The sequence below is a fragment of the Macaca mulatta genome, chromosome 1, assembly GCF_049350105.2.
Source record: "Macaca mulatta isolate MMU2019108-1 chromosome 1, T2T-MMU8v2.0, whole genome shotgun sequence".
Lineage (NCBI taxonomy): Eukaryota > Metazoa > Chordata > Mammalia > Primates > Cercopithecidae > Macaca > Macaca mulatta.
In genome coordinates, this window is record NC_133406.1 from 44,856,265 (window position 1) to 44,928,353 (window position 72,089).

Here is a 72,089-nt window from a genome sequence, read left to right on the forward strand (position 1 = left end):
AATCTTTTTCTTGCCTACTTAATACTAGTCCACCAAAGTCTCTAAAATGGTTTCATTTTATTTCAAATGTGTAACAGGAAAAAGGTGAGAATATTGTCTGAAATCCATTTGATTGCACAGAATAACACATTCATTTTTGTGTGGCTTATATCAAATTCAAGCCTGTAACCTTAGACTTGTCAAGGTAGGGATACCCTTTCTTCCAAAATGAATGTTAGATTTTGGTTTATGCTTTCCAGATAATTCTTTTTAAACAATTATTTCTGATCTTAGTTCTGAAATGACTATCTATGCAGATAAATAAAAATACCAGAACTTATATTTTGAATGTAGTTCAAATAATTGATCTAGTAGTGAACTATGCAAATAGTAAGAATCAATGCATGTCAAAAATTTGTGTCTGATTTCTACAAGTCTGCTGTAAAATGTTCTTATCAGAGCAGTAAAAGCTCTACTATAAAAAACAAAATTAACCTAAAAGCATCATGAGTTATGAAATTGACACACATAAACACACACACACACTACACACACACACACAAGGTTAAAGGGGAAATGTTTCTAATTCCTTCACAAACTCAATGTTGTATTGACAAGACTGTTCCATGTGTTAAATTGCTGTCATCTGTAATTATTATATTATGAGCAACAAGGTAGCTTTTACATCACGTAGAGGATTATGTTAAAAAAAAGACCTAAATAAACTTACAACAATTTTTGTAGTGAGCAGAGATGTACGTTGAATACAGATAGCACATTTTACAACATTTTGCTGAGATATTAGCTTAATTTTTCCTTTAGCTTTTTCCAGAATGTGTGTATTTTATCTAGAAAAATGATGCATGTTTTTAATTTTGGTGACATGCTATATTGATGCAATGCTACATGATTAAGAATTTATTACTGTTATGTGCTGTAACACTTTAGGTGGTGCATAAAAGGAGCCAACTAGCTTCCAAAATCCACTGCTTCCTAATTTAGATTCCTGACATGATGCTCTGTTGCGAAATGCAAAACATATTGCACTGTCTTGTGAATTATTTTTTCTTTGTTAACAAGGTCACTTAAATGTAGTGTTTACAAATTGTGAATTTTGCTTAATATATTAAATAATGACTAAAAGTTGAGAAGTCAAAAGGTTGCTCTTTACATTAATCTACCTTTTAAAAAATTTGTGTTATTTTATTGTCATTACTTTCTATCCAACCAGGAAAATGCTGCTATATTTTTATTTTTGTTTTTATTTTCATTTTAAAGTTCTATTGCTATAAAAATAATAATAATAACAATATTATCTTCAATAATAATAATCATAGTTCACACTTACATGGCACTTTTTATGGTTGAAGAACTGTTCTAAGCACTTCACATATGTTAATTCAACTTTCATAAGTACTTTAAGGTCATTACTATTATTATCCCCATTTCATAGGTGAGTCTGATCTACAGAAAATAGAAAAATTTGTTTAGTTTCTGATTAATGGAGCTTGCATTTGAATCCTAGTATTCTGGATTCAGAGTCTATGCTTTTAACCCCTATGATAAACCTGTTAAAAATAATTTATGTAAATTTTTTCATATGAAAAAGAGTGACAAAAATGCTAATAATTTTTGAAATGTTTTGGATCTGTTCTAATGATTTGTTGACAATTTCCATAATAAATAGTAAATAGAATTTATGTGAAATTTTGTGAAAATATACAGAATCCCCTATTCTCCTCTTATTCAATACCTATTTTTATAGACCTCTAGTATTTTTTATTCTGCGGATGTTACTTCCTGCTACAGACTACATATTGCTTTCCGAGGAAGGTTATGTTTGCTGAAATGTTAAGTAATCTTAAGCCATAACAAAGTTTATATAAATTTCCCATGAAGTGAAATGCATTTGTCCTCTGGAGTCCCAATGTTGAATGAGAGTCACATCGACATTTGTAAGTTTTCTAAAACTCTTTCAGAACTCTAGGATGGACACCATCTAGGTTCGCTGGCTCACTGTCCATAGCTTCTTTACCCTGTGAGAAACATTTTAAATGGGTAAAAATAAATTGGGAAAACTGTCATAATGGAGACAGGTTTGACTCCTTTACTCAGTTTTCAGTCTAACTTAACAAACTCTGTGGTGGGCTCTTGTGTACTGTGACTTTACTGGAGTATGTTGGGGTATTGGTACCATTGAATCAGATGTGGAACAAGAAGAGAGCTGGGCCAAATGGTAACCTCCCTGGGCCAAGGAATAGGAGCTGGGATCAAACAACAGTGTTGCAAGCCCTGATCTCACCAAAGGCAGCCAAGAAGTCTAATGTCCAATACAAACATTATTGAGCTTAGACATGACTTAGATATGTATTAATACTGAGAGGGCCACCCTAGTTAATGGAGCACAGTGACAGAGAATCTGAACACAGATAGTATTACAGGCAATTATAGGCCTGTGACTGTAGTATATACTTACAAAGCTAAAAAAAAAAAAAAAGGACATACAAAAAGCTGAGCATAATGTCAATGACCAATTAAATTTTCTGCTCCTCAGGACTAGGGTGTTGACTGAAATATCCTGTAGAATGATCAATCAGAAATTAGAAGGAGGTGAAGCAGACAAGGTCACTCTAATGGGAAAAAAGGTAGAGGAGGGCACCTGCCCTGTTCAGATGTCTATTTACTCTGACCACTCAAATACCCTATCTTTACCTGTAATATTATCATCCTCCTAAATTCTAATCATTCATAATATTAAACTCAGGAAAACAAAATTATAAAATCAAAAGAGGTCTTCCATAAATAACATCTAAAGCAATAGAACCTATTTTCACTATTAATAAGGGTCACAGGATTATACTTTCAAGCCTTTTTAAAAGATTAATTCTCTATTGATAAAATAGCATTGTTAACATTTTTGGTCCTTAATTTATTATTTTGCTAAAAATAAATAAAGCGTATTTGAATTAAGATTAGATATGGGCTCAAGAAAAATGCTAAGAAATTTTTTATGAATATAAAATGTATCTTTTTCCCTCTGAAAATAGATTCTAGGGTATCAATTCATTTTTAGCGGGACAATCTTGCTGGAGATTATAGAGAAAAGGTCAGTTTTCTGCCAAATTACTTTCATTATGTTGTCCAAGAAGGCAAAAGACAGGTTAATTTAAAATTGCAATTACATCTTTGCACCAAATACATCTGGATTAGAAATAACAAGGAGTTTTTTTAAGTTAAAATTTTGAACCAGTGAAATTAAGGTAAATGTCTTTAAGGCTGTCTTTTATTTTAAGTAAGCATCCAATAAGAGCTTATTTATCTGAAATTAAAATGTAATACTTTTGAAATAGCTGTAATTATAAATAACTGATTTTAATGGCAAATTACAAATTCAGTAAGAATATTTTGATATGTATTTTTATTATGTAGATTTATTTCATGAAACATTATTTTTTGTTAGGCAGACAATTACATTTACAATGGAAGCAATATTCTTGTTGATTACTCAGTAGAAGTTTGCATTTTATTTTACTAAATAATTTGTCTTTAAATACATTTTTCCATGATATTCCATATTAAGTCATTTTCTCCATACTAATAATAGATTTTCATGGAGAGGAGAATATTTGTGGGTTGTATTATATACTGATGCCTTATATATTATGTTGTCTCAGTTATCAGAATAGAAACAGAAGTTCAGGGAAGTTTAATTTACTCAAATCACAAAAATAGTAAATGGAATTCTCGGAAAGACTTATAATTAGATCTGTCAGACTCTATATGTGCTCTCTTGGCCCCATGCCCTTCGGAGACATTTTCTTCCAGGTCACTCCTGCTGTCCTGGGTAGCCAGGGATGCCTGTGTGCTGGCTTCACTACTGCCCGGGCAAGGTTCTCAGCCTGTGAGAGAAGTTCCAACAAGGCTGTCACCCAGCATTTCTTCTGAAGCTAGTAAGGATGCATGAAATCCCTCTAGCCAGAGGCAGAATAGCTTGGTCTGCACTGTGGTGCACTGTTCAGTGAAGCAGTTTACTAATTTTAGAACCAAGATTGTCTACCTGAACACCGGAGTTGGAAACCTCACCTCTCTGTGTGTCATAGCAGGACTTTGCCATTTTACCATCTTCATTAGCATCACTTTACTGTTGAGGGACCCTCCTGCCCAGAAAAATGATTTGTTCATTACAGAAACTTCTTAAAGACCCTCTACCCCTCAATAGAAAGTATCACCAGAATCAAAGCATCAGAGGTCAGTTTTCTGTGAAATTACTTTTGTTACATTGTCCCTGAAAAAAAAAATTAAATTACCATTTCGGTTTGAACCCTAAAATTATTTGAATGCCTCCACCAATTTCCGAATGATTGTATCTTAATTCTTACCTAATCCTAATCAAGCCCCCTTTTGGAAACACCTGTCTTAAATCAAATTTCCAATTTTCAAATTTGTGACCTTGCTGCCTCTTTTTTGATACACTGGCAATGCTTTGCTTTTCTTTCTGCAATAAGCAATAAATTCAGCTTTGCCTTTTTCAGTAAGTTGTTGGTGATATCTGGGGAGTCAGCTTGTGACAATTTCAAACACACAACCCTTTTCTTACAGGTGTATTCATATATTGCCATCTGAGAAGAGTTCTATCTCTTCTGACTTGCTGCTCATAGACCCAAGTAGAGTTGCTTGTCCCCATTACAGAGCCAACATCTGGAAGGCTCATGTTTACTAGCCATAGCAAGCAATTACCTGGGCTGCTATATTGAGAGCTATGAAACATTTGCTGGAAAAGGTCATTTTAAGGGGAGGCATTTGGGGAGAATGATCTATAAGGCAAAATAAAATTCTGTATGAGCAGGTGCAGGTTAGAGGTAATATAATTTTGGTGCCCATATTAAAGGTTGTGTTTGTGAAGTCAGAGACTGCTGAAATGGAGACATTTGGAATTTGTATTAGGCATCATTTAGCTTGTCTAACTATAGTTGTGTAAAACAAACTGTGAAATTCCCCTTCTGACACAATGTCTGATTCTTATACTCTTTTTGCTGTCTGTCACATACCTTGAGATCTCTGAGTGTGATACAATATTTAGGCCCTTCCTCTTTCTTTCTTAGCTCAGAAACATTTCCTAAACCATGTGCCACAGAACACTCAGATATTCTGGGTAATCTTAATTGATAATAAGGAAAATATACAATATTATATGTCTCTTTGTGAGATTCAAATGGAAAATTCTGTCTCAATTTGAGATTGAGAAATTCTGTCTCAGTTTGAGAAAATTCTGTCTCAAATTTTGAGATTCAAATTAAAAATCTGTCTCAATTTGAATTACAAAAATAAAAATAAATTTTGTGTGAACTGGCATGTTTTAGAAGTATTTGAAATGCCTTAAATTTTTGTTTTTCCTAGTGATATCTTGCTGACCTCTTGTGTCTCAAGTGAAGCAGTTTGGAAGTGCTCCCCTAGTCTGTAAGGACAACATTAACAAACCTTATCTCTTGTCTCTCTTTCCACATTATAACCTCTTAATATTCCCCTAAATTGAAATGTCTTTTCAAACTTCCACCCGCTCTGCCACAAGCAAAATATCAAACCAAAAAACAAACAAAAAACGTAAGTCAAGGTTCTCTTCTTTTCGTGTTTTTGCCACCATTTTGTCTTCAACATTTTTAAATTTTTTGTTTATTTAATCCACCTCTTAGTATTTAATCCACCTCTTAGAAAATTACTGTTGTAATCTTAATGAGGTCACTTCCCTAAAACCAACCAGTATTCTTTTGATGATTCTCCTACGGCCAGTAGTTCTCATTTAAATATTGTCCCAAAGATTTGAAATGGTTAAAAACAGTCTAATAATTGAAGGCTACTTTGTACCCAAATCCAAAAGTTTACTAACTGCTCTGTTGCCTATCATTCATTATATCCAAATACATTGCCCAATACAGCCAATCAAAGATTCTGCAAATAAATCAAATGACAACATTGAAATTCACTATTAGAGGCCAACATAGACATTTCCAAAATTTGAATATAAATTTTCTATTATGAAGGTACCAGGAAAATATACAAACTTAAAAATTATGTCTCTTGTCAATTTATAGAAATTTATAGGCTTCCAAATAAAAAGGAATCAAAATTCAAAATTAAATTATTTTTATCTTTTGTGAGCCTGATGAAGCTAAACATTATCTTGTCTTATTATTCACAATCATAGCTACAGAGGTTCTGAATATTTACAAAGAGATGAGAGTTCCTTTAGCAACTTTGTACCTGGGCTGTCTTTCATAGAAATAATCACAATCCCTTCAAGACCTCAGAAGGTATAGATCAAGGTGGAATCTTTGATGTGTTTCATTTCTAAGAACAGCCAAAGAATTAGAAGGACATACAGGATTATCAAAATAGTCACAAGCCTGACCACTCAACAAATTTAGGCTACAAACTTTCTGGGGACTGATTCTTAGTTCCTGGAGAAAATTCCCAATCAAAATTATATTCAAAAGCCTCCTCCATAGTTTTACCAATGATCACGGCAGAAATGTAATGATAGTTACGGGAGAAAGAGGACTGAGATGTCCCTGGTATCAGATGATAGTCAGATATAGAGAGATCACAACACGTAAATCTGAAATCAATTAGTAGAAATCTCCATAAACAGTTAAATTTGACACCGCCTGGGGAAAATTAATTATACATGGGTAGGGGCAGCAAACAACATTGCTGATGTTCTGTCAGATAATAGCATTAAAATAGTGTTGTCTTATTGGAAAGCATAGATATTCAGTGTGGTCCCTGCCGTTGTCAACAGACATGTTTCTTTACCATTCCACTATTTAAAATCTTGTAATTTATCTTTCTCCACGGACTTCTGTGACACTTGTACTATAGGACTGGGACATGGAATCTATCAAGTGACATAGTCCTCACAAAATAATATTTTAGGACTCAGTATTTTTCTGTAGCATAGCACATAGGTATAGCCAGTGCCTGCTAGGATGGAATTTCACAGTTTTCTTTTAGTTATGCTTCTTTGGTCAGCTAATGCTTTTGAGGTTTATTCATGTGGGTGCATATACCATTGCTTTGTTCCTTTTTATTGTTGAAAAATATTCCATCGTATGGAATTACTAAATTTTGTTATTCATTTACCAGTTAATAGACATTTGGATTGTTTTCAATTTTGGGCTATTATTAGTAACACTGCACTGATTATTCAAGTACAAATCTTTGTGTGGACATGTTTTCCTAACCCACCAAAGAGTAAAACTACTGGGTCTTATAACTTTTAAAAAATTGAAAAACTGCTTTTCCAAAGTGGCTATACCATGTTACATCCTAGTAACGTATAAAGGTTCTACTTTTTCTACATTGTTATTAGCATCTATTTCAAAGTATTCTATTTGAACAATGTAGTAGGCACATAGTAGTATCATGCTGTAGTTGGAACTGTTGTTTCTGTAATGATTAATGATGTTTAGGACCTCTTCATGTGCATATTTGCCATTTGTATATCTTATTCGATTAAATGTTCATCCAAATATTTTTGTCCATTTTTTAATTAGATTGTCCTCTTATGGTTGGGTTGTAAGAATGTATTATATATTCTGGATAAAAGTCTTTTATCAGAAATATGTTTTTCAAGTGCTTTTTGCTTCTCTGTGGCTTATCTTTTCATTTTCTTAATAGTGTCTTGAATAACAAGAGACTTAAATTCTTATGAGGTCTGGTTTATTATTTTTATTTATTTTAAGTATTATGCTTTTTGTCTCATATTCAAGAAATTTTTTCTTAATCCAGAGTCACAAGGGTTATCTTCTTTGATTTATCTAAGAGATAGTATAGTTTTGCACTTAAATTTAAGGCTGTGATCTATTACAAGTCATTTTTCTTTGTGGTGTGAGGTAAAGGTCCATGCTTTTTCTTTCCTCTTCCCTGCAACGTGAATCTCCAGTTGCTCTAGAACCATTTTTTATACTATCCTTTCCCCCATTTAATTATGTCGGCACTTGTGTTGCAAATCAATTAATCTTATATATGTGTTTATTTCTGTTCTGTTCCATTGATCTGTGTGTCTACCTTTATGCCAGTACCACATACTTGATTACAGCTTTCAAGGAAGCTGTGGAATCAGGTCATGTGTCTTCTAAATTTATTCTACTTTCTTCAAAATTGTTATTCTAGGTTCTTTATATTTCTAGCTGGTCAATTTCTATTAAAAAAGATATATTTGGAAATAATTATCCTCTTAATGATATTTAGTATTCTAATTCAACATACTTTTTTGTTTATTTAGGTCTTTAACTTTTCTTGTCAATGCTTGGTAGTTTTCCATACATGGATCCTTCATTTTTTAATTAAAATGTATCCCTAAGTAGTTTATTTATTGCTATGAAGGTTTTAATATCTGAAAACCAATTAATGTCATATGTAATATTAATAGAATAAAGAATAAAAATATGTGATATGAAGGTTTTAATATCTGAAAACGAATTAATGTCATGTCATATTAATAGAACAAAGAATAAAAAATATCATCACCTCAATAATCTCAATAGAAGCCAAAAAAATTATAAAAATGAAACCACACATATATTCATGACAAAAACTCATTTTATATTTTATTTTCTGTATACTATTGTGAATGAAAATGTTTTCTTAAAAAATTAATTTTTTATAGTTTTGGATTTTTCATTACTAATATATACAAACATAATTTTGTAAAATTTTGTTTTCATTTTTAATTTAATTTTTGATTTTTGTATGCTTATCTTGCTACCCACAACCTTGATGCTCACTTCTTTGCTCTAGTATTTTTTTTTCTTTTTTAGAAGTGTTAGGGAGTAAATTATTCGGGGTTTTCTATGTGTAAGAACACTTTTACTGTGAATAAATGCACTATTACTTCCGGGTTTTTAAATCTGAATGGCTTTAATTACTTAGAGTTTCAATTGGCTAGAAACTTCAGTACCAGTGCTGAATAGAAGTTGGAAGAAATAGTACTGACTTATCCCTGCTCTTATGGGGAAACCATTTAGTAATTTACTATTTGCATGATCTGTGCTATAGTTGGGTTTTTTTTTTTTTTTTTTCCAAGATGACTTTTACAAGCTTGGGTAAGTTCCCTTCTATTTCTAGTTTCTTGGATTTGTTGAGTTTTTGTCATTAATTGATGTGTGTTTTAATTTTTTTTTTTTTTTTTTTTTTGAGACAGACTCTTGCTCTGTCGCCCAGGCTAGAGTGCAGTGGCGCGATCTCGGCTCACTTCAAGCTCCGCCTCCCGAGTTCACGCCATTCTCCTGCCTCAGCCTCCCGAGTAGCTGGGACTACAGGTGCCCGCCACCACACCCGACTAACTTTTTTGTATTTTCAGTAGAGACGGAGATTCCCCATGTTAGCCAGGATGGTCTCGATCTCCTGACCTCGTGATCTGCCTGCCTGGGCCTCCCAAGTGTGTTTTAATTTTTTTAATGTTTTGGCATCTATTGAGATTATTGACATGACCATGTTTTTATTATTTATTCTATTACTATGACATGTAACATTAATTGGATTTCAGATATTAAACTGACATTGCATTCCTGGGGCAAAACTCACTTGACCATGTAGTATAATCCTTTCACAAGTTGCTAGTTTCAATTTTCTAATATTTGTTAAGGGCTTTTGTATTTATGTTCATGAAGTATATTCGACTGTAGTTTTCTTGTGATATCTTTGTCTTGCTTTGGTGTCAAGTTAACAAAATGACCTCACAAACGAGTTGACCTCATAAAAGTCATTGTTTCCTTCTCTATTTTTTTGAAAATGTTTGTGTAAAATTGGTATTTCTTTTCTTAAATGTTTTCCAGAATTTACTAGCGAATCCATCTGACTCTGAACTTTCTTTGCAGAAAGATTTTTAAGAATTAATTTCTTTGCTTGGTATAGATTTATCTCATTTTTTTTCTTTTGCTTGAATCAATTTTGTTATTTTTTTCTTTCTTGAAGTTTGTATTTTTTATCTAACTATTCAAATTCTCAGCATAAAGTTTTTCAGAATGTTCTCTTAAGCTACTTTTAACTTCTGTAGGGATTGTTGTGAAGACTTCTCTTTTGTTCCTGATTTCGGTAATCTCTAGTTTTGCTTGTCTTACTAAATCCTTATTTAGATTTTGTCTTATGAGGCTCTCCTGTGGGTTTATGCTAAAATCATTATGTCTGTGTCTGCCAATAGCATCCATTCATTGTTCAAATAATTCTTATTCATCTTCATGCAGGCGATATGCTTTTCTCAGGCCAATATCCAATAAGGGCTGCTTATATTCAGTCTATTACTGTTCTGCTGGCTCCCCTTTCAATATTTCTATTAGTTATGTTTTTCTATTAGTTAGTTTCTATTAGTTTTCTATTAGTTAGTTATGTTTTACCCTGGAGTCTTAAGTATACAGGATTTGCAGTCTTCTAATATAAACAAACAGGACACCTGCAGGCTCATCTATAAAAACTGTATCACCTTGAAATTCATCCAGTGATTATTTTAATATGTTAGGACTCTTGGGCATGGGGCCAACTCACAAAACTGTTTTCTCCTTGATCTGCAAAACAAAATTTGAAGTAACTGACTCATTACTATTTACTTAGGCCTGATACTAACAATTTATATCCAGACTTACTGGGATATTCCAGTATACTTATAACTCAGCTGTCTTGGATTGAAAAGTAGCAGATTATATTTTTCCTACAAAGGCATATGAAGATCCATTCTCATGTAAACTCATTTATAATGCCAGGCTACACTGCCTCCTGAAGATCAAGGTCAAACTGTATCAGCCCTTAGATGTAAGGTCTGTGTGTTTCCTGAAGCCTGTGTTCAGCAAGGAAGATCTCAGCCTTTACAGAGAACTGGTAGTGTTTTCTGAAATGCCTACTCATTAGCTCAAGAATAGGCTAAATATACCAAAGGACAATTACCTTAAGACAAGGTGACTGATATGGTTTGGATCTGTGTCCCCACCCAAATCTCAGTTTTGAAGGTGGGGCCTGGTGGGAGGTGATTGGTTAGTGGGGGTGAAGTTTCATGAATGTTTTAGCATCACGCATCCTCAGTCCTGCACAGTGAGTGAGTTCCCACAAGATCTCGTTGTTTAAAAGTGTGTGGCACCTCCTCCCTAACTCTCTTGTTCCTGCTCCTGCCATACAAGACTTACCAACTCCCCCCCGTCACCTTCTGCCACAATTGTAAGCTTCTTGAGGCCTCCCTAAAAGCCAAGATACCAGACTCATGCTTCCTGTCTAGTCTACAGAACCATAAGCCAATGAAGCCTCTTTTCTTTATAAATTACTCAGTTTCAGATATTTCTTTACAGTAATACAAAAACAGACTAATACAGTGATGTTCCATGTGCCTGAAAATTCAATGAAGACCCAGCTGTTAAACTCACAACTACAAAAATACAGTCGCATCATTGAATTACAGGCATATGCAAACTTCCCACATAGCCTGCATTGATGAAGTATCTCCAACATTTAAAGCCTTTTGATCAAGCCTCTGCCTGATCTCGTCTTCTCATTTTATTACTCTCCAAATATCCATCTTATGATTTCCATTTTCAGTGTGCCAAATCTTAACACTTTTTAAAATGTAAACCACTACTCTCACAAACTTTAGAACCTCTTTCCTTCTGTCTTCACTTTTCCAAGGGGGGAAATAAGGTCTTCGTAAGTTTCATAGCATGAAGGAGCACACAGAAAGCATGCCCTCCCTGTAGGCAGGTCGTCATGAATCTCACTGAAAAAGAGAGAATGGGGCTGGATGAGAATCATATTAATTTAGTCCTCTCTCTCTAAAGAGGAGGAATTGAGCAAAGGAAGCCAAGAAATGTTTGCTGAGAAAAGTCTCCCTATATGGAAGAAGACGTTAGGATTGGGAAAGAAACATTCCTTCCTAATATAATTTGTGGTCTCAAATTCTCACAAATAATTTTACTCTTCCCTTTTTGAAAGGTTGCCAATCTTCAATTCTGGGTAAATCCCACCGTTAACATTTTATGTTCTTGTTTTTAGCCTGGAAAAAAAAATCTGTTAGGAAAAAAGAACTAATGAATACACTGAATCATTAACTATGTTTTTGGATTTTGTTTCTGTGATAACGTTTCATTCTCTAAAAGATGTCTATACTGTGATTATTATTATTTGCCTACTGCCCTTCAACTGTATTCTTTCCTATTGTGGCTGATTTCCTCAGTAGTACTCAGTATTTACATTATTCATCTCCAGTTTTAGTTTGCTACAGAAATCATTTGAAACATGTTTCATTTTCCTCAAATACCCAGGTACTGAAACACACACCTCAGATGACTTTCATTTCCTCAAAAGTTTTCGCAGCTGCCCTTTTCCTCCTTTCTCAGAGAAGGGGGTTATTTTCCTGTTGTAAAGTCAGCCCCTTCATGAATGGCTATATCCCCTTTTATCTTCTTTTGGTCCTTACACTTCCCTCTAAAAAGACAACCATTCTAATGTGCTAAATTTGCATCTTTTTTTTTTTTTTTTTTTTTGCCTTGTGAATTTTTGACATATGGCATTTTATTGCATAATCTCACTTTTTCTTATTATTTTCCTTTTAGTGCTGCTTGTTGCTGATGTTTCTGCCCAAATATCATGAAATGTGGAGAAGAAAGAACGCTCACGTGTGCCCTGGAGACTTTCCTTTTATTTTTAAACATGTACATCCTGAAATTATGTTACAGTACATTTCAACATATTCAAAATCATGTCATAAAATGAATATTGTGAGAATTATTGACAATTCTGAAAAAGCTTGGGTTGTTACTCAGTTAAGATGTAAAAGAACCCATGGGTTATTTTCCTTTTCTTCTTCTATGCCTCACTGTAGGTTCATTGTTACCAGCTCTGTAAAAACAAAACAAAAAAACAAAAAACTGTTTTCGATAATCAGGTTCAACCATCTCTCCCTACTGCAAAGGTTTGTTAAAAACATGCTTCTGGCAATGTGTAAACCTAAATACAATGCAGAGTTTTCATTATCCTACAATAAGAGCAACTGCCTGAAAATAAAGCCTGCACAAAGGAGGGCAAAGCCAAATTGTGGAGAGAGAATGAACGTGAAAGAAGCACAGAGCCAGAGGGACACAGGCAGCCTCTGGGTCAGTGTGACTAGTGGGCCTGAAGCCGGATTCCTTTCTTTGTCTTTTTAGTTATATGAGTTAATGAATTTGCTATATTTGCTAAAACTGGCTTGAGTTGGCTATTTAACATTTGAAAATAAAGTGTGCTGGAAAACAGAATAATGGGTAGTAAGAGGGAATGTTTGAAATTTGAAGACCCAAAATGTGGAATCAATTGAGTCAAAATAGGGTGGGCAACAGGGAAAGTATCTTTTCTTCAAACTGGAAATTCTTGATAATCTTTTTGTAAGAAGCAAAGTGTTGATTAGACCAATGATTATTGTGTTTTTGAAAACAGATACTTGATTGAGTAATAGTAGGAAGCAGGATGTGTTTTCTAATGCTTAAATCTTATAATATGGTATTAGAGGAAAGAATATCTAAGCTTTGGTTTCAACCGTCCTAACTAAAAGAAGAGAGGAAAGAGAATGGTGCAGTTTGCTATGGCCAGCAATCCATGATGACTGAGAGTTAGATAATCGTGCATAGTGGGAGGTTGTACTAGGTGAATTTTTTAAGTTATTCTTTCCCTTCCTCCCTCTTTTTCCCTCTTTCTTTCTTTCTCCTTTCTTTCTTTCTTTCTTTCTTTCTTTCTTTCTTTCTTTCTTTCTTTCTTTCTTTCTTTCTTTCTTTCAATCTTTCTTTCTTTTCTTCTTTCCTTCCATCCATCCTTCCTTCCTTCTTCTCTTTCCTTTTCTCTTTCTTTCATCTCTTTCTCTCTTTCTCTTTCTCTCTTTCTCTTTCTTTCTTTCTTTCTTTCTTTTTCTTTGTTGTTTTATTTTATTTTACATTCAGAGGACACTTGTGCATGTTTGTTACAAGAATAGATTTGTAATGGTGAGATTTAGGCTTCTAGTGACCCAATCACTCAAATAGTGAACATTGTACCTAATGGGTAATTTTTCAGCCCTCACCCTCTCCAACTTCCCACATTTTGAAGTCCCAAATGTCTATTATTTCTATTTTTATATTCATGTATACCCATTGTATAGCTCCCAATTGTAGGTGAGAATGTGCAGTTTTGATTTTCTGTTTCTGAGTCATTTTACTTAGGATAAAGGCCCTCAGTTCCAGCTATGATGCTTCAGAGGACATGATTTCATTCTTCTCTACAGCTGTACTAGCTACATGTTTTGCCTCAGGCAGGGTGAGGAGCAAGAAACACAACCATAGATGCCATTGGGAACAGAGGAAGTTTGTTTCCCTAGCTCTGTGTGAAAGCTTCCTGTACTATGTAATCTTCCGGACCAAATGAATTGCCACTCACTCTTTAGTCACCCACTATGATTTAGTCTTGTAGCAAAATACGAAATATACTTACGTCATTATCTAAGCCCATTAATTTGGAAGCAGAGGCCTAGAAGGAGGCTATTAAAGACCAAAGTGGGGAAGAACACCAAAGTCTGTAGCTAAAACACAAGGATGCAGGATCCAAATTAATCAGCTCTAACAACAAGTTTGCTATCTTTAGTTACTTGGTTGGAGAGTTGAGAGAATGCAAATTTGCCAGCATCCTACTGTAATTTTAAAAAGTATTTTATTACCAGAAAAATCCCAAGCTAGGTAAGTAGGAAAGGATTCACATGGTTATTTACTCCTAAGGTTTGACACTTGAAACTACCCACACAGGAAGTGAGTTGGTAAAGCAGCATGGCTGCTCAATGTCTCTTCCACATAAAAGTAGGAAGAGTGATGGAAGGGTGAATTTTCCAGTGAAGAAAATCAGTAGAATTGACTTTGATTGACCAAGAAACATTTCACTTCCTTGGCAGGGAATCCGTGCAAACCATATCTAGGAAGTATCATAGATGCCTTATACATTGTTTCTCCTTCTTCCCCTTTGTAAATCAGAGCTTTTGTGATAATTATCCTGCTTTAACTTCATTAGTGTATATTCAGTGTGTGGAGGTGGTTTAATATATTATTTATCCATGGCCTTTTGCACCTTGAGGTCATATCTAAACAGACTAGTCTGCAGATTGCCCAGAAAACCTTGACTTAGAAAACAATGTATGAACTAAGATTCAGCTAGTCACCCTCTGGAGGAAAGGATAAGTGAGATTTTGCTTATGAATGAATGGGACACTTGCATATTGCTGGGCTGAGAATTTTTGAAATTTTGTGAATTGCAGAAAAGGCATTTATGACTACCAGGAAGTGAAAGGATAGAATTACTGAAAGCATCTGCTTTTTTTTTTTTTTTTTTTTTTTTTTTTTTAAAAGACAGAGTCTCTCTGTGTTACCCAGACTGCAGTTCAATGGTGCAATCTCAGCTCACTTGAACCTCTGCCTCCTGGGTTCAAGCAATTCTCCTGACTCAGCCTCCTGAGTAGCTGGGACTACAAGCACTCATCACCACACCCGGATAATTTTTGTATTTTTAATAGAGACAGGGTTTTTGCCATGTTGGCCAGGCTGGTCTCGAACTCTTGGCTTCAAGAGATGGGCTCAGCTTGGCCTCCCAAAAATACTAGGATTACAGGCATGAGCCATAGCACCCAGCCTGAAAGCATCTACAATTTTTTTTTCACTCTGCCCACCACCATTTATTTTCAGAAAAAGTGTCTCTTCTGCTTCATATGATTTTGATAAGCTTGTTAATCAAGATAGTTTGACATTTCTAAATGAGATAAAGGGATAGGATCTGATCATTTTGTTGGAGCAAGACATTTACTATGATGTTTATAAGGTAATGTAGTCTCCTTGTGCAGTGGATAACCTTTATAATTAAACACTATGACAGCAGTTGTGATATACAGCATTAAGGAGCCACAGGAACACCAAAATGGAGAAATCATCCTGGATTGAAGCACAGTGTTCTGAGAACACTAAATAGTTAGTCTGGTGCAACAGAGGTAAATTATATAGAAAAGCTTGTGACATCCTCTTTTCCACATAACTGGGGTCATGGTGTTGAACATCTTGTGGCTATAATCAGGTTAGACTTTACACTGTAAGCAGTGTTGGGCCACTAAAGAGACAGAGTCTCACTCTGTCACTGAGGCTGGAGTGCAGTGGCACCGTGTCAGCTCACTGCAACCTCTGTCTCCTGGGTTCAAGCAATTCTCCTGCCTCAGCTTCGCGAGGAACTGGGATTACACGTGCTCACCACCATGCCTGGCTAGTTTTTATATTTTTAGTAGCAACGGGGTTTCACCATGTTGACCAGGCTGGTCTGGAGCTGCTGACTTCAGGTGATCTGCCCACCTCAACCTCCCAAATTGCTAGGATTATAGACATGAGCCACCATGCCCAGCCTCCTTTCTTTCAATAGTATTTCAGAAGTATGTTGAATGAATGGACTAAAATGAGTTTTATCATTATAGCAATCTGATAATAAGTATGGAAAAGTCTGTGAAAGACCAAGTGATCTGGGAAATAAGATGGCTTTCCTGGATGAGAATGAAGTGCAAGTTTTTCCAATCCTCAAAGTACCAGTAGAAGGAATGCCAAAGATTTGGCCCTTCTCTTACTCTTTAGCATATTGAGTACAGCTTGATTGACTGTGCTGTAGGTATTAGACAATTTTAGAATCATTACATAAATCAGCATGCCTCTCATATTAAAAAAAAAGTTTTCTTTTACATTGATGAATGCTTGTCTTCCTTCTTAAGAAAAATAAATAAATATCTACATCCTAGCAAACATATGGTGTGTTTAAAACTGCTAGCAAATAACCTACGTAATTGGACAGCCCATTATATTGATTATTATTATTACTTAACACAGATATAGCACTTGCTTCAAATGGCGTTCACTCAAAGTAACTGACAAGCATTAATTACTTAATGTGTTCATGTTCTTTATGGGGAAGTTAAATATACTTGAGTATATATCTGAGGACACACACATATACACACACTCCCAGGATTAATAGAGAGTCCAAGGAAATGTCTGTTGATTGCTGAATGTGTGTATAATTATGTCTATATAATTCCTAACAAATGGATATCAGTCTTCATTTCAGAAATATAGTTTCAGTAACAATGTTTATAATCACTTTTAGCTACAGTTTTAGTATAAAAATTATTTTAGTCAGAAAGTTCTTTACAGTTAAATTTTTGTGATAATTTTAATCCATATATTCTTCTGGAAAATAACATAGTATGCTTTATGTTGTCTTCCGTGAACAATGCATTAAAGTCTCCATATTGGTATCCTTGGTGTCAGAGCAAATAAATTGAATAAATAAATAAAAGACAGAAATCTCTTTTCCACTTTCTAAATATACATTCATAAGAGACTAAAGGGCCAGTGTTATCAATTATTTTCTTCTTCCCCTCAATGCATTAGCATATTCTCTAGAATGATGTGCATGTGCTGATGAACAAAGTCAGCTTCCTCTTCTGGGTTAGTTGCAGTGTGTACCCAATTAGTATCTCAGGTATTTTTCCTATCCACATGGCAGAGCACCCAAATATACCTGGATTTAATTGCCCTTACCTTCATTGGTCGATATTTTCTCTAACTTAGTTGGAAGTTGTTATTCTGGGCCACTGAAGGATCCGTCAGGATGTATAGAGTGAGAATAGTAATAGTTGGTAGTAATTTATGCCTTGCTCATTAGGATCTCTAGATCCAAAGTCTCTAACTTCAAACTTACAACATAGGCATCGTACATCTAAGCTATTTCTATCTGAATGTACCATGTAGACCATTCTGTGTCACATATATATTTATGACACTTTAACTGAATTATTGCTATCTTACAGGTGATCAACACTGCAGTTTACAAAAGATAATAGAAAAGATGGAACTTTCCCTCCTAAGTCTCATCTATTACACAAACCCAAACTAGATAGGCAATAAATACTATAGGCTGCCAGAAGGGTGGGAAGTAAAATTATGGTAGTGCAATAAACCAGGGTGGTATGGTCAGTCCCAGAGGAGAGGCTTCTATAACATTGAGAGGTAAGGTTTATATAGAAACTAAAGTGTTCCATAATTTATTCTAATATCGTCTCTATTTTATTCTGGTGTTCTTTCAGGTAGCTTTTACTTTGTGATGAATTCTTTTTAATTAAATTCTAGTTATAATTTGAAGCCATCTAGGCTTCTTATTTTCTCTGAAAATCTGACGGAAGACATCGTTCTTCTACACAGATAATGCACACATACAAATAAGTACAGTATTTTAGATATTTATGTATAATGCCTATCCAAAGACTTCATAAATGGTTCACAAAACATTTCTAAACCCCTATACTTCAGGGGTTTAGAAAAAAGAAATGTACTATTTCATCTAATGCTGATCATAGACTAGAAGATTTCTACATGAAATCAATTATTCTTTTATGATTTAGTTTATATATAATACCTCTCATTCTCCTAAAGTGTTAAGGATCTAAAACTTTAATCCATGTGCAGTGTTCTATACTTTTATCTATTTTATACTATTATTCATTTATCTGCTTATAAAAACTCTGGTAAAAATTTTGTGTTAGAAATATTGCTGACTTCTGAAATGCACTCTAATACTTTGGACCAAGAGAACCATTTTTGTATTTCACTTTTAATGTTTTTCACATTCTGAAAGTATTGTTAAGATCCTTTGTTTTAAAAATGGACGTGATTGAGAGCAACTAAATTCTATGCATGTGAGACTACAAACGCAATAGCAGCTCTTGTGAGAACATATGTGTGTATGAGCTTTGTAGCTCTTACTTTAATTTACAGAGTCTGTGATTGCTCTGCTTTGCCTCTTACGTGTTTGGATTTCTTGAATTCCTTATTTGAAAGAACTACTCCATAAATGATGGATATTCCTTCCTCTGAACTACGTGATTGTACAAAAATATACCTACTGAAAAAATGGGAATAAAAATGTAAGGGTTATAAAAGGTGTTGGTTAATGTATGATTGTATAATAGTGAGGTGCTATTAGCTATTCCATTTATCTATTGCTGTTAAACAAGCCACCCCCAAACTCAGTAGCTTCAAACCACAGCTCATTCTCTCTCATGGTTTTGTGGTATGCCTGCTTTTAGCTAGGTGGTTTCACCTGGGATCTCTCAAGTGTTTATAGACAGATAGCAGCTGGGACTGAAGTCATCTGAAGGACGGGCTGGCTTGACCCTGGACACTCCCTATCGGCTCATTGCTTAGCTGGAGTTGCCAATTGAGAACCTGTGTGTTATCTCTCTCTGTGGGACGAGGGAATCCTCACATCACAGTAGCTGGAGTTCTTATGTGGGGTCGTAGGGCTCAAAGATAAAAGGTGGAAGCATCCAGGCCCGTTATAAAAGGCTAGCCCATAACTAGAATAGTTTCATTTTGCTATAGATAAAGCAAGCCGTAGGCAAATAAGGCCAACCCAGATTCCAGGAGAGGTAAATAAGACTTCACCTTTTAGTGGAAGGAATTTTTGAAAATGTGCTTTAATCTCTTATAGAAGCCTTTAAATAATTCCCAGAGATGAGCAGCATTGACAAGCTGTAAGAACAGGGATTTCTAATATTATATTTTAGATTTCTAACCTTGCTGTGATGTGCTAAGTTATCTCTAACTCCCAGAATTTTTCTTAGGTTGCCACACACACATATATAAAAGTTGTGGATAATTAAGGGTGAAAGTATTTAAAGGAAGCATAGCTTGTCTCACATTCACCACTTTGTTACTGAAAATAGAATGATGTCCTACCAAGAAGACTGCGTCCAGGGCATTCAAAGCATGAAAAGCAGCCTAATGAACAATGAGATATGATAAGGCACATAAAGAAGTCCATATAAATCTTCATTGTATAGAATCCTAAACACAATATAAAATATTTGAGAGTTTCTGAAGTAAAGATCCCAGGTAAATCTTGTTCATACCAGTTGTTCCCATACTCATTTGACATAGATTGGTCACACTTTCTCTGTCTCTCTTTTTTTCTCTCTCATTTAATTTTTTCCTAACAACTATCAATATCTAAGTTTCCTAAAGACACTTTGAAAAATGCTGCATAGTAAAATATAACAGAGAGTGTGTTGATTTAATAAAGAAGAATATCTTTGGATTACAGCTTATGAGATAGATTTAATGAAGGAAGTAAGAAGCTAGCAGAATCATTAATAAACTTGTTTTAGAAAAGAGGAGGAGAAATGTTGCTAGATGGGATAGAAGAGATTCATCTAGTCCTAGAGTTTTCTTCAGCAGGCCCTAAGATTTTCCTGGAGATATGTCACAGAGGACCAGGAAGGAAGTGGACAGAAAAGAAAGCAGGACTCTAAACACTAATATCTTAGCAAACATCCAAAAAAAACCTCAGTTTATACATCTTCAATAGATTTCATTTGAAATGGTAATGGTGATAAAAGGATGAAGAAGAAAGGAATGACACGAGTGGGAGGAGGAGGAGGAGGAGGAGAAAGTTTATTCAAAAATTCAGTGGTACAATCAGAAATAGAACAAATCCTCTGTCTTTGAGACCAGGCTATTCTAGTCTTCTACATGATCTCTGAGGAGGGGAAATTCTGAGATTAAGAGAAAGTTAGGTTGTGGCGAGACTGTTATCAATCTTACATTTTAGGATAAGAATTTTTGTCATTACTCATAAAGATTTAAAAAATTTTACAAATATATCTTAGCAGGAACAGGATTTAATTTTTAAAGGAAGATAAAGTGCTAGTAGTTTAAGATAAAACTAAAGATAAAAATATTGCAATTCAGAAGAAAAATGTTTAAATAAATAGACTGGTTTATGTAAACAATTCCGGCAAGAGGTAGTGAATGACAGGACTCTGTTAATTCCAAGCTGATTGAAAGGTAAGCAAAAAAAGCCATACGTTTTCTGCCTTGAAGTTCTTCTGAAACTTTCTTAATGTCGGTGTATTTGATCATTAATTCTATATTAAAAATATTCAGCAACTTAATTTTAAGTCATGATTGTAGAAATTTGGTTCAGTTACTGGTATTTATGTGTAAGTATTATATCTCTAAAAATATTTACTGCTCTTTCTTTTTTAAAAATTTTTTGTTAAGTTAAATTATGGCGTCTTCTTAAATGCTTTTTATTAATTAATTGTTTACATTTATAATTGACACATAATAATTGCTCATATTTATATACAGTATGATGTTTCAATGGATGTATACATTGTATAATAATCAAATCGGGGTAATCACCACATCCATCACTTTAAACATTTATTATTTCTTTGCAGTGACGACATTCAAAATCTCTTCTAACTATCTTGAAATATACACTACATTGGTATATGCGTAGTCACCCTCCTGTGTTACAGAACAGCAGAACCTATTCTTCCTGTCTGTCTAAATTTGCACCTGTTGACCAACATCTCCCAATCTTCCATCATCACTATCCTCCTGAGTCTCCAATAATCACTGTTCTACTCTCTATTTCTATGAAACTACTCTTTTAGATTCCACATGTAAGTGAGATCATACAATGTTTGTATTTCTGTGCCTGGTTTACTTCATGTAACATAATGTTTTTCAAGTTCACCCATGTTGCCACAGATGATAGGATTTAAATAATTTTGAGATAGAGTCAGTCAGTGTTATTGGGTAATTTACTGAAAAAGTAAATTAATTATAGTTAGTACATTTAATTGTGTAGACAGTATCTGAAACACAACACTTAAAATGTCAGTGCCAGCTTTTGTAATGAAGCCAATTCTCTAAGCTTGAGCAGGATGGAGATGTGTCTGTTTTAGTTGGTATAATTTTCTCAGTGTCTGACACCTGGTAGACACTCCAAGTTATTTGTAGAATGAATATATGTTAATGCATTAAGTTGCTCATTTTCATGTTATTAAACATTGTGTAATACATTATTACATTTTGAAAGTTTGTATAATTTCATCATCCTCAACAATATAGGTTCTGTGAATGAATATGATTGGATAAAACAAACAGAAATTTATATAGGATTGATCATATTATAATTGAAAATTACTTAGAAACTCTTCAAAGTAAATAAGTAGGTACACATCATGCTGTACAAGGTCATTTCTCCTTTTCTGAAAGCACATTCCTGTTCAGTCTAAATTAGTTCTTCCAATCAAGCAACTGATGAGGTACTTTTTACAACACTTGAATTTTCTGCAGTACTATAAAGAGAGAATAGCACATAATTAGAAAGCCTGGAAGAACATTTGCTAAGCCATATCTGTTTTTTAAATGATTTTTGTTCATTCTTACTCCACATAACTGGAAAAAAAATATTTTCGTGGTGAATTTGTGAATTTAATGCTTGAAATAATATAATCATTTATTATAAAGTATGACTTTATCTCTCTAAATAATTTTTTGAAATTGAATGTAATTTGAATTTTTTGAATAAATACACCTCTAATATTAGACTATTACATTCAATACAATTGTTTCTTTTAAGTAAAACCTGTATCTGGGCCTAGTGCAATTTCTTGTAATTTTGGCTATGCAGAATCTGATTGCAAATACCCTATCAGAAATTCTGATTAGCAGTTGTAGATGTTTTTGATTAATAAGTGATAAAGTCATCATTTGTTAATAAATGTCATTTATTTCACAGAAAATTTCTCTTTCAAACACAGGACTCACGAGGAGCAGAGGTCTCTGTCTCTTGAGTGCCAAAAATATTGGGGCACAATGAACTCAATATGGTTTAGGAATGATTAGTTCTTTGATAGAGAGTTCTCTGAGGTAATTAATGTGATTTTTCTTCAGAGTTTTAAATATCCAGCAAGCTCTTTTGTCCACTTGATTAACCAGTAAATTAAATTTTTATGTAAGTCTTCTGACCTAGTCAATTTGCCAGGAGTATACATTAATGGAGGGTAACAGATGAGGTTCTTCCTGACCCTCTGTACAAATCGCTGCACCTCATCTACTTCTACCAGAAGGAGCCTCTGCTTTTACTGACATATGGGCCGTTGTGGAAAAACGAAACATTAAAACTGAGAAATTTTAAGAGAGTCTGTGAGGTTCCACAGTAAGAGAAGGCAAGACACTGAAAAGAGAAGGAATATGTTAGCAAAACTAACATTAGGTAGTGTCTTTCAAGGCGAGAAGCACTTAGATGTTTATTGAACAAATGAAGTGAATGAATAAATAAATGGCTTATGGGCTGCACCAACTTAATATCTGGATATTTTCTTCTATCCAAAAAAAAAGTTTTATTATTCTTTTCTTACACTTCCAATGATTTTAAAGTCACTGTAATTGTTTTAAAGTCACTGATTTTGAGAATTTAGTAGGCCTTATCTTTTAAAGTTGCATGACCTTAGGATTTAGGAAGAAATCTTGGAGTGGGCATTGGATAGTGCTGATTAAAGCAGGTGATTTACTTAGATACTTGAGAAAATGGAGCAAGGGGTTAGAAAAAAGGCAGGAATAGAAATCAAAGGTAACTTTAAAAATGTTTCTTAAGGTAACAACGACATTTAGAAACAGGAATACATTTCTCCTCCACCCCATTCTTTATCTCCTTTCTTTTCCCTCTCAGCTTTTCTTTTTCTCCTCCTCCTCTTTCCTCTGTTTGAAAATTGAGATCCCTATTTCCCAGGCTACAAACTCAGGCTGAAATTACTTATTCTATACTTCAAATATGTTAGTTACACTTACATAGTTCAGGGACTTCAGACCCTAATCATAATAGTTTCTTTCAAAAATGTTGCTTAGTTACAAAACTTGTCTTTTTATAACAAATACAACAACATTCCTAAGTTGGAGGTGTATGTGAAAGCAATCGGTGGAATACCTACATACTTTACCTTTTCTCCTCATTAAAATAAAAATCAAGATGTTCTAGTAAATTCCTTTCACTCATTACACCATTGATGATTGTATTCTCAAATACTTGAGGAAAATTAATGAGCTTTTGCAGAGTACTAAAACTGTGCATATCTTTGGAAACTAATGTTGTATTTAGCTTCAGCCATGATGGATTGATCCAGTCCACTGTTGTACTGGAAAATGATTTATAAGAAGAAAAACAGGTGTCATTTTCTTTATGATTTATGGGTTTTTATCTTTAATCCTGAATTTTCATATCATTAGTCCTGAGAAGGGGATATTATAAGACAGGTGCAGTGAGACTTCAAATAATTTCATATGTGTAAATCAGTTTACTATCTATTTTTTAGTCATGGGTTTTATGATGGAACACATAATCATGATGGAGCACACGATTCTTAACCCTAGCATAATTTCTCAAATCCATATATTTGCCAAATTGCATAACCATATGTCAGGTTCACGACTATGCCAATTGTTATGCTTGGGGTTAGGTTCCAGCCCATCCTGAGGTCTGGAGGAAGTGGGTGAATGTGCAGAAAGAACACTCTAGGGGCCGTAGGCAGTGAAAAATGATTTTATTCAGCAGTAGCTCTCATCAACAGCTTTTTCTTACATTGTTCACCCTGTCCTGGCTGTTTAGTCCGGCGGCCCCCATACACAGCTGTGTGTCTGGTTCTCTCTTGCCTTCAGGGTCAGCAGCTTAGCTCTCTCTTTCTAGGCACAAGTGAGCTGAGCTGTGTCCTGGCTCCCTTCTGTCTGTCTGCAAAGACAGACACCTCTGACTCTTTCTGTGGGCGTCAGCATACCTACACAGTGTTAAAAGGGCAATTATACATTTTACAGACAATACTGGTGTAGAGTCAAGTGATAGCCTTCCCATGTTATGGCTTCATGGTTGTGATAACAAGTGGAGTTATATGCCTGTGCTCTAAAGTTGCTGATGTAAACATCCTACCTCGGCCTATCCTTGACCAAAGCACAGCCATCTTCCTTGTACCATATGTATATTCATATAGATATATATGTGCATGTAAAAAATCAATGTAAGTATAAATGAAGACAGCAAGAGAGAAATAGTTTATTTAAAAGAATTTGATTATTGAATACAAATAGTCCCTTTTAATATGGGAGTTCACCTATGCTTTATAAAATGAAAAGGTGTTTAGGAATTTATTGACCTAGGTTCAGGAGAATTACCTTTCTTCTTCCCAGGGCCCAATAGGTTACTTTTTATCAATGAGTGAGTAAAATGTACAGAACTCTATAGAGACATCAGTCAGAAAGATTTTTCAAAAAAGTTCTCTGATTTTCTACTCAAGATAACTTAAAAAATTATTATATATTATCTAGGCTTTTTTTTTTCAGCTTTTTTCTAGTGTTCTTTCTCCTTGAATAGTTTCAAAGATTAAAGCTAAGCTTGAAGCACCATTTGAGGAGGTAGAATATGGCTTATTTGAATTATGTCAAGGCCCATAGAAACCACCTGATTGTGGCTTCTTTACATTGAAGTGTCTGGCCTCTTCCTCTACAACCAAGATGATAAGATGATAGGGAGTTGTCAGGGTTCAACCAGAGAAGCAGACTCAGTAGGAGATAAACATTAAAATACTTTTGCAAAGAATTGGCTTAATCATTTGTGGGAGTTGGAGATGCAAGTATGAAATTCATAGGGCAGGCTAGAACACTTGGCCATGGTGGTGTGGCGGGGGAAAGTCCTGCTCACATTTCTTCTCCTTTGGGAAAACCTTAGCAATGCTTTTAAGGTCTTACTCCTGACTGAGTAAGGTCCATTCACATTATCAAGAATGGTATCCCTTAAAGTCAATTGATTATGAACTTTAATCACAGCTACAAAAAAACCTTTCTGCAACACCTAGATTTGTATTTGATTGATTATTGCAGTCTATAGTTACCATGCAACCCTCATTACAATTACAATTCCACTTATTCACAATTAAAAGAAACATGCTCAAACTTCTGGCACTGGTACATAAAGATTCATATTGGAAATTTGACTTTTCATTTATTTTGGTAATTTGATAATTGTGTTGATTGAAATATATTTTGGGGATTGGGATGTTTTATAATCTATGTAGCAATTATTAGGGAGATTAATATAGTTTGAATGTGTCTCCACCCAAAATCTCATCTTGAATTGTAACCCCCATAATCCCCACGTGTCAAGGGAGAGACCAGGTGGAGGTAGTTAAACAAGGGGGCAGTTTTCCCCATGCTGTCCTCTTGATAGTGAGTGAATTCTCATGAGATCTGAAGGTTTTATAAGGACCTCTTTCCCTTCACTAAGCACTTCTTCTTCCTGCCTCCTTGGGAAGAAGATGTCTTGCTTCCCCTTTGCCTTCTGCCGTGATTGTAAGTCTCCTGTGACCTCTCCAGCCATGCTGAACTGTGAGTCCATTTAACCTCTATCCTTTATATATCACCCAATCTCAGACAGTTTTTTATAACAGTATGAAGATGAAATAACACAGAGATGAACTATTTATTTATAAAACATTTTTAAATCATAAAAGTTTGTGCTTTTTCAGAGGATATTTATATTTATTTAACACTTTTACATGGATAGGGTAGATGTTAATTAACTACTGTTTTCACCAAATATTCTGCCAAATCATAATATCCTTTACATTTGAATATAAGGAAATAGTCTATCTATAAAGAACATAAACGTTTTGATGAAAAGGGTTTTTTTTGGGAAAAATTTAGTATAAAAATTTTGACCCTTTAATTACAAGTTTGGGATCATTATATATTAAAATGCTTATCCTCATGTCACTTGAAACAAAAGTCAGTTTGAATTAGCCTAGTTAAGAAATGAAACTAGGCTGGGCACAATGGCTTCCATCTGCAATTCTAGTACTTTGGGAGGCCAAGGCAGGGGGATCACTTGAGACTAGAAGTTTGAGACCAGCCTGGGCAACATAGCAAGACCCTGTCTCTGTAAAAAGTAAAAACAAATAATTGGGTGTGGTAGCACCTACTGGTAGCTCCAGCTACTTGGGAGGCTGAGATGGGAGGGTTGCTTGAACCCAGGAGGTTGAGGCTGTGGTGAGCCATGATCATGCCACTGCATGCCAGCCTGGGTGACAGACAGAGATCTTGTCTCACAAAAAAAAAAAAAAAAGAAGAAGAAAGAAAAATAAACATAAATTTGGAGAGAAAATCTCATCATTTGTGTCAGAGCAAAGGTAGTACCAAAACAATGGTAGATTCCTCTAGAAATAGATTTTTCTTCAGAAGCACAGAATACTTATTTATTCTGTTTTTCAGACCATGCCCAATCCCTTTTATTTGTTGCATGGCTACTGCATTAATTAGCAGCTTTGTTTGTTTGTGAATATCTGCAGTAAATTGTAAAGCAATTTGGTCTTTTAAATTGTCCTTTCTAAGATCAATGTCCATACTCAAGGCAAATAATTCAAAATTTTTTATTAGTCCCCTATATAGAATTAATTGGTTCTTGTTGTCTTTTCCTTTCCATGCTGTTCTATAGCAAAGTGAGAGCATGAAGATACCTAATAACTGTTCAGTAAATATTTGTTGATTGATAACAGAGGCTAGTTAGAAGAGTTTTAATGACTCATTAGTACTTTAAATTAATAAATCATGACAATAATATTTATGATGGCTTAGCTATTTTTAGACTCTGCATTCATATACACCAATAATCTATTGGTGGCTTTGAGTTCATTGCTTTACCTAGATAATTAAATATAATATTCCAAATTAGTTAGAGATAATAAACTCCCTCAGTAAATATTCAAAATTTATACTTACATATGTCTTCCTGTATGCTCATCAAAATATTACATTCGTTCAAGAAAATCTTCAGTCCACTCCCCCATGACACATGCACATTTGAATATAACTAATTTTGTACCTCGTAAGCATCACTTCCCCTATAACCACCTCCAACTGTTTATCACATAAAAGGAAGTGTTACAAGAGGTGTTTTTCTTTTGAAGGAACTGTTTACTCCTAACTGACCAGCAATTTTGCTTCATCAGCATTTCCAAGTCCTAGATGAGTTTCCCTTACCTGTTTATAATGCATAAAAACTGAACAGGAAATTTTTTTTTTTCCTCAGAAACCATCTAATACTTTTATTATATTGTATGCACTTTCTTAAACAGTGGACTTGTTCCATCTTTTGCATAACTAAAAATCTGCAAAAGATTGCTTTAATCACACTTCGCTACTTGCTGATGATTGAAGACAGGGTTATTTTATGAGTAAATATCACTGTGAAGAGCCAAATAGTGTTTGAAAATTATTCTGAAGCTGGGCTTTAAATGGCTTTTGGCACTCTGCTGAGAATGGTGATTTATGCTGCTGAATAATCATAGGCCTGCCCTATTTTCCCTGTGGTTAGTTTCTACAAGGACAGGCAACTGTGCATGGGAGAACAATTGGGCAGGTCCAGAGGGTAGTAGGTCCGAAAACAATGGACTCCTGATTAATTAGATGTAACGTATTTCTGTTTTGTGCTTTATGATGGCATTGAGAAAAATATGGTGCTTTGGAAATAACAATCTTGTGAAATAGGCAGACATTAAACAAATACTTGTAAAAAAGATAATAGAGTTATAGAACAATGAGACAGCATTAAAAATGAAAGAATGAAATGTGAAGAGCAGAGTCTAGGTCCTAATCCTAAGAAATCTCAATGTTTAAAGTAACAGAAATCTGCGTAGGAGACTGAGAAAGCCACAAGGGAATTTCAGGAAAACAAGGAAAATCATTTCATGGAAAAAAAAAAAAAGGAAGGTAGTGTTTTGAGAAGAAGTACGTGGGCAACTGAGCCAAATACTGTTGAAGGTCAGGGAAAATCAAGACTGGACCATCATGTCATCTCCTAAACTCCTGCTTTTCTGCACCATGTGCTGCCATTGATTGAACCGTGATGTTTGGTGCTGGTGCATTGATATCACTCTGTCTATCCCCCACAAGTTGACAGTATTGACAGCAATGCCAGTAGAGTGATACATCATGAGTTCAGATTGAAACACGTTGGGAGGACAAAGAGCAGAGTCCCAAAGGGCATGCTGTGAGTTGTTCTGCTTTTGTTTGAGAACCTACTCTGCTGCTGAGTGAATGGGCATGGCTCTGCAGTTCAGTGATGAGATTAAAGACTCTTAATCTCTAGGTCGGAGGAGCTAGTGGACAAATGCTCCAGCATGCCATTCTTCAGGCGCACAATTCTGAAAGGTAGTCTCTTTTCTTTTAGAAGGTCCCACCGTGATGACCACGATACAGTGCTCCTATGCTGACCTTTTTTCCTCTTCTCTTTATTCATTGCAGCTTTCTGAAATCACCTCCGAAATCAGCTTTCTGCAATTGTGCAAGTCTCCCCCTTCAGCAGAGCTCTTAAAATTAGTATTGATTGGTAGTTGAAACGAGATTTAGAGTTTCAAGAGTTTTGTTCATTTATTTGATTATTTTAAGACGGAAGTATTATAAACATGTATAAAATCTAACCAGAAAGATCCAGGAGTAATGGAAGGAATGAATACAAATGAGATAAAGGGTATAATCAATAGAGTGAGTTATCTCAGAGGGAGATAGTGATGGGATTCACCACACTGCATGATTACCTTAGATGAGAAAAGGGATACACAAATACACATACTCTGAGAGGAAAAAAAAAAAAAAGGGTGTGGATAAGTGTATTTTTTGTAGATTTTATGATGGGAAATACAAAGAGTTTCTTTTGGTGTCTCCTATATTTTTCATGAAGTTCATTTATTTATTCAGTGTATACTTACTGACTGCTCACTACAAGGCAGAGACTATGCTGAGCACTTGGTCTAGCAAACAAGATAGTAACCACTCACCAGGGAAAACTCACAGTCCTCAAGGAAGTCAGTTGCTGTGTACAGAGTGAAGGCTGATTACATATTAAGTTTACCAACATTAAGAGCAACAGGTCAGTAGAACACAAAACAGGAAAAAGAATCTGGATAAATTCGGCAAAACTTTCAGGAGAAAGGGATGTGGAAGCTGAGATCTGAATAATTGGAAGATCTTGAGAGTCGAAGGATACACGTGTATAGATCTCAAGGAGAGTACAGAATATAAGACCAGAGGCCAGAGGATGCAGAGGCCAGAACACAAAGATGATCAATGTTCCTCAATTATTGAAAGTGAGGGACAGTGTCCTGCAAGTTTCAGAGAGAGGAAGATGCCTGATAGTGCAGAATTTAAATTGACACGATAAGGGCTTTGGATTTTATTCAAAAGGCACTAGGAAAGTACTGTTTACATGGGACAATGGCATAATCAGATCAGCAATTGTTAAAGATTATTCTCGTAGCGTTTTTGGAAATTTAAAGAACAGATTAGAAAGTGCAAAGCAGAAGCACAGTAGTTAGGACAGTGTTTTTCTAGTCTGTTGTTAATGTTACCCTCATAAATAACAACAGTTTTTACAACAAACCGCATGTAGCACATAGCACACTTGCAGCTAAAACAAAATTTTTATAAAAATGCTTAACAATTTATACAATATTATCTCCTCTTTGCTATTCTTCTCTTGTATATTATTCCATTTTACTTTATTTTATTTTTGAAATGCTGATCCATGAAATTGATCTTGTGACATATCATGAGGATTAGGAGATGGTTTTGGTTGTGAGCATAAAAACTATTTTTGGTTTCAACAAGGCAGATGCAGATAGGTGGCCAAATTGGAGATTTATTTGTGACAGAGAATCAACAGGACTTGGTGCTAGGATAAATTTGAAGATGAGATGGAGCCAACAAATATAACCTGCTGATTTTTTGATTAAGCAACTGGGTGGATGACTATATCATTTGGCAATATAAAGGACATCAGGGATGGAGCTTATTAGAAAGGGGCCAAGACATTATTTCAGTTTGCATATTGTGATGCAGTACCTAAATAGCATTTTAGTGTACGTGTTGAGTAGATAGTTGAGTACTTGCAAATGAGGTTAGAGAACTATGTCAGGAATATAAATACGTGAATTTCCAACCTAATTATGATAACTAAAGTGATGGAGACAGATACTGTAATCTCGGCAACAGTATAGGGTGAGAGAAGAGTCTGTGACTGGCCATTTATTTTTTGCCCATTTGAAATTCAGACAAAAAAAGGTTAAGCTGGCACATAAGACTAAAAAGTGCCAAACACCAAAGTATGAGAAAATCATAAGTGTGGTGTCATGGAAACTTAATGAAATCCATGTTTCAAGGAGAAGAGACAGATCAAGTGATAGTACTGGAAAAGTGTTCATGGGATTTAGGTGACGCTGAAGTAACTCATGACCATACAAAGGTAGAAGAAATGAGAAGTCAGATTTAAGCAGGTCCAGAAGCTGGAAGCAGATGATAAAATACAGACATGGTGTAGGACAATTCTTTGGAGAACTTTTTCTGTGAAGGAAGATAGTGGAAAAAAAATAATGGAATAGAGAAATGTCCTTTATTGAAAAAAAGTCCTTTTAGAGTTTTAAGAAGACAGAACCTGGACAGAAATCTGCTTATTGTTTCTGTGAGTTTTATTCAATAGATGCACAGCAAACAAAGTAGAAGATTCATTTTGGAAGTTTACATTAAGGAAACTGTATAGATTATTCAAGAAAATTAGGAAAATGTAAAAAAGCAAATTTTAGGGAAATTCCACCCATACTCTTACTACTAAAAGATAATCATTAGTTACATTTCTTTAATGTTCTTCCAGCTTTTCCATGCATACATTTTAATATAGCCATAATGATATTATTCATATGCATATGTAAAATATTTTATTCACTTACCATTATAACTATTTTTCTATGTAATTTCACAATATTTTTAAAAAATTGATTTAGAGAGCACAAGTGCAGTTTTGTGGTCTGGATGTTTTGCAGAGTGGTGTGGTCTGGATGTTTTCCATAGTGGTGAAGTCTGTGCTTTTAATATAACCATTACCCTGATAGTGTACACTGTACCCATTAGGTAATTTCGTATTTCTTACTCTCCTCTAACTGTCCCACCTTCCCAAGTATTCAATGCCTATTCCACTCTCTCTGTCCACGTGCATGCTATTTAGCTCCCACTTATAAGGGAGAACTTAGTATTTGATTTTCTGTTTCTCAGTTATTTTCATTAAGATAATGGCCTCTAGTTCCATCCATGTTCTTGCAAAAGACATAATTGTAGCATACTTTCAAATTTTTTATGGCTCAGTAGTATGCTTAGTAGTATTCCATGGTGGCTATGAGATTCTTCTGTTTGGTTTAGTGAATTGTTAAAGCATTTTACTATATTTTTTAATTCCCTCAATGAACTTTTTATTTCCAGAAGTTGTCTTTTTAAAAAATATCTATCACTTTGGCAAATTTTTGACCATTTTCCTGAACTGATTTTCTGATATCTTTGTATTTTTTTATTAGCTTACTCTTGGATCTCATTGAGCTTCTTTAAAATCAATATTTTGAATTATTTATCTGATATTTCAAAGATTTGATTTTCACTAGGATTTTTTGCTAAAGAGTTAGTGTGATCCTTCAGGGGTGTCATAACACTCTGTTTTTTCATACTTCCAGAATTGTTTCTCCAGTTTCTTCTCATAGCGAGAAATTATTTCTCCTTATTTTTGAATTTTTTATTTGGATGGAACTTTTTTCTTCCCTTGAGGATGTGACTATAATGTATGCTACATACGGCCACTTGGCTTTGGTTCTGAGTGCTTTCTGTGGTAAAGATTCTGTATGTAGAGTCTTGGTTGTAGATATCCTTAATGTGGTGAATTTCTCAAATGCTGGTTGTAGTAGCAATGTACTGGGGCATGTGAGCAGGCTCATGGCCTCCCCCAGGGTCAGAATAGTGGAGGTCTCCAGAAGCTTCTTATCTTGTTCCCATGCACTGTGCGCTTGTGTCAGGAGATTTAGTATTGGGTTGTGTAGTTTAACCTCCAAGTCAGTAGGTGGTTCTTTCATGTAAGAACCAAGTGTGGTGGTAGCAGAAGGATTGATCCTCGTTCTTTGTTTACATGGAGAAGCTCTTTGTTGGCTCAGGCAATGGGTTGGTCTGTGGAATGCTCAGTGGTCTGGGCTCCCCACTCAGCTCCACAGAAGGGGATGAAGCTAGTTGGAGCTGGACTGGGCAAGCTCACCCTTGGATCCCCCAATGGCAAGTACAAGCACCAGCCCTGACAGAGGTGCTAGGGAAGCTTAGGGTGAAATGTGCTGGGATATCCCCAGAGTATGGCAGTGGGGTTGCTCCAGCTCTATTGCCTGGACAGGCAAGAACATGACCCATTTCCCTGTCACACTCTTGTCCTGGTAGTCAGGACACACAGTTCTGTCAGACACTCCTGTCCATATCTGGTCTGCAATGTTGCCAAGGGCCATAAAAGACACCTGCCTTGTAAACTCACTGTCAAAATGGCTGTGGTGCAGAAACTGTCCCCTTAGCCCCAGACACAGAAACCTCTAGCTCTCCACTACAGGAATGCTGGTGCTCTGTGTAAAGAGGAAACAGTTCCCCACCTTTCACATAACTCTGGGCCTGGTGTGAACACTGCCAGTGGGGATGCAGTCACCCCTAATTACCTCAGAAAGGCTTTCCCCAGCATGCTTGTGCCAATTTCCTATGGGAGTGGCCACAGCTGTGTTTGTAGCAGTGAGCAGAGGAAGAGTAGAAGTACTCCTTTCTGTGCCTGGGCCTGACCACGGAGGCTGCTTGGCCACTGGAATGGAACTACAGTCCTCTCTTGCAGAGCCAACCACAGCACCTGTATCTCTGCTGGAAGCAGGACCATCATTACAGCTCACAAATGGGAAACACTTGGGCACTGAAAAGCACATGATCTGATTTTCTTTGTCCCAAGAAGTGCTCCCTTCATGAGCTGCACTCTCCCTTCTTTTAGGAGCAACACTTCCTCCCCAGGGATATACTCCCTCCCCAGGGCATAGACCCCTGGAAATTCTGCAACTCCCCTAGGTCCAGCCAGTCCTTTGCAGCTGACATAATCTGAGCAGGCACTGGGGAGTGTCTGCAGGGGTTCCCGTGATATGGAGACACAAGGGCTGATATTCCCTGGGTAAGACACAGTTATCTGATGGCTTCACCACAAGTATGGTGCCGGGTCACCACTGCTCAAGTTAAAGGAAGGGTGAGTAACCTGTAGTGAGTTGGTAGTCTGATAATGCCCTCAGAAAGTCACCAATTTGCTGTCTATACCAGCATATACCAGCGTTTGGGCTCACAAAGGTAGAGGAGCTGTCTGACAGTTCAGATATCAGAGGTCTGCCACACGGATGAGGAGAGCCAAAACATTTCCACCTATCTTTCTGATGAAATACCAGTTGTTTGGGGTTCCCAGCTGATTTCTGCCAGTCTTTTGCTTTTCTCTTTTTCTGTGCCCCAGCTTCTTCCTGGGAGTTCTCCACTAGGTTCTAACACATTCCCCTCGATAATCTATTTGAGTTATGATTACAAGTAAGTAATCTTGGTTCCTCTTATGACAACTGGTATCTGATGTCTCTAGTCAGTCTTCTTGAACTAGAACCTCTGTCATAATGTTTACAGAATAATTTTACTTTGTATAATATTTGGAATGAAAATATACTATAACATACTTAGCCATTTTTTTCTTTTTTACATCTAGATTTTCTGCATACTGTTTTTAATATCATTTGAATGTCATTCTCATTCCTGAATACATCTAGATTCACATGCTCAAAATCTAAAATATTGATAAAGATAAACCTTGGAAAGGCTCTCTCCCTCTCAGATACCAGCCGTGACCTACATGCTATTTAAATTAGTGTCTAGTCTTCCAGCCCTCACCAGTGCACAAGTGAGTTGGCAACATCTCTCACCCTTATTCCTCCTCCTGTGGCATGATCCAGGCTTTCCTAAATCAGGGCCCTGGAAAGACTGCCTTCAGGAGACACTAGTGTTGATTTCAACTCTATACTTTAATGCTCCTTCTATTGTCCTTGTTGCTATAGGTAATATTGCTAAAGGGTAACCTTGAAGAGACCTTGGTTTTAGCTGGTACATCAGCATCATGCCTGTTACCATGAGTATTCTAGTGGGTGTTGTTGCTGCTCTAGTGTAACTGCCCAATGGGTTCTTGCCTACTGTCCAGATAGAGTCAATTTGTCATGGCAGGGGAATTGCAATAAAGTGTTTAATTTGCAGAGGCAGCTGAAAAGGAGACCAGAGTTTTATTTTCAATCAGATTAGTCTCCCAGAGAATGTGAGGGCTAGGATTTTTCCAAGGTATTTTGGGGGAAGGGATTTGGGGGTTTAGGCAATGTGTGCTTGCTGCTGATTGGTTGGAGGCGTATCTGTGTGGGAATGGTCCTCTTGCATGCTGAGTCACTTCTCTGTGGGGTCACAGGAGGAGTTGGTGGGTCCAGGTGGAGCCATTGGTGTTCCGACATGCGAAAAAACCTGAAAAGATATCTCAAAAGGCTAATTTTACATTCCACAATGGTGATACTATCTGCAGGAATAATTGGGGAAGTTGCATATCTTGTGACCACTTGTATATAACGGCTGGCAACTGTTCGTATCTACACCTTAGCAGAATTCAGGCTTCTCCATCCACCTCGCCTGGTGGTGTCTCATTAACTTTACAAAGGTGGTTGAGTTTTGGGGAAGGGCTATTATCATTTCAACTATAAACTAAATGGCTCCCAAAGTTATCTTGGCCTAAGCAGAGGAATAATTAAAGGCAGCTTGAAGGCCAAAGGAAAGATGAGGTTTAGCCTGATCAGATCTCCTTCACTGCCATTATTTTGCCATTATTGTAATTTTTGCAAAGGCAGTTACACTAGCAAAGACTATGTCTTAAGTGACCATGTAACATCATCTAAAATGACACATTTTTGAGCCAAAGTCGATGCCATCAATATTTATACTAAGGGAGACCACTCCTCATATTGTCTTATGCCCAATTTCTACCTCCAAAGAAAGAAGAAGGAAAAACTAAAAGGCAGAAATGAAATCCACAGGCAGATAGTCAGGTGCCACGCCCCAGGCTTGGTAGTTAAAGATTGACCCCTGACCTAACCGGTTATGTTATCTATAGATTCCAGACATTGTGTGGAAAAACACCGTGAAAATCCCTGTCTTGTTCTGTTCCGTTCTAGTTATCAGTGCTTGCAGCCCCCAGTCACATACGGGCTTCTTGCTCAATCAATCACAACCCTCTCACACAGACCCCTTGGAGTTGTAAGCCCTTAAGAGGGATAGGAATTGATCATTGGGAGGAGCTCGGTTTTTGAGACGTGAGTCTGGCCAATGCTCCTAGTCAAATAAAGCCCTTCCTTCTTTAACTCAGTGTCTGAGAGGTTTTGTCTGTGGCTCGTCCTGTTACAATACTGGGCAAACAGATATAAACTGAGCAAGCTGAGACCTATGGTCACCTTAATTGTAGCAGGGACTTTCTGTGCACCAACATTAGATTTAATTTCCTTGATTTCTTACAGCCTGTTTTCTTTTTTTTTTTTTTTTTTTTTGAGACGGAGTCTCACTCTGTCGCCCAGGCTGAAGTGCAGTGGCCGGATCTCAGCTCACTACAAGCTCCACCTCCCAGATTTATGCCATTCTCCTGCCGCAGCCTCTTGGGTACCTGGGATTACAGGCGCTCGCCACCTCACCAGCTAGTGTTTTGCATTTTTTAGTAGAGATGGAGTTTCACTGTGTTAGCCAGGATGGTCTCGATCTCCTGACCTTGTGATCCACCCGTCTCGGCCTCCCAAAGTGCTGGGATTACAGGCTTGAGCCACCTGCGCCCGGCCACAGCCTGTTTTCTTAAAGACTTCAGAGGAAGGTCATCTGAGTGAAGGGGAGAAAATAGGATACTATCAAGGCTAAATTCATCCAAGTCATATTTTTAATCCTCACAAAACCGGAACACCTATGGTACACCCTGAGTGGTTAGGAATTAGTGTTTGTTTTCACTCTTGCCGATAGTTCTGTGGTGTTTGGGGTTGTCAATTATTCTAAATTCCCTTTCTCTTGTCTACTAAGAAACCCATTAAGTTTGTGCAAGGTGAAGCAGGAGGCTGCAAAGAATAGCCCAAGGAGCAGCTTCTAAGAGCCTAAGACTGAAGCTTCTTTCATGTTCTGTCAAAGATATCCTACACTTAAGGGAAGGTGTGGTGCCAGACCTTTCCTTTATAGCTTTAGCTATACGTTGTAATTGTCTTTTTTATGGTTTAGTTTTATATTTCGAGATCATAGGAGGAATTTGATTTTGGAGGGCTTTGATTTTATTAACTTTTTATAATAAGTGAAGGGTGTGAAAAGAAAATAAATCTTTGTGCCCCCAAATCACTAAGCTAAAGGAAGAAGTCAAGCTGGGAACTGCTTAGGGCAAACTTGCCTCCCATTCAGGCAATTCTTCAGCCTCAGCCTTGGAATTACTGGCACCCACCACCACACCCAGCTAATTTTTTGTATTTTTAGTAGATACAGGGTTTCACCATGTTGACCAGGCTGGTCTGGAACTCCTGACCTCATGGTCTGCCCACCTCGGCCTCCCAGAGTGCTGGGATTACAGGTGTGAGCCACCACACCTGGCCTCCTGCCTCCCATTCTATTCAAAGTCATCCCTCTGCTCACTGAGATAAATGCATACCTAATTGCCTTCTTTGGAAAAGCTAAACAGAAACTCAAAAGAATGCAACTATTTGTCTTTCACCTGGAAGCCCCCTCCCTGCTTCGAGTTGTCCTGCCTTTCTGGATAGAACCAATGCACATCTTACATATTTTGATTGATGTCTCACATCTTCCTAAAAAGTATAAAACCAAGCTGTGCTCTGACCATCTTGGGCACATGTCATCAGGACCTCCTGAGGCTGTGTCATGGGCACGTGTTGGCAACCCTGGCAAAATAGACTTTCTTTTTTTATTGTTTATTTGTTTTTGTTTTACTTGGTTTCATTTTATTTATTTATTTATTTTACACATTAAGTTCTAGGGTACATGTGTACAACGTGCAGGTTTGTTAGATATGTATACATGTGCCATGTTGGTGTGCTGCACCCATTAACTATACATTAGGTATATCATTTACATTAGGTATATCTCCTAATGCTATCCCTCCCCCTTACTCCCCACCCCATGACAGACCCCAGTGTGTGATGTTCCCCACCCTATGTCCAAGTATTCTCATTGTTTAGTTCCCTCCTGTGAGTGAGAACATGCGGTGTTTGGTTTTTTTGTCCTTGCAATAGTTTGCTCAGAATGATCTAAATTAACTGAGAGCTGTCTCGGATATTCGAGGTTCACATTTTGGTAACCATGAACGGATTCTGAGTGGAGGTGCCCTTGACCTTTGACAAATCTCCTGTCAGTATTTGGTACTAGCCTGAGGCTGTCTTTATGGCTCACACCAATAGGACAATTTGCTGAGTCCTGGAAGCACCCCCTCTGGAGAATCCATGATCTCCTAAAATGTGATTACGATCTAAAGTTTATTTTGCTGTACAACTCCTTTTTTGGGGAGTTTTACTTGCTTCCAACACAAAGAAGGCAAGTTTTTCCTACTTCCAAGACGTTGGAAGGCAAATAACTCCTTTGAGTTTGAGCTGGCGTTCAACAGGGAAAATGAGCTTGAGTTTTTTCCTGCATCTAGGATGGTAGAGAGCAGTCTTCAGCCTGAGTCCCAGCCCTTGGTAAGTAACTGAATTGGTGTTTGTATTGCTAAAGTTAAGCTTAATAACCAGCTGGTCTTGATTTCTCCTTACCGTTAGACCACTCCATAATTGTGTAAGTTGTGCAATTGTTTTGCTTAACTTTGGTTTGTTTCTGTTTTTGTTATTGTTTCAGTGTTTTTTCTATTGGGTTTGACCAACTCTATATCCTACTTGATCAACTCCAAAGGAAAGCTTCCAATTATGGGGAAGGAGTCCTCTGAAGTGGCTAAATTCACACACACACAAAAGAAAAGGTAGTGTGGTGAAGGGAGAAAGCCAGCAAAAGGAAAAAAAAGGAAAGATTTTTGATGTTGACTACTTAAGGGGCTTTATTTACATAACAAGGCCACCTATTTGGTAGCCAGGCCAAACTGAAAGAGCAATGGTTGTCTCCCCAAGCTGCCGTTCGATAGCTAAAGTTCTGCTTTCTTTTTTTCACCACAACAGTCTGGGTTTGGTTCCTAAATCAAGCCCTTCCTGGTTGGATACTTGGTACTTCTGAAATAGCAGCAATTTATCCTAGCTGAAATATGGTAATGAGATTTTAAAAGCTTTTTTTTTAAAGGACCTCAATGGTTAAAAATCAGCTTCAATTAAAGCTAACATCCAAGATGTGTGTGTGTGCGCGCGCGTGCACGCGCATGTGTGTTTGTATTTAAAAGGCTTTCATGGTTTTGTTGTTGTTGTTGTTTTCCTAAGAATTGGTTAGAAACCATGAAATTTTCTTAAAAGGTTGATTGACTCTTAATAAATTATATGAGATTTTAATTGTTTCAACCCAAAGTTTAATTTTTATTGCATCTCACCATTTTCAGTTTTCTCTCCCCTTTTAAAAGGCACGAAATGGTTACTGTCTTCTTCAACTCTGCTTGGAGTTGTCCCACCTTGCTGGATGGAACCAATGTACATCTTATATATATTGATTGATGTCTCATGTCTCCCTAAAAATGTATAAAACCAAATTGTGCTCCAACCACCTTGGGCACATGTTGTCAGGACCTCCTGAGGCTGTGTCTCAGGCACAGGTCCTCAACCTTGGCCATATCAGCTTTCTAAATTAACTGAGACCTGTCTCAGATATTCGGCTTTACAAGGGTAACAAAAATTAACTTGATAAAATAAATTAAAAGCTACTTCTGCCAATGTTTTGAGACCAGTATATTTTAACAAAATTTTTATTTAATGATTTCTGTCTTTCTTGTATAGTCATACAGAATTCACAAAAACGACAGGACATAATGTTTGAAGGCTTTACCTGACCCGATTTAGACATCTGAAAATCACTGCTTGAAAGACATGGATCAACCAAATCCAAATATTTTAAGTATCTAAAAAGTTAAATTGGAAACTGAAAAGACATGCTTGTCTTATGCTTCACAAAGATGCCTAAGCATTGGATTTTTTAATGTGTAATTATTCTACATAGCTCTCCTGAGCTCTCAACATTAGGCAGCCTACCACGTCAAAATGGTATAATCAATCCACAGATGAACACTTCTAAAGAAAACGAATGTTCCCAAATTCCATAAAGATTGATGATGTCTCTGAAGGGATGGCATATACTTTGTGACAGAGTAAGATTTCTTGTCTGGCTTGGGAGCCATTGACTGCAGTCACATTGCTATTCAAGTAGTGGTAGTTAATGATTTAATCTTTATTAATAGAAGAAAAGATTCCATTTGTTTAATATGCAGGTTATTTGTGATGCTAAATGCAATGTAATTGATGTAATTTAAAAGTTTCAGAGATAATGTCATGATTAATTCATCTGTAAACAATCTGGCATCTTTCATTTTATTGAGGCAGGCAAAATTTTTAACTAGCTGAAATGTGAGTAAGAACATTTATGACAACAATTATCATTTAAAAATACAATGCGGTATGAAAGATGAATGTCCTACAGGGCATTGTGCATTTGCTGTAAGGTCTTAAGAGCTGTAATTCGGCATGATTCATTGTCTCTGTATGAAAGAAACACGAGGACAGCATAACTAGCGTTGTGTCTTTGGACTGAATAAGGTTTTAGAATTTCATGAAGGAGGTCACTGAGTATATTTCAAGGGTCAATTTCTTGAGAGTTTTGCTGCCCCTATGCAACTATTCATTCATTGAATCATTTATTCATCCATTCAATAAATATCATGGAGTGCCTTTTAAAAGACAAATGCTTTGGAAGAACTGGGGATGTGTAAATATAGATTGTTTCCACCATCAAAGAACACCTAAAGTATTAAAGAGTATGGTTTAAGTAAGATTCAATTAATATCCCACGAAATACATAAAATGGATACCAAGGGAGCAATGAAAGAAGGCATTTAACCCAGGCTTGGGAGACAGGCTGATCAGAAGCTGCTGGAGGAATTGATATGTGAAAACTGTATCTTATTAAAGGATGCAGATAAAGTCACTGAAAAGTTATTACAGGCAGAGAAGATGACATACAAAAGCAAGAGGTTTAAAAATAAAGCCAAACAAAACAATATGTGTTATTTATGAACCATACCACATATTTGGTGATGTTACAGAGGAATGTGCAAGGCAAGAAATGTTGCAGAGCAAGATCGAGGGGTAGAAAGATTCTAGAATGTGGAGGGTCATGTGGACTCCATTATACAATTTAGAATTTTTTCTATAGATTATATAGACCCATGAAAGCACTATTAGTTTAGGTAGATTACTTTAGGGCTTTGAAAGGGATGAGACTAGAGGTGCAGAGAAACTATTTCGTATTGTTATGATGTAATCTGGGGAAGAAATGATACAGGCATAATTACCACTGGGCTATGGCCGTAATTTGGGAGTGAATAAGAAAATTGAACCTAAATTTGCAATTTCAAAAGCATAGAGATTAAAGGCAGAATAAATAGGGGCATGTCAACATATAGTGAAATAAGGGTTTAAGTAGGGGGCACAGAAAGAAGAGCCCATAAAGATGACAAAAAAAAATGATGAGAAAAACACTCCAACAATTAAGAGAGTGTTATAAAATCTCAGGAACAAGGAACTAACAAAGTTCTAATGGTGTGGTAAAAAATAGAAAGATAGCTTTAACTATTAGATTATCCATCAATAACTTTGGAAAAACAGTTTCGGTGGAATACTATGGGTAGAATACAAATTTCTGTGGGTAGTGTAATTGATAGAGTTGGGAGTTGAAGACATGGAGATAGAGTGCTAATAGTTGTGTGCCTGAGAGCACATAGCCTGGACACTGAGATGTCCTGGATCCTCAACTTGCCACTGGCCATGGGCAATGTTGCAGTGGGATATATACACAAAGGACAAAAAGTAGCCAAATGGTTACTCATTATTATTGGCTAAAACTTTTACCCCAAACTCCCATGTATTCCTCTACTGAAATCAACCGAATTGATGATGCAACTCCTCAAATGCAGACCTGCCTGTAAAAAGAGTTGGGTCAGTGAATTGTGGTGAGAAAGTAGGTATTGACTTCAGGGGTTTCACCTGTGATGAAAGAATAGGTATGGAATAAAGTCATGTATCAACACATAAACTCCGAGCATGGAATAAAGTCATATATCAACAGATTAAGACCAAGCAGGTGGGCTTTCTTTTTGTGGAAGGTGGGTTAGGGATGTTTGTTTTTCAAACGTAGTGTTTTCTAAGCTATTTACAAATGTTAACTATTTAAGCTTTTTTTTTTTTTTTGATGAGGTACAAATTATTGCTGTAGATGAGTAGAAACACAGAAAGAGTAAGCAAATTGCCCAAAGTCACTCACACATTTTTGAGTAGAAGTGTCAGGATTTGAACTCAAGCAGTCTGGCTTCAGAGTCTCTGCTCTTCCATGCTCTAAATACACTATATTGTATAGGTTGGGTTATATATATATATATTTACTAATAAGGACATAGAGTAGTGAATTAAAGTTATCACTTGGAATCTCCAAAATCCAGTTTTGCTTAATAATAATTAAAGAGGTCCTTTAATTAAGAACTTTAGGCTGGGTGCAGTGTTTTATGCCTGTAATCCCAGGACTTTGGGAGGCCTAGGTGGGAGGATCACTTGAGGTCAGGAGTTCAACATCAAACTTGCTAACATGGTGAAACCTCGTCTCTACTAAAAATGTAAAAATTAGCTGGGTGTAGTGGCGCATGCCTGTAATCCCAGCTACTCTACTCAGGAGGCTGAGGCAGGAGAATTGCTTGAACCCAGGAGGCAGAGGTTGCAGTGAGCCGAGATCGTGCCACTGCACTCCAGCCTGGGCAACAGAGTGAGATTCCATCTCAAAAAAATAAAAGAACTTTAGACACACAACCACAGTTTAATTATAAAAAACTAAACTCACGTTATATAATGAGTTCCTATATCAAATTACCTATAACGTCAAGAATAACACACAGATGCACTATACTATTTATTCATTAGTATACCTAGTGCTGAGTTTATAAAATAGATTACCTTCGAGAATAAGGAATCCAGGACTGGAAGAGAATGCAAACATTTTAGAATGAGCATTTAGAAAAATGAGACAGTGTGATGGGGATTTAACTAGAGATTAGTAAAAGGCATGTTAATCAGCTACGAAGTCTGACTGAGTCTGACTTGCATACATTGGCAGTGGACCAAGTGACCTGGCTTTATGACTCAACTTTCACTAGCAACAGTCAATAGAGCAGGAAGATGTGTGCATATGTATCCGTGTGTCTGTGTGTCAGGGGTTGAGGAAGCAAATGATCCTTTCTACAATCAGGGTTGCTGAAGGGAAAGGCAGTAAGGCAGATGGATAAGGGAGCAATTGGAATTTTAGGAATATATATTTACATAGTTTTGTACAGTTCAGTAATAATCCAGATAAATTGCTTAGGCCAGATGGTTGGTTTATCCAGCCATGCAGTGTGCCTTTTTGTATGCAAATGAAATGTCTACATATCAAGAGAGCCTTGGGCAGAATCCAAAATGAAGCAGCCGATTTGCCCTAAAAGGTGATAAATTTAGGACCCGGAGAGGAGAATACTGGAGGTTGACAATATTGTTTCCTAATACGTCCTAGTGATTTAATTTTAATAAATTGATGTGAACTTGCTGGTCATCTAATTGTTCTCTAATAGATGTGTTGTAGAGACTTTTTTTTTCTTTTTCTTTTTCTTTTTTTTTTTTTTTGCATAAGTATGGCACAGAGGAGGCTAATAAAACTAACGTTTTCTGCTTTTTTGGTTTATTCAAACCATTTCAATTTCAATTTCTCAGAAACTCATCATTGGAAGAAAATTAACAAGCCCCTAAATGATCATGAAATTGCAAATTCTCACAGTAGCCTCAAAGAAATGCCTATCAGATCAAAATTGGGGAAGAAAGCATAGTTGAGTAGAATGAGATAGAGTCCTGAAGATCATGATTAAGACAATGACGGCTATTTCACCTGAAATCTCTGCCACCCTCAATAAATCTGTGCTTTATCAAGTAATTCTTTCTCCTCTGACTAGGGTGGGATAGGGAAAAGGTGGCTCTCAAGTTGGCCAGTGCCTAGCTTCAAAAGAAGAGCTGGCAATTCAAATATTTTCTTGATAATTTAGGATTGGGAAGTCATGTTGCTGAGTTTCTATGATTAGAAACTAAAGGAAAGTTTGAAAGAGAGACAAAGTATAAAACGGCATAAATTATGGGTAAACAAAGGATTCTTTCTGGAAGAGAGAAGAGGATAGGGTAGAAATTCCATGAGTGACAGATCAAGCAGCCCCTGAAGTTGTTTTAGAAAAAGACATTAGTGATCTTGGTGAATTGGGTTATCTAATCATTTTGGTAGACTCTTCTGTTCCCTCCCTTCTGAACCCTTGCCACAAAAACTAAACATATGACCCAAACCTCTCCAAGTATATTACTTCATTTGCCTGGCAACAATGATTGGTCCAAGGCATAAGCATGTGACCCAAGCAGGGCCAATCAGATTTTTTTCCCTGGGGTTATTATTTAGTCGTTGATAGGAGGAAATACTTTTACCCCTGACGATTGCTAGACTAAGATGATGATAGTAATAGTAATCTTCCCTAGTCACTGGAAGTAGCCTGTGTGCAGTAGGAGAGAAAGACATCTGTCCCACTGAAAGAGAAACAAAAGCCAAAATGAGAAACAAATGGAGAGGGGGTCTTCATTCCCATCTAAGAAGGTTTGGATGTGTAGCCTCAATTCTGTAAGCTGCACTTGAAATCAGGTATTCTGACTTGGTGACTGACGTCTTTCAGGTGCCAGTTTTAAGTCCTATACTCATCTAAACAAAATTAGGCACCTAAAAATAGTGAGTCACTCCCCACCTCCCCAGTCACCCAAGAGTGTGTTCTTTGTAAAAAGAGCATCACTAAGTAAAATGGGAGCTTAAGAAAGCAAGTAATAGAAGGCTGTGGTCAGAAAGAAGAATTTCTGAATTGAAGAGCTTGATCATGCAACAATTCTGAGAGATGGTGAGATCTAACTGAAGCAATGGCGTTGTTAGATATTATCAATGCATACTTTCTGGGGGTCATGAGAATGATATATCAGAGACACAGGTAGAAAATGTCTTGTCGCTTCATTTAGAAAATCATTCAGAAGGAAAGGAAATTAGACGTTAATAGTTCCTAGCAATGAGGATTTTTTAGACAATGGTGTACGAAATCAGAAGGGAAAAGCTGTTGAACCACCATGGAGGAGAAAAATACCAGATGAAGCAGCGATACTGTAATGAAATCTACCAAACATATTGAGTGTCAGGTACAGGCAGTACATTATATTATTTCTTTTTTAAATTTTATAGTGCAAGTGAAAAGTTGTTTGTTTTGGTTTTTCATTTTTGCTATTTGGGGTAACAAAGAGAACATTTATGAAGAAGAGAAAGACACTCCATTAGGAATAGAGTCTGCAGAAATAGTACAATTTACATCCAGAGAGAACTTTGCTTGTGAGGGCTGCCCACTTGATGCGAATGTTGTTTGATAGTTATCACTTTGATTTCCACAGGTACCATAGAGATATTCCAAGACCAAAGGTGTGGCTGAGTATAAAGTAATGGAGTCTCTAAATTAATGTCCACTAGGTGGCAGTAGACTGTGGTTTTTATTAATAACACTAATCTTTAAATATATTTGTAGTATATTTAATTTCCACTGAAGTCTTAAAGATTTTGCTATGCAAACTGTTATTTCCAACATGTACATATCTTAGAGAATCATTTATTGTAATTTTCTTCTTTTCTAGATGAGTTTATGCCCAGGACCACCAGATAATTGAGTCCTGTACAAAAGCTTCTGACTAATCCATGTGCTGTGGCTCAGGACTATGCACAGAAAAAAAACACAGTTTTAAAATTGATTGTTTAAAAGGAAACATATTTATGACATTTGCTCCATGATGTGTATCTCTTACCTTGTTAGCTCAGGCAGAATTAAAATGCGAGACAATAATGTTCCATGCCACTGTGCTTACTCAGGTCTCTCACATCAGTGCACTTCTGGCACCAAATCACATGACATTTGAGTAATAGCTGTCTCCTGTGTGGACTTTACACCACATGATGTCAGGGGCCATTCATTCTATTCCAATTATATAAATCATACATTAGAACAGGTCTTGGCAAAGACTGGGTACTATATGAATATTTTAGAATAAATGTATGAGCACAAAATATTTTATGTGGTTATATATCTAGTAAAACACGGAAAGCTAACATATCCTTTCATTAGACTTCAAGAATACTCCGGCAAATATTTATCAGCAAAAGGAACCAGGAAAAATGAAAGAAGAAATAAAATTAAAATCTTGGACAGACCAAAAATAAATGATACAGAGCATTTAGGTAGTCAGAAGCTGTGCTAACTGGTTTCCAAACAAGGTAAAGAACAGCCTGCTAGGAACACACTGTATCTCAAAGGGCAAAACAATAACATCAAACCTTTCTCCTCTGCATTGCAAATACCATTTGCATTTCAATGACACTACACTCTAAAGAATATGCTCTAAGTTTGTTAGATAAGCCACATGTGCTCTGTTTCAAATCACATAGTAATAAAAGTGTTCCAGTTCTTTGATAGATTTACATAATTCCCTGTTGGACTACCATTGATTCCCCTTAAGAAATGTATGTAGACTCTCTATGAAAAATAGAGTTTCTTAAATCCAACTTCCCTATGTGGAATGTATTATTACTTTATAGGAAAATAATTTCTAGCTGTTTTCCTGTTGTTCCCAAGAGTCTTTCCAATGTCTTTATATATCTGTCCTAGAATGTTCAATTTTCTCAAGCCCCTTAAAAAATCATTCTTGCTTTTCTACTCATTTTCACGTGTTAATCTTGACCCAGTTTTCTCTTGGTTTCATATTTTATCATTCTACTTTTATTCTACTCTCTACCCTCTCCAACTCCCCTAAATAAATTTTTTTTTTTTTTTTTTGGTCACCATACCCCTATTTGTTTGGAATATTATCGAATGTTGGAAAGCATAAGTTTGTCTTAGGGCACAAAATTTCTAACAAAGATTTATTCTTCTTATATTAAATAACTGATTCTTTATTCTTTTCATGGCATTTTAGAATATAGGGTAGGATTGCAATCCCTGAAATGTACCTATTCTGAATTAAATTTATTTATTTATTTTCTCAGCACACCACAGAGGTTGTGCCATCACTTTTTTATATCATGCTGCCCCTGATTTTCCTCCTAGTGGGCCCGAGACATCCATCTTTCCACAACTGTGGTCAAGAGATTAGGACTGTTATAAATGAGGCACAAAGAGAATTACTATTCCAAGTAGAATTTTGCAGTCAGTAAGATGTTTAAGATTATCTAAAGAATATCAAGTCAAATCCAGAAGTCTCAGCTAAAAGTATTTCTTCTTCAACATACAGATTTTATACTGCCCATCAATGAGAGGTAGGCCTTGGGACAGATTTATTCTAAGAAATGAGGACAGAGTAGAGAAAGACAAAGTTTGATACTCTTTTTATGGCACTGTGGAGCTGGGAGACTTTGAGAAATATGAGAAAGGACATAAGAGAGGCAGATGACACATGAGTTTTCATGTTTTCTCTCCAAACAGATAAGCAGTCTGGAAAAGCCAGGGATGTGGCTTTTGACTAGAATAATATTTGAGACTCTGAAAGGGGTTTGCTTCAGATAACTGCCCTGCACAGCTTGAGGGTGACCACATCAAGGAAAACACAGTGGCACAGTGTGGTGACAGAGGGCTGATGTTCAGTATCTAAGTCATTCTTCCTGCCTGGCATGAATAGAGCTATATGTTCTAAGGAGGGACTTTGGAGGTGGCTAAATGGAGAGTTGGATAGTCTGCCATGTGGCCAATTTTGTTGGTGATTCTGCAGATGAACTACCTGCACTGGGACTCTGAGGGAAGATATTACAGAAATGCAGAGAGGTCTACAGTACAAGTAGGAGTTAAAATTAGGTCAACTCTGAGCCTGGTATGGTGACTCGGGCCTGTAATCCCAGAATTTTGGGAGTCTAAAGCAGGAGGATTGCTTGAGCTCACGAGTTTGAGATCAGCCTGGGCAACATAGCCAAACCCTGTCTCTATAAAAAAAATAGAAGAATTATATGGGTGTGGTGGCGAGCACCTGTAGATCCAGCTACTTGGGAGGCTGAGGTGGGAAGAGTGGTTGAGCCTGGGAGGTCAAGCCTGCAGTGAGCCATGATTGTATCACTGCACTCCAGCCTGAGTGACAGAGCAAAACCCTGTCTCAAAAAATAAATAAATAAATAAATAAATAAATAAATAAATAAGAAAAAGAAAAAGTGTGGTCAACTCAACCACTGATTACTGCTAGACCCTGGCCAAGTTAGAGAAGACAACCCAGTGGATTAAACCTTTCTCCAAATTAAGCCACACTGCTAGCATGTCAGTGATGATCAAGAGGTCAAAGTAGTGAGTGAGGGCTAAAGAAGTGAGAGGACACTTAATCCCAGAAGTATTTCAATCCATGGGCAAAAGGATATTCTTACTAATAAGAATATTATTCTTACTAATAAGTAAGAGGAGGAAGTTTGCAGAAATCTGAAACATTGAAACAATTCTCTTAAAGACAGTGGGAAAGACTTAAGTGTCCAAACTGTTTTACACCAAATGAGTCTGTTTTTATTTTTATTTTTTCTCCAACCGGAGAACATTTAAAATTGTTTTGGTTGGGACAGAGGGTGAAGGAGTCTTGAAGAACATTAGATCAGATACACCAAATGACCAATTTGATAGATAGATTGATTGACTAACTTTGTAAAAACATTTAAGTTACTATGGGTGTAAATTCATAACTTTGCTACAAATGTTGTGGGAAAGTGGACAAGTCATTTCACTACGGTGAACACTAATTCACGTTTCCATTTGGAAAGATAAAGGGGTTGGGCTGCATAATTCTTAAGGTCTTCTTTAGTTGGGAGAACCTATATGTATTTATAGTCTGTCCTTTATATGTAGAGAACACCAGTGTCGAATTGTTTACATTTATTTTTATGATAGAATTAAACTGATGTATTGAGCTGGACTTTTTCAGACATACTAGCAACCAGAGTCATCGATTTTGAAGACAGCAACCAAGCCAAGCAACGTGAGGGTACAGCTATAAAACAGAACAGAGATGTCTAGACTGTAGACACAGCCTGCTGCTTTGTGCTGATTGGTAAAGTGTTTCAGCCAACTGGAAGCAAATGTTTCTCAGAAGCAGTTTCCTGCTCTCCTCCTCTCCTTGCCATGCCCACTGTGCCCAACATGGCCCCAGCTGGGTCACAGAAGGCTTCGTCCTGGAATACAGCATTTCCCTATTTAAATCTCTAACTTTGTATGTACTCTTTTCAATAAAAGAGTATTTTTCATTGCCTTTCTGACCTTTCTTTGCTGGCCCCACAGCTAAGGTTTCTGCACCTGTTGCATAACTTCTGGGATCTGTCTCTGTTGCTGCAAGTATGCATTCCATAAGTATTAATAGTTCCATTCTCTCTATCTGGGCAGCTTAAATCATATTACATTCTAACATAGTTTCACTACAATCAGTTCTACCCCCAATTCCGTGTACAAACACAAGCACTTCTCCGTAAGTTCCTTGAGGTCAGAAATAGTCCCATAGTCAGCCTTCTGCCTTCTGTATTTCCTGGTCCATCAAGGTGCAGAGTACATATTCCACAGATAGATAACTCTCATTCAATACTCTGATCTTTCCTTTATCTTGTTTTCCTGGATATTCCTCTTCCACAGCTCTTTTCTATTTAATTTACCCACGTACTCCTCTAATTCCATCCACTTACTTTCAACAAATTCTTTTCATTGCTTATAAACAGATGTTTAGACAGTTTGTAGACATGATCAGTAATATGAGTCAACATTTTATCACTGTAAGGTGATGTTAGAAAATTACATCTTAAATTACTTTGTGACCAAGCTTTTAAAAAATTTGCCCTTAGATAGTTATCCAGAGATCCATATTGTTTTCTTATTCAAAGTAGTAAAACTTAATAATTTTACCACATTTATAACTATAATATGCTGTAATTTTACATTTTAAATAGGAAAAGGCAGGAAGATACACAAATCTTGAATGTGCAGAATCTTCCTTCCATAACTGAACCAGGGATAGAACATAAGTCAGTTTTATTCCTCATTCGGGAAAGCTAATATCACTTCCTCTGTATCCACTTTTGTTATAGTCAGTAGAATAAATAATAAGAAAGTGACTCTATTTGTAAAGAATGGTCCAGAAAACCTTGAATAGAAATTTCAAATAACATGGTAGTTACAAGCTGAGTGACTTATTTGTCATAGAATCAATAAAGCTATGTGTGAGAGGTGATGGCAGAAAACCTAGACAAAAATTGTATAATATTGCAATAGAAGTACACCTGGAAATGCTAAGAAATGAATTTGAAACCTATTTCATTGCTTGAATGGAGTCTGTGTTCTGAATGATAAGGCGATCCATTGGGGATTTTCCATCTGAATGATCTTTTGTAACTGAAGCCACAAGAACATCATGTGAAACTGCCCAGTGGAGATTATGCTGTGCTCTATGTGTATTCCGAAGCAGGCCACAGACTTGGAATTCGTGAAGTAATTGACGAATATAAAACTTCAGCATGACACGTAATTTCATTTTCAAAGGTTGAAACAAAACCTTAGCTTTTCAGAGATGTGCTGCTACCTTAACCGGCATTCCTTCTTGTATCACGGTGCAATTGCAGATTGAGAGGCGATTATTTTCCTTCAAATTAAATAACTTCCTGAAGCTGGTTTCTAAAAGATTCTGTTTTCTGCCAAAGTCATTTTGTGAATGGCCACTTTAGGAATGAGCATTGTAATGGTGTCCCAAATCCTGTAGACAGCTGATTTTCTTTCCAATTTATTTAGAGCAATAGTTTTGTATTCAACCCCTGATGTCGAATCAAAGTTTCTACATGTGAAGGAGATTCAACAAATTTGTAATGAGTAAAGGCACTTGAAAAATTTTATAACTAGTCAGAAATAGACAAATTTCACTACTTTGTATTGTAACTTTTCAAACTTCTTAGCTTTTCGGATGCAAATAGGCAAACCTGTCTCTATCCACATTGTCTCTTTATGTCCCTCTTTAAGAAAGAAGTCTGACAGCATTCTCTGCCTCTCTATTATATATATACATAGTACTATATAGAATAGTGTATATATATACACACATCCACACACATAGATGTCACTCTTTGTATATATTATGCATATAAACACACATGCATGACACATACATATAGGTGTATGTATATCTGTCACTCTCCGTATATTATATAAACACACAAAAGCACACACACATGCATATTGGTGTATGTATATGTCACTTATATGTATGTGTGTGTGTGTGTGTGTGTGGGCACATATATAATGTTTTCTGAGAGTTGGAAAACCACAGCAGTCAAACGATTTAGAAATAATAAAGGACAAATATAACAAAGACATTACTGAATATTCTATTCCTTTTATAGTCCATTAGAAATTAGTTCTGCTAATTCAGTGTGTGACAATACATTTGAATATATAAATTTCTTCATTCTATTTTATATCATTCTTTAATATAGTAATAAAATGCAGATTCTTAAACCATATTTTTAAACATACTTGAAAAATAACATTTTTATATGAAATTATTGACAAATTTTCAAGAACATAAATCTCTATAATGTGTGAGGGAAACATTACATTACAAGTCTCATTAAAGATGCTTAGCTTAAATGATGGTTCTGACAATGAGTATGTGACAAATTAAAGTTAGCAATGAGTATGTGAGGCTAATTCCAGTAATGCTAGGTATAATTCGTATTTAGTTCCTTTATTAATGCAATTAATTCCATCTTTAAAATCAAGAAGAAAACCCATCAAACCACTTGTAAATTGGAAATGGATTTTGTAAATTTCAACATCCATTCCTTATTTTTTTAAAAAAGTTGGTTAAACAGAAATAAAAAGACATTTCTTTAACTTGACAAGCCAACAGTTAGATCTTTCCCTCCGTAGAAACAATTTCTTGACCATATTCCATCAGTTGCACATCCTGTGGGTACCAACTACTGAAACCCTGCCAAACCCCTCCATCTCCACTGCTGTTGCTTAGTTTTACCTTTTTTTTGTTTTTTTGTTTTTTGTTTTTGTTTTTGTTTTTGTTTTTTTGAGACAGAGTCTCGCTCTGTTGCCCAGGCTGAAGTGCAGTGGTGCAGTCTCACCTCACTGCAACCTCTGCCTCCCGGGTTGGTTCAAGTGATTCTCCTGTCTCAGCCTCCTGAGTAGCTGGGATTACAGGCACATGCCACCATGCCTGGCTAATTTTTGTATTTTCAGTAGAGACGGAGTTTCGCCGTGCTGCCCAGGCTGGTCTCAAACTCGTGACCTCATGATCCACTCGCCTCGGCCTCCCAAAGTGCTGGGATTACAGTCGTGAGCCACTGCGCCCTGCCTAGTTTTGCCTTCTATTATCACTCAATTAGATGATACTCACCATAATTCTTTTCTGCCATTTTTTCTTACTCCCTTCCCATGTTACTGTCAGAACAATCTTTCCAAAATGGAAATCTTACTTTATTCCTTATTTTAAAAAATTAAATGGCTTCTCAGAACCTATAAAATAAATTTCTGATTTCCAAAAACAACATGCTAGACCTGCCATGTTTTGGTGCAACCAGCTATCAAGCTTTACCTTTGTTGTTTCTCACATTTTCAATGAAAGTTTCAACTTTGATGAACTAATTTAATTTTCTCAATGTTAGTTCTCTCATAACTTGTGGCACTTTCATGAGTTGCAGTTGTTGCTTGAAATGCTTTACTTGCCATATTCATCCGGGTAAAAAATAAGGATCTAATGCAAGCATTGACTACTTGGAGTATTCTATTCAGATCTCCAAAGGTTGGAAACTTTTCCCTATGATTTCACAGTATCCTGTTTTGGTCAATAATACATCACTTTCCATTGCATGATGAATGGTGGTTTACATCAACTTCAGGGAATGATGTCTTATTCAGTTTTGTATTCTGAGGATCTGTTCTGATCTGAGAAATAATAGTTGCTTGTCCAGTATATGTAGAAATAATCAAATATTTTCATTGAATCTTATTTCTGCAAGGCTCCTTGGAAATAGTAGTATCATCTAAGAATACAATATATTTGGAGCTCTAACCTGCAGATATTTTTTTTTTCCAAGTGCCTGCAATCTGTCTGGAATTCAGACTATTACCCTTCTGGATTCACTAAAAGTATACTCTTAATCTGTACCGGGAAGTTCTATACTGTTGCTTTAATCCTTGGTGCTGTTTATTTCAACCGAGATACACCTTGAAGACAATCTCTCTGCAATATTCATAATCCCTGAATGGATAACACCCAATAAAAGAGAAAACACCATCGTCAATTTTCTCTTCTATCTAAGTCCTCCTCTGTCTTTATACCTCATTTGACCTGAATATCTTATCTTTCCATGTTGAATGCTCTTCTTCTCTTGACCTCTAGATCACCACACTCTTCTGATTTCTGCCTCTGTTTCCCTGATATTTTCTGCTTTAAATTGTCCTCATCTACCCATGCCTCAATTTATGCCCTCTTTTTAAAAACTCTGTCCTTAGCCATCATTTCTCTCTAAGTTCTACTTAATAATAACCTTAGATATTGTTGTGATTTTATCTTTTATTTCTATGCATATTTTTTTTACCAAATGCATATTTCTAGATGTGATACCCTGATATTTTTCAGAACATATCTAGTTCATTGACATTATTTTCAAAGATATATCAACAGCACCCCAAACTAAACTTGTACAAAAATATTTGTCTTCTCCACTAATATGCTCCCATTTGAATATTTCCTGCCATTGTTGTTGGAGGATACCTCTAAAGAACCCTGGAAGAAAATATCAATGTTAGTCACAATGTCTAATATTTTTCACCCCTATAGTCAAGAAGTAAATCACCATATCATAAAGAATTGTGAAGGAGCTGAGATTTTTTATCATCTTACAAGCTAACAGCTTAGCTGGCTACAATTTTGCAGATGCTGCAGAAGACACAGGACTCCAGGATCAGACACAAAGAACTTTGCTACTCATGGCACAGCAGGCAGCATGAGCTTCATGTTCACACCAGTTTCCTTTGACTCCTCAGTCACATTGGTGTGGTGCAGAGAAAACCCAGGTGGATGCTGGACACACAGTGAGTTTGTTTCATAGTCAAAGAATTCTGATCTTAGGAAACCCAAATCTCTCATAAGGTATATGCAACCAAAAGCACCAAGCCTTTGCCCTGACGGGCGACACCATCTCTATCTTCTAAGGAGATAGAAGATGCAAACATTTTTGAAAGATAGGGACAAAGGGAATAAGTATCTCTGTTCTAAAACATGTAGGAATACAAGAAATATGTAAAGAATATTCTCCTGGTGCCGCTCTATCTTCTGTTCCTTATTTCTTAATAGCTGTGTGAAATCGGACAATTTACCTTCATTGTGCCACAATTTTTTATGTGTTAATGGGAATAATAATAGTACCTAAAACATAGAATTATTATGATTTTTCAAAGAGTTAATATGTCTAAAGATTCTGTGGCAAAGTCTGGCACATTATTAAATGCTTTTTAAGTCATTATTAAATAACTGAATAGTAATAAGTACTTATTACTATTATCATCATCATCATATTTACTGTTCCTTTTCCATTTTGTTTGCACTGGCACTTCACTTCTCTCTTGTCCACTGCAGTATAACCTTACTGTGATTCTGCACCCAGACTCTCACCTCCCCATTTACTCTTTGTGCAATTTCCAAAGCTTATTTCCTAAAATCAATATCCGTGATGTCCACTTGATTCTTCTCTACATTTTTGATGATTCCAGGTTGCAGACAGAAACTGGCCTGCAGTATGGAATTCAGGATCCTTCTCAACATGGCTTTTTGCTAGTCTCTTTCCCCTTTAGGCTTCAGTAGTTTAGACTTTTTGTATTTTATGAAGAGATTAGGCACATTTAGGTATCCACACCTTTGATCCTGCTGTTGTTTCCTCAGTCAGAAATCCTTTTATCTTTACCTGTGAAAATTCTTGCAATGTTTCTGAGATCAGCTCATGCTATTGCTTCCCCAAACTTCTTGCAAGCACACACTCTGCCTGGCTTATCTTTCAATAATCTGTTGGTTGTAAAATCATTTTTAACAACACAGTTTCATATTCATCATCCATCCATTGTCCTTATATTCTTCCTTTTTAACTTTGTACCCATCTAATTCCCTTGTCTTTGCTTGTCAACATATCCTGGTCATTCTCTTCATTCATCTGAACTGATTTAGTAGGCTCATTTTCCTACAGCTTTAGGTTCTGTATGCACGGCTTCCTTTTGGACATCTGATTTGGATTGATCCAGGATGAACACTGCCCTATACTGCTTCCCCTCTAATACAGTTGAGTTCTGTCTCTGAGGTTGAGGCCTTACAAGTCCAAAAACAAATCATCAATGCCTCATAGTCCTACCCTTCACCTTTTTTGATCTAACACACATTTTTGTGTAGGAGGCTTATTGTCTTGATAATCAAACAAAAAGCCCAGAATCAGAAAGTCACCTGTGGTCAAAGCTGCAAATACCAAGGTAATGTTTTGTTGAGCATGAATAAAAATAGGCATATTACTTTCTCCATTTAGCCTGTGTCAATTAAGACTGTGTAGGAGGAGATTTACTGCAATTAAATAATTTAAAATATTATTTATAATTATAGGTAATTGAGCAAAAATGTAACAACATTCAAGAGAAAAGGGCAAAGGAAAAAAAATGTAAAATTTATAAATATATACATTCTATATGTTGATCTGGGTTTATAAAGGGATTTAAATTGCAGTTCTAAATTTATTTAGTTTTGTATCTCAATTGCACATCTGATTCTTGTTTTCATGGAACATGTTTCAGTCTCAGAGTAAAAGATTTCTTGAAAATCATAGGATTTATGTTTACTGTGTTCCTTATAAAACCAAACTCATGACAAGTGATGATCAATAAGTGGTCTTTGTTGCATTAAATGAAAATAATCTGTGAATTTTTAATGCTACTGCTTATTAATGCACAAAGCTGAATACATAAAGACAATGAAATATTGATAAAATGTAAATTTAACATAATCCACTAACATTAAGATAGAGTTTATTAAAAATCAAAATTAAGATATATATGATCGAATTGAATATTTGATGTAGGAAGAAAATAGGTAACACACAAAGCAAATAGAGAACATAGCCAGTAAACACATGAGAATAATATACTACAAAGTCTCTAAAATTTTCCTCCTACCTATTTAATACAGCTAATAAAAAGTCCAGGATATGCCTTTTGAACAGATGTAACGGTGTGCCTACCACGGATTGAGCCTTAGTAACCAGAGGAATTACCTTAGTTCCAGCCAAGACAATAATGGGAGGGTGTATTAGTTCATTTTCATGCTGCTGATAAAGACATACCTGAGACTGGGTAATTTATAAAGAAAAAGAGGTTTAATGAACTTACAGTTCCATGTGGCTGGAGAGGCCTCACAATCATGGTGGAAGGAGAAAGACATGTCTCACATGGCAGCAGACAACAGAGAATGAGAGTCAAGTGAAGGGGGAAACCCCTTTAAAATCATCAGATCTCATGAGATTGATTCACTACCATGAGAATAGTAAGCGGGGGACTCTCCCACGGGCCCCTCCCACAACACATGGGAATTATGGGAGCTACAATTCAAGATGAGACTTGGGTGAGGACACAGCCAAAGATAAGGCGCAGTGATGCCGTTTTCTCCTGACCATTCCAGCACTTGGATTAGGTGTGTTACTACTTCTTATGAAGGCTATAAGCAGGTAGTAGGGGCAGTAGATGATTCTAGATTGCCCTGATAGCCAATAGCTCATCTCAGTTTTTAATGACTAAAAAAGGTTCTGTTTCATGTGTTTGGCTGACCAATGACTAAGTGGTCAGGGATGGTGTGAGTGTGCTCCTTTAACCCCTTTCTCTCCCAGATCTCCCCAGCCATCCCTATCCTCAAGCACAGTTTTCCAGAAATTATGAAACTAGATCATGCAATGGAGCTGTTTGAAGTAACCAGGATCACAAAAGAGATCTACTTGGTATCATATCAACTGAACACCTGGCTCCTATTTCCTTTTGTTTGCTACAGTCATTTTAAGAATTAACTAGTCTATTCTTCCTCCAGTCTAAGTTGTTATCTTTCTTTCCTCTCAGAAGCTTTTCTCATAATAATTTCTCATAATTCATTTAAAAAAAAAAAAATCAGATCAGGCCGAATGTGGTGGCTCAATCCTGTAATCCCAGCACTTTGGGAGACGAAGGAAGGTGGATCACTTGAGGTCAGGAGTTCAAGATCAGCCTGGCCAACATGGTGAAACCCTATTTCTAGTGAAAAATACAAAAATTAGCTGGCCATGGTGGTAGGCGCCTGAAATCCCAGCTACTCAGGAGGCTGAGGCAGGAGAATTGCTTGAGCCTGGGAGACAAAGGCTACAGTGTGCCAAGATCCCACCACTGCACTTCAGCCTAGGTGACAGTGTGAGATCCTGTCTCAAAAAAAAAAAAAAAAAAAAATCAGATCAGTGGTCTGCTAAATTCCTTTAATATTTTGAGCCCTGGAATATTTTCAGTCCTGTGAAGCCAAGGCAGGAATAAGTCACACACGTTCAAAGGAAATGACATACTCAAATTTTAATGAGAGAAAAAGCAGTGTTTCAGTTTACAAAGAGAAGGTTAGACAGGATGTTATGTATATTATTATTTTATTAATATTAATTTGTAATTACCATTTGTAAAAATAAGACAAACACAATGAGAAAATTCAGTATGTTCAACCCTGTTGTCAATAGATAGAATGATTGATTTTATTTCTAAATCAAGATAGCCATATCTCAGAATAAAAATTTGTTATTTGGCCTAAAATAGTCATTGAAAGAAAGTCTTCAATAGAAACATTTCAGTCCTTTCTTCATTTTTCTTCATGGAACTTGATTATGTACATTTAATGGGCCATTTCTGATATTTTTCTGAGATTAATGGATATCTGGGAAACTTTTCCTCCAGTTAAGCTTTATTTATTCATTATATTGATTATCTTTTAAAATCATTTTGATAGTTGATTCTGAAAACTGTAGATACACTTTGGTTGGAATATTCAGTTTCTAAATGCTAAACCAAACTGCCAATGCAATTGAATTACTGTCCATGTAATAATAGACCATTTATCAATTGATGAATGAATTGAGTGAATTAAACTAAGCTTAACTCTATTTATGAATCTTTTCCCAAGCCAATCTTTACATTCTTTGTAATAGAATTTAGACAGATTGCTCAACAGCTCCATAGATAGATGGATACACAAATAGTTTCCCATGCATTGTTCCCGCATAAACTGTCCTATGCAACTGATTAAATGCTCAATTTAAAAATAGTGTATAGAGAATACAACATTATTCTTGTGATTATGAAAGAAATTATGACTTAATACTCTTTATGTTTTAATTGCTGAAGCTCTATCTAGCAGTTTAGAAAAATATTGCATTTTCTGTGAAATATATCAAGATTTTAGATTACCATGTGCATCATTTTATTGCTGGTCTAAATGGCTACCCAGACTTTCCCAAGGGAGACACCATATTTTTCAGAGTATGCTTTTCTTTATTGGAAGACTTGTTTTAAAATAATGTGCAGTGATAGCACAGAGTTCTTAAAGGTTATAACCAATCCAGACTTCTCCTACACTGAAGATTCTGAGGAAAAAACAAAACAAACAAACAAACAAAAAAACTTGAAAGTTGTCATTTGCGAAAGCATTGCCTAGGAGAATATATTCAATGGATATATTGCACATCCCCAAGTACAGGTTCTATGCTTGACTCTGGGGATACAGAAAATAGTAAGCCATACAATTCCCGTGCTCTCAGGAAGCCCACAATGCAAGAGATGAGATGAACGTTAAACAAACAATTATGCAAATTGTTATTTAATGACAATTGTAATAAACACAGCATGCTATAAGAAGGCAACATATGGACTGCACACTAGTCTGTGGGTATTGAAACCTTTCCTGATAAATGAACATTTAACCTGACTTGGAATGGAAAGGAGTGGAATTGACCAAATAAAGTGGTGACCAAATCAGTTAGCAGCAAATTAAGACTGATTTTTATAGTATAGATTGCACATAGTTCTGAAGCAAGCTTTATAAATTAGCTACCTCCACTCATTTGAAAATGTAGAATTGTATGACTGTGTATAAAAGAAGACCAGATGGCGAAGCAATCTACTGATGAAAGTTAGAATAATCAGGAGGAAAACTTGAGCTGATTCTAAAGGATAAGTAGTTTGGACAGAATGAGAGAAACAGCCTATACCATTTCATTTACTCAATAGCCCACCGATATTTACGATGGACTTAGTATATTCTAGCAATTGTCTTGAGTTCTGGAATTACAGAGCACAATAAGCATTATGTCCTTGCATTCGAAGGGCTTATTGTCTAGTTTACATATATATACACAATGGATTCTATTAACAATTATGAAAACTGAGACACAAAGTAGTGAAGGAACTTCCCCAAGGTCATACAAACAGTATAAATGATGAAGTCAGGATTTGATTACAGGGAACTGACTCCAAAGTCCATGTTCTTAACCACTGGTTTTGTATCATTAAAATGATCGTTTTTGCAAGAGGTAAAAAACAAGATGCTGTTGTACACATGAGACCACCTACTATGCCCCACACCACAGTGTAGTGCAAACACTTTTGAGGGATCAACAGGTTCAAGGATCCGGCTCTTTAGCTCTCTGTGCTTGAAAATTCAACATCATTAGTCCATATTGAGGCAATTTCGCATAGAGATTATTGCTACTCAGCCATACTAAAATAATTAGATTGGAGCAGCCATGAACCTTGAAGAGCAGAGTTTGAAGCCTGACTCAATGAGAATGGAACTTTGGCTTCACCACTTAGTCACTGCTTGTCGTTTACCAAGATACCTAGTATCTCAGGGAATCAATTCTCCCATCTGTAAAATGAAAATATTACTAACATACTGGATTCTTGTGATGCTTAAGAGTGTTTATGCACATGCGTAAAGCAATTGGAAAAATGCCTGGATCTCAGTAAGAATCCATGATCAGGGTTGTAATGGTAATAGTCATTGCAGTTGTAATTCAATACACCTGACATAAGTGTTTGTCAAGATAGATTTTCTCCTGAACACTGTAGGCAATGCACAGACACTATTAATCTCTGTTACTCTGGTTTCTGTGGGGCAGATACTACTATTAGCCTTCATTTTACAGATGTGGAAAGTGAGGCAGAGAGGTAAATAAATCTATGAATCTTTCTTGACCCGTGCCACTGCTTTCTGCATGACTTATTATTTCTTTAAATATGTAGATACATATGATTCAATGATAGACTACTGCAACTGGGAACTGGCCTGGCTCATCTACATGACTTTGCAAATATCTGCTTTGACCCATCATGTGTTTGGTTGAAAGTTCAGCGTTCATGGTTATTGACTATGTGTGGATTGAAAGAGAGAGAGGAGAACTGAGAATTTCACTAAGGTTTTTATTTCTGGTTGTTGGAACTATAATGATGCTAGTAACCTAGAAAACAGAGTGGTGGGTGATACGGCAAATTAAGTTTTAGATAAACCAAATTTAGAATTAGAGCTGGCCTAATTGTTCCTGCAGTTAGGCACCTGAGTATGCAAAATTATATACATTATTCTTTTAAAAGTGTAACTGTGTTGAAATAGTACATAGACATCTTTCAAAGTCATTTGACAAGTATATAAAACAAAATGTATTTTACTTTCTCCTTTTAAATCTACTCTTCTCAGAGGTAAGCACTGTTAAAGTTATGGGAACCATTCATCTAAAAGTTAAGTGACCCCTAACATACATGTAACATTAATCTTATTTTCCCCTATGGTCCTCTCAGTCTCACGTTTTCCCCTAGGCCATTGGCTTCTGATGTCCCAACTGAGACTTTACTGAGGCAACCAGCAATGTATGGATGACCACCAACTCCAGCAGCGGGTCTCCTGCCTGCTCTACAGCTCTCGCCCCTTGGCTCTTGGCATCCTTGTTAAAGCTGTCATTGAAGCAGATATTTGAGATGTGGGAGATGAGAGTTCGTGACTAAAATCTTCTTCCTTCTTTCCCACAATGAACCATCATGTTCCAATAAGTTGTTGTTTCTCTGGGAATACTGTCCCTGGAGATCAAGACATTATTGGGGACGGACACCAGGTGCCACCCTGCAACGTGGTGTTGGTCCTTCCTACTTTGCTGGAATTGCACTCTCTAATAGCACAGTAGCATACAATGTTTGCTTCAGGGTTTGCTTTCCATGAATATCACAGTTATACAGTTTAACTGAATGTATGGAAATTATTGCACATCTCTATGTGAAAAGGTCTCTTTTGCTTTGTTTTGTTTTTTATACTTGGCTAGACAAAATCATTTATGTAGCCATTTTCTTTTTGATCAACCTTTAGCTTTTTTCTATTTCATTGAAATTCAATGTGATATATATATGTTTGTATATGTATGTTCATTTATTTAGCATTTTGTAGTATTTGCACCTTTTCAAGTACCTGATAGCCATTTGTATGTCTACTTTAGAAAAATGTTTATTCACATCCTTTGCCCATTTTTAATTGTAGTATTCATGGTTGTTTTTGTTTTTGATATTTTGCTACTGAATTGTGTGAGTTCCTTATATATTTAGGACAGTAATCCCTTATCAGATATATGGCTTGCATTTCTCCCATTCAGTAGGTTGCTTTTTTATTTTGTTGATTGTTTCTTTTGCATACAGAAGCTTTTAGTTTTATATAGTCCTATTTGTTTAATTTTACTTTTGTTGTCTGTGTTTTCGGTGTCGTATTTAAAAAATCATTGCCAAGATCAATTTCAAGGAGGTTTTTTCTGTTTTTTCTTTAAGAGTTTTACAGTTTCAGGTCTTACATTTAAGTCTTTAATCCATTTTGAGTTAATTTTTGGACATGGTGTAAAATGGTGATCCAATTTCATTCTTCTGCATGTGGATATTCATTTTTCTGAACACTGTTTATTGAAGAGACTCTCCCCATTGTATATTATTGATGCCCTTGTCAAACAATAGTATATCATATATGTATGCATTTATTTCTGATCTCTCAGTCTATTGTTTTGTTTTGCTTTTTTGTTTGTTTGTTTGTTTTTTTAATGCCGGTACCATTGTTTTGATTACTATGACTTTTTAACATAGCTTGAAGTCAGAAAGTGTGATGCATTCAGTTTTGTTCTTTCTCAAGATTGATTTAGCTTTTTGGAGTATTTTATGGTTTTGTACCAATTTTAGGATTGTTTTTTCTCTTTATGTGAAAAATGCCATTGGAGTTTTTGTAGGGAGTACATTGAATTTGTAGATCACTTTGAGTAATATGGACATTTTAACAACAGTAATTTTTCCAATCCATGAACACAGGGTATCTTCACATTTATTTGCACCTTCTTTAATTTCTTTCATCAGTGTTTTTTAGTGTTTAGTGTACAGATCTTTTGCCCCCTTGGCTAAATTTATTTTTAAGTATTTTGTTCTTTTTCATGCTACTGTAAATGAGATTGCTTTGTTGATTTATTTTTCTGGCAGTTCATCTGTAGAGATACAAGTAGGTTTTGTATGTTGAATTTATATCCTGCAACTTTACTGAACTTGTTTAACAGTTCTGATAGTTTTTGGTTGAGTCTTCAGGATTTTCTATGTATACAAACTCACGTCATCTGTAAACAGAACAATTTAACTTCTTCCTTATCTGGATGCCTTTTATTTCTTTTTCTTGCCTAATTTTTTGTGGTGTTAACTTCTTGAATTATCAGTGAGTTTGAGTATCTTTTTGAATATTCATTGACTATTTCCACGAGTTGTGTTGTTAGTTTTCTTTTTAGCTGAATTACCCACTCACATCCTTACTATTTTATGCCATTGATTTCATGGTTTGTTTTCTATTTTCATGGTGGCTAAGAGGAGGTCTTCATGTGTTATGAAGCATGTGCTTATATATACCTTACGGGTATTTGTCACTTATTTTTTAACTTTGTTTATGGCATCTTAATCTATACAAATTCTAAATTTTCTTTCCTTTCTTTTTTTTTTTGAGATGGAGTTTTCTCTCTGTCGCCCAGGCTGCAGTTCAGTGGGATGATCTTGGCTCACTGCAATCTCTGCCTCCTGGGTCCAAGCAATTCTCCTGGCTCAGCCTCCTGAGCAGCTGGGATTACAAGTACATGCCACATGGCCCGGATAATTTTTTGTATTTTTAGTAGAGATGGGGTTTCACCATGTTGGCCAGGTTAATCTCGAACTCCTGATCTCAGATGATCTACCCACCTTGGACTCCCAAAATGTTGGGATTACAGGCATGAACCACCGCCCTGGCGGGCCCTAAATTTTCTTATATAATCTACTGTTTATTATTTTGCATTTTATTCTGTCTTCCAAAAATCTTTCCCCATTCACATCATATTAAAAAGAAAAATTTTCTACTAATTAAATTTGATTTTGCTGTTATTTTTGATACTCTACTTCATATCCATCTTAAGTTTTTATTGGTGGTGTGAGATCCAAATTATTCTAAATCTTTTCTCAGTAGACAACTGTAAAAACATTACTTACTAAATATTTTATAATTTATACATTGATTCAAAATTCCATTCTAAGAGCTTTCTCTCACTCTCTGTCTTAACACCCCCTCTTTTCGGACTTTCCATTTTTATTTACTTGTATCTGTATTGTCATGTCAAATCACAATGTTTAGATTGGTAAATAATTATATATTTATATATATAATTGGATGAATGTACCATTTATAATTTTTAAATGTTGGCTATTCAATTTTATTTATCTTCCAATATAAAACCTTAGAGTCATTTTATTATCATAATTTTAAAAATTAAATTAGTATTAATTAATGAATTTTCTAGAAACGAGGTCTCACTCTGTCATCCAGGATGGAGTGCAATGGTTCAATCCTAGCTCGCTGTACTCAATTTTTCCACCTTAGCCTCATGAGTAGTTAGCACTACAAGTGTGCACCACCATACCCAGCTAATTTTTTATTTTATTTCATATTTTGCAGACATAAGGTCTTGCTGTGTTGCCCAGGTCTCAAACTCCTGGCCTCAAGTGATCCTGCTGCCTTAGCCTCCTAAAGTACTCGGATTACAGGCATGAACCCTTGTGCCAGGCCTCAATTAGGATGTTAAGTATCATTTCATTTAATTTATAGCTTAATTTATAGAGAGCTGACATTGTCACAATATTGAGTATTACATTCTGTGAATACAGAGTATTTCTATAAAACAACTTGTGTATTATTTTACATGCTAAATAAAATTGAAAAATAATATTAACATGAATGTTCTCTTTTATTCAGGATTGTTCTTTGACATCTTATTGAGTTTTTTTTGTTTTGTTACACTTTTTCAGAATATTGTTGGGATATGAGAGCTCAAATGTTTATATGTTGGTCTTGAATTGGTAATTGACCAATTGCTCCTATTTTTTGTAGCTTTTCAATCGACTCTTTTGAATTGTGTCGCTTCCCACTCAACTTGTGCATTTTATCTTTTTTTTTTTTTTTTGGAATGTTTATAATCCGTTTTTGGAATATTTAAAACTAAGAGTAATGATATATGTCTTCGGTTCTTTTTTTTTTTTTTTTTTTTTTTTTTTTTTGAGACAGAGTCTCACTCTGTTGCCCAAGCTGGAGTACAGCGGCGCAATCTCGGCTCACTGAAAGTTCTGCCTCCTGGGTTCATGCCATTCTCTTGCCTCAGCCTCCCTAGCAGCTGTGACTAAAGGTGCGTGCCATCACCCCTGGCTAACTTTTTGTGTTTTTAGTAGAGACGGGGTTTCACCATGTTAGCCAGGAGGTTGATCTCCTGACCTCATGATCTGCCTGCCTCAGCCTCTCAAAGTGCTGGGATTACAGGCATGAGCCACCACGCCTGGCCATATCTTTGATTCTTTATGTTAATGGAGATGTTTCTCCATTAAATTTGACTTTTCTTGTAGAATTGATTTTTATACAGTAGAAGATGTTTTTCTATTCTTAATTTATTTATTTTTTAAAAAAATCAGGAATTTTATGTTTGTTTTAAGATGATTACAACATATTCAAGTGACAGTATTAAATACTAGTTATAAATATGTATTTTTTAGTCAAGAGGTGTTCCAAGCAGAAGATAAAAAAATTAGTAAGCTTCTTAATATGAGTATATGTTGATGGTGTGCAAGTGAATAACTTAGGAGGAGAAACTATTTCCAACAAAAAATCAAAGGGTGATTCTTTCTTACTGCTGTTGACCCATGTACATACTGCTTTTATAACACTATGCCATTATATTGTAATTATTTATTGTAAAATTTATCCTTGCACACTGAAATAGTTGGGGCCTATGTTAGGCTGTTCTTGCATTACTATAAGGAAATACCTGAGACTGGGTAATTTAAAGAAAAGAAGTGTAATTGACTTAAGGTTCTGTAGGCTTTATGAGAAGCATGGTGCTGGCATCTGCTCAGCTTCCAATGAGGCCTCAGGAAGCTTACACTCATGGCTGAATGCAAAGAGAGAGCAAGCATGTCATATGGCAAAAGCAGGAACAAGTGAGAAAGAGAGTGGAGGCGGGAAAGATGCCACACCCTTTAAAACAACCAGATCTCTCCAGAACTCAGTCATTATCCTGAAGAAAGCACGAAGCCATGAGGGATCCACCTTTATGATCCAAACACCTCCCATGGAGTCACCTCCCACACTGGGTTTTACAATTCAACGTGAGATTTGAGCGGGGACACATATCCAAACTGTTAGGGCCATTCTTTACTCTATTTGTCTTTTGTGTCTAGATGAATGACTAACAGAGTAGCCATTTAATCAATGTGTTTTTTAATGAATGGAAAGATAAGAACTAGCAAAGATATTGAGGAAATCCAGGAGACAATTCTGGCCTATTTGTGGTAATATTTTAAAAATTAGGCTGAAAACCAAAGGCAGAGACTTGTGCTAAAAATTTGGGAACATCAGTGACTTAGTGAGATCGATTTCAGTAGGGAATGGACAGATATGAGAGCTAGAATATAATGGATGAGAAATGGATGAGAAGGGACGAATTAAAGTAAGACAGAAGAATGTATTGTTTCAAAAAAAATTGAGTGACACCCCAAAAAAGAAAGGATATTTAACTTGTGGAAGAGATAGTTTTAATGTTACTAACTTCAAGAATGAGAGAAATGTTAAGTTTTGGGTTACAGAGAAGGACTCTAGAAGGAATTTAAATTCAATGGTGTTTATCTTCTGTTTGAAGGAGAGATCATTGAATTTCATGTAATGTATAAGTGCTAATGTTTTCTAAAGCCTATGACTACTACTTTAAATGGATCCATTAGTTTCCTTTTCTCATTTATGGAGGAAAATACTTCACTATCTTATTTTGGGTGGTCAGATAAAATACAAACAGAGCATAATAATTAATAAATACATTTGTAGACTTGTGTTCCTGTGGAAATAAAATAGAAAAGTAATAAAAAGTCATTTTCTGTTTACTAATCATAGCAGATTTCAGGACTGGGTCATCCAAAACAATTTGCTACATCTGGGAAGGAACATTCAATCTCCTTTTGCATAATGTTTGAAGTAAGCTTTTGTACATGACAAAATGTAAAATTCTGTACAAAAGTTTTTATTACTCAAAACTGCCTTACTTGCAGAATATGTCATCTGGATGTTTACATAAAGATTCAAAATTTGTATTTTATTTTCTTCATTTTGGGTTCAGCATAAGCTGATGAAAGAACAACCAGGTCAGCATTTTTGTCACTATAGAATTGCAGAAAGAGAGTTCAGATTGTACTTAGCCCCCTCCTTTGATGATAGTCGAGGGTTGTAAAGAAGATGCTTTTCACTTAAAATTTTGATGCAATTAACCAGCTTGGAATTTTCTCACATCAGCAAATCTTATATTTGAGCAATCTAAATGATTGCTGACACAAACTCCCAGCTAAGAACGAAGAGCTTATCTTCGTGCATAAAAAGGTACATATCATTGCTGCTTAAATTAGAGACACTGACATGTAAATTACAACAGCTCCCAGTAAATTATTAAGTTGGTAGTATGTCTCTAAGAAATAGCTGTAAGCTTAAATCAAGATAATCCAATAAGAGGGGAAGAGTAATAAAACATTTTGCCAACTTCTAGAATTGTTTTAATTCCTTGAAAATGTGTATCTTTACCTTTGTTACATACAGTTTGTCTGGGTAACCTATAGTTTCACTCATTTAATTTTCAACTTTCAGGAGACATTTACTTCATTAGAGATAAAGTAGCACTTCTACTATCTGTATCATATTGGCTATAGCTTGTTTATCCAGAGTGGCATGGTAGAAACAGAAGCTACTTTAGAGTTGTATGATATTTATTGGACTAATAACTTGTAGTGTGTCCTTGAGCCAGTTGCTGATTTTTCTGAGCCTCAATTTTCTCACCAGTACCATAGAAATAAGACTAACTGCGGCCGGGCGTGGTGGCTCATGCCTGTAATCCCAGCACTCTGAGAGGCTGAGGTGGGCGGATTACCTGAGGTCGGGAGTATGAGACTAGTCTGACCAACATGGAGAAGCCCCGTCTCTACTAAAAATACAAAATTACCTGGGTGTGGTGGTACATGCCTGTAAGCCCAGCTGCTAGGGAGGCTAAGGCAGGAGAATCACTTGAATCCGGGAGGCAGTGGTTGCAGTGGGCCAAGATCACACCAACGCACTGCAGCCTGGACAACAAGAGTGAAACTCTATCTCAAAAAAAAAGAAAGAAAAGAAATATGGTTAACTGCCTTGTAGTATTATTGAATTAAGTAAAGGTAATCTAATATATATGTAACTACACGTGGTAATAATTAGTGCTAACCAAACTTGAGTGCTTACTGTACCTGTAAGTGCTTTACTTGTACAATTCCACCTAATCCTCACCATAACTACATGAGTTGGGTGCTCTCATCATCTGGAGAATAAGGAATAAGGCAATTATTCCTCTCAAAATTATAGCTTACTTCTTCAAGCTTTACTGTATCTTTAAACTATTCTTTAAAAAATTGTTTTTTCAGTCCATAAACTACATGTTATGGAGTCTGGATAGGGCCTGATAAGAAACTTATCCTCCATAATTTTACCCTAACTGAATGAGTTTAAGTATCCATAAACATAGGCTGTGGATTATTTCTGATTTATAGACTGAACTTATTCATTCATGTGGTGTGCTTTATGGTATGTTGGTGTGTTGCTATTACTTGGATATCAAGTAGGAAACAAAGCAGTATGGTCTCTGCTCTCAGGTAGCCTATGTTGTAATGTAGGAGACTCATAGGAATCATAAGTAAGCAGATAATTACAGACAATTACAGCAACCACATAGGAAGCCAGAAGAAGGAGAACCAGGAAAACCTAAAAAGATTGCAAAGAAGCACAGAGTACAAAAGAGATTAGATCCAACAAATTAGGAGATAACCACTTTAGATGTTAAGATTATCTCCATGAGATTTCAACTAGTTGGATATTGTCAGAAAGCAGATGACTAGACTGGTCTAATCATATCATATAGAAAGCTTCTGGCTTAATGTTATAGAAGTTCTAATACCAAGTGGCTTGTATGTGGGGACATTTATCACATCACATGTCAAGAAGTTGCAAAAGGTAATAAATGCAGTGTTAGTTAAGGTTAGTTAAGTCACTGACACAATGTTGTCCTTTAAGTTCCAGGTTCATTGCATCCTTTCCACCCATGCTTCTGGGCCTATTAGCTCTAGCCAATTTCCTTCATGTTTGCAAGAGTTCTGCAGCAGTTCTAAGCTTTGTGGTCGTATGTAACAGATTACATAAAGTATTTACACTAATACAAGCCAAAGATAAGTGTATTTAAATACCTATGATTGAATGTGCTGGTAGTGAGAATTCCACATGAGAGAGAGAAAGAGGGGTGGTAGGTATGGTGTGCATGTATTTAGTGTTTTTTATGTGCCAGATACTCTTTTAATTCCCACACCAACCTGGGCGGAAGCAATATTATCTCTATTGTTTAGATAAGGGAAATAAGACACCAAGAGATTGAATAGTTTGCCTCTTGACACTCAACTGGCAAGTTATAGGGCCAGGATTTTACCTCATAGGCACCAGGTTTTGACCTTTACGATCACATAAGGGGATGCTCCTGGATTTGGCTATTCTGTGAATTGAAGTATGATATTCATCGATTCATTCATTTTATTCAGGGTTTTTTTTTTTTTTTTTAACATTACTTCTTTACTTCATTAATTTAAAGGATGTATTCAGTACCCACTCTCTCCTAGGCATGGTACTTGTCCGTCCAGTAGCGGTGATATACAAACAGACCCTGTCTTGGCTCTTGCACATCTTGCCCTCAAGTAGGAAACATATATCTTTTTTGTTTCTTTTTTCCTTTTCTTTTTTTTTTTTTTGAGACGGAGTCTTGCTCTGTCACCCAGGCTGGAGTGCAGTGGCCGGATCTCAGCTCACTGCAAGCTCCGCCTCCCGGGTTTACGCCATTCTCCTGCCTCAGCCTCCCGAGTAGCTGGGACTACAGGCGCCCGCCACCTCGCCCGGCTATTTTTTTGTATTTTTTAGTAGAGACGGGGTTTCACCGTGTTAGCCGGGATCGTCTCTCGATCTCCTGACCTCGTGATCCGCCCGTCTCGGCCTCCCAAAGTGCTGGGATTACAGGCTTGAGCCACCGCGCCCGGCCTTTTTTTTCCTTTTCTGAGATGGAGTCTCACTCTGTCGCCCAGGCTGGAATGCAGTGGCGTGATCTCGGCTCACTGCAAGCTCTGCCTCCCGGGTTCACGCCATTCTTCTGCCTCAGCCTCCCAAGTAGCTGGGGCTACAGGCGCCCGCCACCACACCTGGTTAATTTTTTATTTATTTATTTATTTATTTTGGTATTTTTAGTAGAGACGGGGTTTCACCGTGTTAACCAGGATGGCCTCGATCTCCTGACCTTGTGATCCGCCGGCCTCAGCCTCCCAAAGTGCTGGGATTATAGGCGTGAGCCACCGCACCCAGCTGGAAACATATATCTTAAATAAACAATGGCACCTACACAAAATTACATAGTGGGATAAATGCTGTAGGTTTCAGAAAGCTATGGAAATGTGGTATGAGACCTAATCTAATCTGGAGGTCGTGGAAGGCTTCCTTGAGAAAGTGATGTTTGAACTGAGGCCTGAAGGATAAATGAGTTAATTAGGTAAACTGGTGGGGAAAGGAAACTGCTGTTCCAGGAAGGAAGTGATAGTACATCTTCTCTCACTAGCAACTTCCAACTGAAATGATCAGCATATCATGTAAATAGAGACAGGTTTGCATCAACAGTGGGCCCAAACACAAAACCATCCTCCTGGAAGAATTTCCGCAGATACAGTCTTGATTCCCTTAAATGAAAGCAGCCACTGAAAGTTGGTGCTCATCTCCACTTTAAAGCATATCAGAGAGCTGAGTGGAACTAAACGAAGAGCACTAGAGCCTCCGCAAATATGGGGCACTCCTCAGATTGACTCTTGCAGTAAATGTCTACATCATCCAGAGATTCAGGCAAGGAAGAGAGAGGGTTTTTTTTTTCAGTTCTCCCATCCAAATTGTTCACACAGTTCAGTAAGGTGCTCTGTCTCTTTCCCCGCTTCTCTGGATTCTCTAGATCTCCAAATGAGTAATGGATTATGTGTTTTTGTCATGGTAGTTATTAGTGCTGTTGTTGTTTGTTTTAAAATTTACTAAATATGGGATTTTTACTATGTGAATAATTTGATGGTGAAACACATCAGTCACTAAGAAAATTTGGTTAAAAAATCCCCCTTGACAATAAATAATAGCATAGAAATCTCTCTCTTTACAGCTGATTTTACAGAGACATCACTAGGTTTAACATATTATAATAACTGCTATTTGTTAACTGCTTCTTATATGCCAATTGAGGTGCCAGTCACTTTGTAAATTATCTCTTAATCCTTATAACAATCTGATATGTTAAGTATTGTTCTCTCCTTTTCATAAATGTAGAAACTGAGGCTTAGAGATAAAGCATACACCAGGTCAATGATCTTTTAAATGGGAGAGTTGGGAGCCAGTTCCAAATCTGTCTTGCTTTGAAGTCCATGCTCTTTCTACTATCCCACACTGCCTTCCAGCTTAAAAGATGTTAATAGTCTCAAGATAAGAGGATCAGGTTTGACCTGAAATAGATAATAGGTGTAACAAGATGACTTGCCCTGGACACTTGGTATGCAAATATACTCAGGTCTCTCTTTTTCTTTTTCCTTCCAAGGAATCACATAAGTACCCACATAATATCTTGACAGAAAGCTTTCCATGTCTGTCTTCGGACTGCTCCTTTGTATGAGCTGTTCTGATAGAATACTAGGAAGAGGATCAGACTTTCCAATCTCAGTGGGAAGAGTACTGAACTCTAAGGAATGGGTGAAGCTCTGCTCCATGCTACTCCCAGTGCTGCAGTTGAAAAGTGTCCCTATGAAGTCAACAGAAAATACCGATTCTTTGGCGATTCATGTTCTGCTCTGGTTTTCCAAGGAAGGGTAATTCCATAATCCTGGGGGTTGAGGGAGAGAACTGGTATAGGATGCCTATTCTTGGGAAATAGAGATTGTCTCTTTCTTTGTATCTTCCTAAAAGGGGAGGAAATCTTTATCAGAAATCTCCCAGCAGACATAGTCACATTTCAGTGGCCACAACTGCATTTCAACTACACCCAAACCAATCAATGCAATGAAGGTGGAATCTTTAATGATTGGCTGAGGTCAGTTAGGATTCAAATACTGAGTCTGTGGTTGGGATAAATCTACCCTGTACATAGTCACGCAGAAAGTGACAATACCTGAATAAAACAGAGATTTATTTACTAAGGAAAAAGTGGGGAAAGTAATTGTGGGTAGACAAACAAAAGTGTTTACTATCAACTTTAGAGTTTATCTATAAGGGTAAAGGGAGAGCAAGGTAG

General features: G+C 36.3%; 1 long non-coding RNA gene across 1 annotated transcript; it reads left to right on the plus strand.

The window, feature by feature from the left end:
* Window positions 1-12,566: 12,566 nt before the first annotated feature.
* LOC144337613 (uncharacterized) lies at window positions 12,567-45,927 on the plus strand. The gene is made up of 3 exons (XR_013410968.1): window positions 12,567-12,665; window positions 38,664-38,784; window positions 45,722-45,927. It is a non-coding gene; the product is annotated as an uncharacterized LOC144337613 (long non-coding RNA).
* The last annotated feature ends 26,162 nt before the right edge of the window (window positions 45,928-72,089 follow it).